The sequence below is a fragment of the Muntiacus reevesi genome, chromosome 5 (assembly GCF_963930625.1).
Source record: "Muntiacus reevesi chromosome 5, mMunRee1.1, whole genome shotgun sequence".
Classification (NCBI taxonomy): domain Eukaryota; kingdom Metazoa; phylum Chordata; class Mammalia; order Artiodactyla; family Cervidae; genus Muntiacus; species Muntiacus reevesi.
Window position 1 is genome coordinate 24,733,980 of NC_089253.1, and position 60,948 is coordinate 24,794,927.

The window sequence follows — 60,948 nt, forward strand, 5'->3', positions numbered from 1 at the left end:
ACCTGGTCGGGAAACTACGATCCCACATTCTTCATGGCCAAAAAGCCAAAAACATAAAACAGAAGCAATATCATAACAAATTCAATAAAAAGTTTTAAAACAGCCCACATCAAAAAAATCTTTAAAAAAATAAAACCTTAAGAAGTAAAATGTTTGCAGAGGAGGCGAAGGCAAAAAGATTTCCAGTTTGCCTTCCAGAACCTTGGAGATGCCCAAGACTTGATCCAAACTGCCAAGGAGAGGGGCAGGGGCAGTACAGAGCTGCAGGCCATCTGCATCGGAACACTGGGATCCCTAGTCTTTCTTTCCCACCAGATACACAGAACACCAGATGGCTTTAGTGGTAAAGAACCTGCCTGCCAATGGAAGAGATACAAGAGATGCAGGTTCAATCCCTGGGTCAGGAAGATGCCCTGGAGAAGGAAATGGCAACCCACTCCAGTATTTTTGCCTGGGAAATTCCATGGACAGAGGAGCTTGGCGGGCTACAGTCCATGGGGTCAAAAAGAGTCGGACACGACTGAAGTGACTTAGCACGCATGTAGCATGCAGAACACCAGCAACTAGATAGGCACACAGCCCTCACTCATCACCACCCTTCCCTGGGGAGGATATCAGAGATTCTTCTCTCGATAATCTGAACAGCCCCAAAGAAAAGAATGTCACATCCTGATATCTGGCTTTTCCCCAAGTGCTACCTCCCACCCCATCACAGGAGTGAAATTTACCAAATGACAAACCCCTACATCCATACTCATACACAGAGCCCCCCATCAGCTTTTTAATCCTATTATTAGATAGGAATGGACCACCCTACCAGGATCTCTGATGAGAATTATCAATGTGAAGAGAGGCCAAATTCAATCAACGGAAAAAAGGAAACATCAATATAACCCAGGAAGTAAAGATTCAGTTAAAAAAAAAAAAAAGTACAACTAGTCAGTTCCCTGAAAAAAAGAAAAACTGATACTGCATACAAAAAAATAAGAGATTACAGAAAAGAAGTAATCATAAGATTTTGAAATTAAAAACATAATAGTATACATAAATAAGTGATAGTCTACATAAATAAATGATAGAGTTGGAAGAAAAAAATTAAAGAATCTTATATGCGGTAGAAAAAAGGAAAGGGACTGAAAATGTAGAGACAGAATATAAGATCCAACATACGAAGCAGGAGGCCCAAAATTCACCTGCTGAGGAATCCAGAAAAAGAGAAGAGAGGAAAAAGAGAGGGAAGACATATGGATGAATGAATGAGTCTCCAGGTTGAAGGACCCATTGTGCGCCCAGTACAATGAGTGACAAAAGTTCTCATTAAGTCTTCATGTGCTGAAATTCTGAACCCTAAGGATAAAGAGAAAACCCAAAATGTGTCAGAAAGAAAAAGATTACTTAGAAAATTTCAGCAGCAGACTGACAAAGGACTTCTCAAGAATATAGTATACTACAGCAGTGCTTCTCAAAATATGGGGTGAAGGACTTTATTTCAATCTGTCATTGACTGCCACTTTTATAAAATCGAGTAGAAAAGAACTAGTAGGAAAAAGGAATTCAAAAAAGACATACAAATTAAAATCCACCAACACTTATTATCAGCTTTGATAAATATATAAAGATACAGTCAAATCAGTATAAATGTTTTAGAATGCTTACTCTCAATTTCTGCATTCATTTCATCCCAGATGAATGACAAATAATTTTCAGAATGACACTGGCACACAGACCCCACTTTAAGCAGCAAAGCAGTAGAAGAAATGCATTTAAGATTTGAGGTGTCAGCCCAGAAGTGAGCCCCAAGCTATCAATCGTGATGAGAGCAGAATAATGGAATATTGAGGTTTTCAAAAGTGAAGACAATTTATCTTCCTGACTCCTTTCCCAGAAGTACTAAGAGATGTTCAAACAAAATGAAACGAGTAAATCAGAAAAGTTTAAGACAAGTCCAATCAAGAGGAATGAAACGATGGAGTCCCCGTCTCTCCATTTCATCCTGGACCTCTGATGGGAGAGGTCCCCTTGTGACACTTTCCTCCCTGCCTTTGAACAGGTATCTCCCGCAGCCTCTCACGTTTAAACCCACAGGTGTATCCCTGCAACAGGGCTGACATATATGTGCCCTCGTCAGAAAAACTACCACACCCAGGCAAAGAAAGTGCCACAAAAAAGGAAAGACTTGACTTCTCCCATGTCTGCTGGGCCTCTCCTATCTGCGTGAGACCACCTAGGGGTTCCAGTGGGCCCCAGCCCTCCCACTATAATCCTGCCTTCCCTTTGAGGCTGTCAGAGGACATCTGCAGAAAGGGAATGAGGTTCCCAGCTTGGAGCCTGCTCCCTTCTAACGTCTGCTGAGGCCTGTTTCACTCTTTCCTTTCCACTCTCGGAGAACAATGAAAAACCTAAAATATTTGCATTCCGTTCAAGTATCCCTGCTGCTAAAATCATTTTCTTGTGTGGTTTTTGAGCAAGAAAGGGGGGGGGGACCAAATTAATTGCTTGGCAACAAAAATCTAATTAATCAAAAACGGTTCCTAGTCATTCAGAGCCTCTGCAGCCCATGGAAACAGCAGCCAAAAGAGATAGGAACACTAAGCCTGGTAGTCAAAACAACCAGGTACTTCTTAAGACATGAACTTTTATGAATGTGCCAGTGGCTGGAGGGGTAGCCTAAGAATATGAGCAGGAGCTTTGGGGGAGTCTGAGCTGTGCTCAAGTCCCAGCTCTGCTATTTCCCGCTGCATAACCGTAAGCAAGGCACTTTGTACCTTCGGTCCTCAGTTTTCCCATCTGTAAAATGAGGATGATAATCATCTCATAAGGTCAGTGAGTGGCTGGTTGACCTGATGTCTGTAAAACCTTTATAGTGTTTGTCTGGAAAATACCAAGTGTGGGTGATGATTTACTAGCACCAAGCACTGCTGCTCTATGAGATATAAGTTTTCAGAAAACAGTTTTTTCAGCTTTTTCAAAAGCTGTTTTTAAATAGTTTCAACTAAATGTGCTCCACTTTCGGAAATACATACTAAAGAATAAGAGCTGTTTGAAAACAATTATCTGTTAGAATGTTCACCATGCTGTTAGCTCTAACAGAAAAAAAGGAACCTGTATAAATTCCTAAATTTATTTTACGAATTAGTAAAATAAACTATGGTACACCAATAAAATGACTAATCACTCTTCCAAGTGGATGTCAAAGGAAAATGTTTATTGATGAAACTATGGGGATGGGGGTGGCCAGGTGTAGGAAGTCAGTTACCAGTTTATAAAGTATAAGCTGTATCTATTTTGTTTAAAATACTTTCTACCTCTGTGTGTGTACGTATATATAAATATTTTATAAATATATATGCACACATATATATTTCTGGAATTATGATCAGAAATTTTTTGAGCATTTATTTTCTCCTTTTGACTCTCTGTATTTCAAATTTTCACCTGAAAAGGTGAGGACCTCCCTGGTGGTGCAGTGGATAGGAATCTGCCTGCCAGTGCAGGGGACATGGGTTTGATCCCTTGTCGGGGAGATTCCAGAGGCTGTCGAGCAGCTAAGCCTGTGAGCCACGACTACTGAGCCAGAGCTCTAGGGTCCGCATGCAGCAGCCACTGAGCCTGCGGACTGCAACTCCTGAAACCCGTGCACCCTAGAGCCCGTGCTCCACGGCAAGGGAAGCCACCACGATGAGAAGCCCATGCTCTAGAGTGAGGCGTGGTCCCCACTCACTGCAACTAGAGAAAGCCCACACACAGCAACGAAGACCCAGTGCAACCAAAAATAAATAAATAAAATTAAAAGGTGAAATCTGGCTTCTTTGGGGAAAACCCCAGGTGCTTGTCTTCCTACATGACAGCCCGTGGCTGTGGCTGAGGGGGGGCCTGCACACTTTGGAAAGGGGCAGGCACCTGAGTTCTCCAGTCCCTACCAAGCCTGCTGCACCCATGGATGCTATCTGGCTGCTGAATTATTAGAGTTTTCAACCTCTACCTTCAGAATGCTACAGCCAGCAAAGAAGACTCGGTCAGAAGGGAGCCTGGAGAAGCCCCAAATGTTCCATAAGCAACTGCCTTCTCTACTTGTGTTGGACTCCAGTCCTGATGCTAGTGTCTGCAGTGGCAAAGGGTGCTGCCTCATGGATTGAGGGAACTTCCTCTCTCGCCGACATCCACCCACTTAATTATCCTAGTTCCGAAAGGCCCAGTGATCAGTCAACTGCTGCAAAGTTAAGGTTTGGACCAAGAATTTTCTCCATCCTTCACCTCAACGGGCAGTTAGAAGCTCTGACTCAAAAGGGTAAACACAGAATTTTATACAGCTCTGAGTAGTTTGCAAAAAAAAGTGAAAGTCACTCAGTTGTGTTTGACTTTTTGCAACCCCCACGGATCCATGGAATTTTCCAGGCCAGAATACTGGAGTGGGTAGCCATTCCCTTCTCCAGGGGATCTTCCCAACCCAGGGATCAAACCCAGGTCTCCCGCATTGCAGGCAGATTATTTACCATCTGAGCCACCAGGGAAGCCCCAGTTTGCAAAACTCTCTTCTATCCAAGGTCTCCTCGATCTTCACAAGAGCCCTTGGTGGGGAGAAAGGTCAAGCTATTTCCCCATCTTACAGATGAAGAAAGTGAGATGAGGCTGAGAGGTGAAGATCTTAACCCAGGTCTCTTGATACTTAATGCCATGCTCTTCCTAGTGAGGTAGGCAGACAGGCCAAACTTCCCTCCGCAGCATCGCTCACTGGCAGCACACCATACATACCATACCATACCATACAAGACAAAAACAGAGGTGTGACTTTTCACAGAATTTAGGATCCGTCTGGGGAGTACTGAGCTACAAACAAAACCAGACTTGCATTGTGGTCAAGATAGGAAGAAAGGAGGGGCCTGGAAGGAGAGAGGGAGGAAGCAAAGGAAGAGAGACGAGCAAGAAAAAGCACACGTGGGCAAAAAGCAAACTCATGTCTTACCCGCACTGTCCCTACATCTATTCAAGCCTAAACTAGTCCCATGACAAACCTCAAGACCATGGTTTCAGGGTCCCCTGTCACCTCCATGCACAGGCCACGGAAAGTTCAACAGGGGAAAAACAAAAAAACAAACCGCCTTTGAGCCTAGCCAGGCAAAACAGAAGGGTGATACTCTCCTAAGAGTCAAAGGTTCTGATGGAAGTTTGTTTTGAGCTTTCTTCCAGAGGCTCCCACAAGGCATGAGCAGGTGCCCGTAATGAAATGGCATCCTGGTGAATCTCTAGTTGAAGAAACAAACCTTGAAGCAAAACAACACTGAAATGGAAACCTTCAGCCGCAGAGGTAAAAGAGAAAGCAGTAAACAGGAAATGAGAAGAATAATAACAAAACTCCTCAAAATAGCTTGACTTGGATATTTTGGACTTATTCATCTAACTCAACAAACACGTGCCCTGTGTGTCCACATGGGCCTCGTCTATGAGGGTTACAGAGGTGAAGACAAGGTCAGCCCTGGTGAGGTCACCATTGCAAGGATGTGTTCCTTCCAGTTCCTTCATGTGGCTAATTATATTCTTTAACATTTCCTTTCCAAACCTTGCCAGTCTTCCATCAAAAAGTGGAGTCTATTTCTTCTCCCTTTGGGTCCAGATGGGCCTTTGTGACAGCCTTGACAAGTAGAATCCTGCAGAACTGACGCTGCCCATTCTTGGGGGTAGGTCATAAAAACTGCTGTGACTTCATCCTGGTTCTCCATCTCTTTTCTGGACCCTCACTCATGGGTTGGGGGAGGCGATGCCACCACGTTGTGACGAAACCCAAGCTAGCCCATGGGGACAGAGGTCATGGAGAGGCCCACATGGAGGGGAACTGAGGCCCCCAGCCTCAGCTGGCAGATGTGGGAATGAACGCTTTTCAATGAGCACAACCCCAGCCTGCAAGTCTTCCAGCTGAGGTTCTGGTCACCGTGGAGCAGAAATAAGCCATCCCCGAGGTTCCTCTTTGAATTTATACGTGAGTCCAATAAATGGTTGTATTATGCCACTACGACAAACCTAGACAGCATATTAAAAAGCAGAGACGCTACTTTGCCAACAAAGGTCTGTCTAGTCAAAGCTATGATTTTTCCAGTGGTCATGTATGGATGTAAGAGTTGGACCATGAGGAAAGCTGAGCACTGAAGAACTGATGCTTTTGAACTGTGGTGTGGGAGAACACACTTGAGGGTCCCTTGGACTACAAGAAGATCAAATCAGTCAATCCTAAAGGAAATCAACCCTGAATATTCATTAGAAGGACTGATACTAAAGCTGAAGCTCCAGTATTTGGCCACCTGATGCAAAGAATTGGCTCATTGGAAAAGACCCTGATGCTGGGAAAGATTGAAGGCAGGAGGAGAAGGGGACGACAGAGAATGAGATGGTTGGATGGCATCACTGACTCTATGGACATGAGTTTAAGCAAGCTCCGGGAGTTGGTGATAGACAGGGAAGCCTGGCATGCTGCAGTCGATGGGTCGCAGAGAGTCAGACATGACTGAGTGAACTGAACTGATTATGCCACTGTGTTTTGGAGAAATCTGTTACACAGTCATAATAACTGGAATACCTTAGTCTCCTGAGCAGAATTTGGGTTTTTAGAGCCAGGAAGACCTGTTTTTCAATCCCCACCCTGCCCTTTCCCAGTTGTGAGAAGCTGCCAGTTACTTAATCAGTCTGAGCCTCACTTTTCCTCTCTGTAGAATGGGAACAACATCTACCTCACGTGGACACTTTGAGGCATAAATGCCACCATGTGTATATAAAGCAACTATTCCAGTACCATGGGAAAAAGGGAAATTGCTGTAAGCAGACTGGGCGTAGGGGTCACTATGGGGGCTCGATGGAGGAGGAAATGGCTACCCACACCAGCATTCTTGCCTGAAGAATCCCAAGGACAGGGGAGCACAGAGAGTCGCAGAGTCAGACACAACTGCGTGACTCAGCAGCAGCAGCATGATGGGGCTAGAGATGTCTGAGCAGCATTCTCGAAAGAGATGAGATGTGCATGGCCCTGAACAGTTGGGACCATAGGAGAAAACGCAAGGCTTCCGTGTGGACCCAGAGAGTGACCTCTCCTGAGCACCCCCAGTGTGAGCCAGGTCTGGATGGGCCTGCCTGGATGCCTGCCCCACATCCCTGCAGCCCCTGATCCAGTGGCCACCTGACAGTCATCCAGAGTTTCAGCTTCTCTCTGGAAACAATTCTGACCTAAGCCAAGGGAAGAGGAATTTAGATGCCCCACTTGCCGCCTACTCTGTCTGGCCTCCCTAATAGACAGCTAATAAAGGCAGATGCGGAGAATCCTGAAAAATCCCTGGCAACTGCATAGGGCTTCCCCACATCCCTGCCCTCCCACTTGCTCCCACCCTGAGTTTTGTCCCACTTTTATCTCAGTACCTGCTCTTCACATTTGTAGAAGGACCTCAGTTTCCCCAGCTTGAACTTAAATGCTCTCTGAGGACTCTGGTTCCTTCCCATTTCCTGGTTCTTCCTGCTCAACCCCCACTCAACACATGCCTAACCACACTAACAAAGAGTAGCTACCATTGGTGGACCTTCCAAGCCAGGCCCTACCTCACATTACCCCATGGAAACCTCCAACAATCCTCTGAAGTTGGTACCATTGGTCCCATTTAAGATGAAATACATGCCACTTGGAGAAATCAAATCACTAGTCCAAGAGCACAAACCCACTTTACCAACAAACTAGTAGTCAAGACTCTGGGACCCCTAAGGTCTGCATAATCTTCACCTTGACACCATTCTTGGTCTTTGGGGCATGCACACACCCACCTCACAGCCTGCGGTTGCATCAGGTCCTTCCCCACTGCCTCCCTCAGCCTTCTAGCCTGGAGCCCTTCCCTGAGATTCTGCAGGCAGCTGTCTGGACACAGATCTCTCCACTGCTGTCTGGTCCCCACCAAGCAGGCAGGACACCCCTCTCCCCAAAGGCCAGGCTACCTGGGATGAGGCAGGTCCTGGAAGTGGATCGACTAAAGGTGATGGGAAGGAGATGGGTTGGGATAAGGGAACAGAGGATGTCAAGGCCGTTCCTGAGCGTGCCTTCCCAGCCCTGGCCTTCCCCGGGAAGTCACTATGGGGCTCCCATAGTCAGGCCAACCCATGGGTGGGGCTCCAGCCAAGAAACTCTCAGAACCAGGTTTCCTGGAGTGGAGAAGGACAGTCTGCCTGTCTCTCCAGACAGTCCCCCTTATTTACTGCCACCAACTATCAAAGCAGTTGTCAAGCTGTTTATTGGAAACTGTCCCCCTCATCCAACTATGCTGAAAGGAAATTACCTCCAACCATCAACAATCTGGGTCAACTTGACACAGTCAACACGGTAGGTGCTCAGAAATTATTTGATCGGATGCATGGATGAACACACTAAACTGTAAGCTTCAGGAGAGACCCCAAGTCCGCTATGCCCAACACTGTACTCACAGTTGGAGGACAGGGATTATTATAATCCAGGAGTGAGCACCTAGGTCTCAGGGGGTGGCAGAAGGAAGGGGCAGATGAAAAAGACCCGAGAAGGAAAAAAATGGATGGACCAGATGACAGATTTGGTATGGAAGGTGGAGGGAGGATAAAGAGGCCAGGCTGTTCCTGAGTTCAGAGCCTGGGACACCGGAAGGTGCAGGAGGCTCTGGCCCAGCAGGTAGCAGAGGGCAGGAGATGCTGACCAGAGGCACACGGGTCCAGCGCGAGAGCTCAGCACGTGGTTGTGGTAGGAGGGCAGGGAAGGCATGCTGAGCCTGAGAGACCAGAAGGATGGCCACAGGAAATTGTCCAGCAGGTAGCTGGCGAGACAGAAGCCATCCTTCAGTGAGTCATCTGCAGACGTGATCATTGAGGCTGGGGGAGGCAAGAGGTGGGGAGGAAGTCACCCTGGAGGAGGTGGGACACCAAGGAGCAAGCTTCCTGGCCAGGAGAGCACCACATTCAGCTAAGGGAAGGACCTCCCCTGTGAGCGCCTGGTCTGGCATGATGCATCTGAGGGCAGTAAACCCGCCCCAGGGGTGTAGGGTTTCCTACTAAAGCTACAGGGACACCAAGACCGCAGGACCGAGACCAGGGAGGAGAGGGAGGGGAGCTGGGAAGCCAGGCAAATCATAAAAGCCAAAATCCAGATCAAAACATGTGAAGCCAGGAGTCTGGGAAAGGAAGGACAGCCAGCCAGCTTGGGGAAAGAGAGGGCAGCAAGGGAAGAGCTGGCCAATCGTCCAGGACAGAGGGGCTCACAACACACGGACAGGCATGTGGGCTCCACAGGAAGAGCCAGGACCTGGGAGATAAACCAGAGGCCGGGGGATGCAGATTTCAGCGCAGCAGCAAATATATTTTCAGATCCAAAGATGTGACAGAGTAACTGGAAAGGTACCTATTTCCCATCCCTGGGGCTTATTTGACCCCAGGCTGTATGCCTCCTGGAAGGGACACGCAGAGCACACAGAATCTTCACCTGGGGCACTGGACCAAAGGACTTTTAGGGTCCATTCCACCCTGAGACACCAATTCTCACCAACAACCCATTGTAACCCCATGGACTGTAGCCCGCCAGGCTCCCCTGTCATTGAAATTCTCGACCCAGAGGAATCGGTGGAGAGGGAGGTGGGAGGGGGGACTGGGATGGGGAATACTTGTAACTCCATGGCTGATTCATGTCAATGTATGACAAAACCCACTGCAATATTGTGAAGTAATTAGCCTCCAACTAATAAAAAATTAATGGAAAAAAAAAAAAAAGAAATTCTCCAGGCAAGAATACTGGAGTAGCATTTCCCTTCTCCATTACGTCCATGGAATCCCCCAGGCCAGAATACTGGAGTGAATAGGCTCTCCCTTCTCCAGGGGATCTTCCCAACCCAGGGATCGAATTAAGGTCTCCCACATCGCAGGTGGATCCTTTACTCTCTGAGTCACCAGGGAAGCCCCTCTTCAGCCTGTCACCCTTCACTAATATTCAGCACTGCCTAACACTATCTGCGATCTTCTTCTTCGTTTACTAGTTTATAAGTTCTTTCCCCATATTATCTTTGTTTACTGCATAACAAACTGTCCCCAAACTCAGCGGCTTAAGAACAGCATTTACTATCTCAGTTTCTGTGGCTCAAGAATCCAGGGGCAGCAGGGTCCTCTGGCTCTGAGCTTCACTGGCTGCAATCAAGGTATTGGCTGGGGCTGCAGACCCCTCAAAACTCAATAGGGTGGGTCCACTTTCTGGGGCCAGTATGCAGTTGCTAGCAGGACTCCGTTCCTCACAGTGAGAGACTGAGGTCTCAGTTTCTCAAGAGCTGTTAGCTGGAGTCCACCCTCATTTCCTGCAGTGGAGGTCTCTCCATAGAGCATCTCATGGCGTTGATGGCTCCCTTCACTGCAGTGAGCAAGAGAGTGACAGACAGAGAGAGATCATTAGCAAGATGGAAGTTAGTCTTTTGTGACCTAATCAGAAGTGACATCCCACCACTTTGGCTGTGTTCTTTCTTTGAAGTGAGTTGCTAGGCCAGCCACACTGAAGAAGAGTTGGGAATCACACAGGGCTGGGACCAGCAGGAGTCACAGCTGCCATCCCAGAGCTAAGGTCCATGACAGCAAGTACTTCATCTGCTCTGTTCACCTCCCTACACTAGGGACTGACGCATAGTAGATACTCAACATATATATATTTGAATGAATGAACAAGGTATACTCCAAGCTCTGTGTACTCCCAGCATGCACTGTAGAATGCAGACTCATTAAATGAATGGATGAATGAATGAATGATCTGAATGTCCCTTGGTGAACACTCAATACTATCACTATTAAAAATAAATTTAATAGACTGAGTGGCTTAGAGAGTACCATGAACAATTAAGATTTTTCTGTTCTAATTGCCCATAAATCCTGTTTCCCAACCATGTGTCCATGAGGCCAACTTGAAGATGCCTAAATAACCGATCTCTCCGGAAGATACATGGCAAGAGGGTCCGTTGCTGGTAGAGAAAGGGACAGAAGGCTGACCTTGATCCTCTTGCCAGTTCAGGGGAGGGGCTCAGGAGAGTTTAAATTTGCATAATTATTTCCTCTTCATTGAACTCCACTCACAGCTAGGGCTGATCTCCTGGAGACGCTTTTCCCAATGACAAGTATATTGTCAACAAGATCAGATCCATCCACCAGACCTACTGATTGGCAGGCCTATTAAATCACAAAGAACGCCCCAAATGAGCAACTTCGGGGACCTGCAGGAGGAGGCTGGTAAGAACACGTTCTCCCTGTCCCCACCCCCACTATGGCTGTTAATTATGAAGGGGAGCCTCAAAAAATTATATTGAAAACAGATGATCAACTCGAGCTGTGTTTACTAAAGCAATAACCAATGGCATGATGCCAGCACGGATGAATCTCGCTGTAATCAGTGTATTTATTTTGCCCAAAAAATGCCTGTCTGGGCTTCTTTTTAAGCCTGATAAACTCATTATGCTAAGTTCCAGCCTCCACAGAACTAAGGCTTTTCTACATGTTAATTCATTTTAGCAAATAATTATCCTGTTTGAAGGAATGCATATCTCTATCATTGGATAATTGGGAGGGTTATTCCATGTGATTAATAGGAATCATAAACAAATACTGAGAATATAATAAAGAGGGTCGGTGGGGACGCAGGAAAGATTCTCCCGTAATCCACCCCCTCTCTCCTCCTCCTTTCAGAGTTAGGGACTCCATACTTGGAATAGGAGAAATTGCCTTTCTTTTCTGCCCAAGACCCAATTCTGATACATAGCACACCTCTTTGGAGCTTTGAAACGTGTGTGTGTGAGCGCATGTACGTGTGTGAGCACATGTGTTTGCATGTGTGTACGCATGCATGTGTGCATGCGTGTGTGCGTGTTTGTGTGCACACATGTGTGCACGTGTGCATGTGCATGCGTGTTTGCGTGTGTACGCGTGCATGTGCACATTGCACGTGCGTGCATGTGTGCGCTTGTGTGTGTTTGCATGTGTGTGTACACATGCATTGAGCACGCGTGTGTGCGTGTGTTGGTAAAAGGAGAGAAAGGGAGAAGTTGAGAGGAACTGGAGAGACAGAGAAAGACGGGGGCAAGAATTTGAAGGATGGGTTCTTCCAGGCCAGAGGCTCCCACCTGAATCCCAGCCTGTCTCTTTCAAGTTGACCAGTGACGTTTTTGCCAATCCTCAGCAAAATGAGATCAAAACAATGCAGTAGCTTTCCCACCAAGCCAAAACACGCCCCAGTTTTTAAAAATTCTAAGATCATCTTTCACACAATTGGAGTGTTTAAAACATCCTTTCGTGAAATAATGAGCATTGGTCATATTGCTCCCCCTCTCTGTACCAGAAAATGAACAACTGGCAAACTCTAACATTTTGGGGCACTTTTCGTTTAGAAACTGACCAGTCTGTGAAACTCCAAAGTCCTAGCACCTCTGCTTTAAACCAGAGCTCTTCAATCTGGAGACCTCCAAATCTGATTTTTCTTGGCTATTTCCTTGTTTATTAAGCAATGAAACTGATTAACCTATATATTAATGCAGCAGTTCAAAAATAGCACTTAAGCACTGCTCTGTGCTATTCTTAGCACTGATGATAAAGGAGATGGTGTGTTTTAATAATCAATTTCGTTGAAGGAGTGCTAACCCTATAAATATGGAGGTGTGCTATACTGACTAAGGCAGTGACTACAGTGCCTGGTTCAATGACGTGAATGAACTGAAGGAAGGAATGGTTATGAGGTAATAGGTATAAAGACCCCTGATATATTTCACTATTGTTGTTGTCATTGATTTCCTCCAGGAAATGGAACTTCCGGCCCCAGCAGGGCCCGAGGAAGCCCTGCAGTGCTTACAGGAAGCCATGTGAACTGACACCCACTATCTTCAGACATGCTGGTCATCGGGGGCACCCTGGCTTCCCGTGCCTGCAGCCCCCAAGCCCCTGCTCCCTGACCCCAGCTCTCTCACACATGACCTTTCTCAGCCCCGCCCGCCCCCACCCGCTCTGGTCTCCGGGTCCACTATCCAAGCTCAGGGTTCTTCCTCCACTGTCCCCACCCACTGGAATCTTCTTCTGGGACCAGGAGACACTGGTGTGGGCAAAGGCTGTGGAGGTTGGGGCTGCCTCTTGCCACGCATGCCGCCTCGCTCCCAGGAGCCCAGTGACCCCAGTGAGGGGGTCAAGGGCCTCAAGTCCTGAGGCCTGGCAGGCACCTGCGAGCTAGGCCAGGGACCACTGTTCCTCTTAGAAGCTGAAAGTTACCTGCCTTGAAGCTGCAGAGGAGTAAAAGCTTCCAGATGCATCCTTTCGCTCAGCAAACAAATTTAATTTGTTCCTGATATGCACCAGTCTTGGTGTGAGGCACTGGGCATATAGCAATGAAAAAAGGAGCGAGATACCCAGCCCCATGATGCTTGATTTCTGATAGACAAACACATAAATGATACACTGCCAGGGAGTGAGCAGTGTTATGAAGACAAAGCAGGGCAGAGAGGAAGATGGCAGAGAGGGCCTCTCTGGGGAGGTAACAGTGGAGCAGAAAGGCATTCCAGCAGAGAGAATAGCAGGCGCAAAGGCCCTGGGGCCCATGCACACTGGAATGCTTTAGAAATGACAACAGTAAGATCTGGCTGGCTGCAGATTGGCAAGAGCAGGGAAAACGGGCCACCAGTTCATGTGGCCCTGGTGGACAACTGTGAGGGCTGTGGATTTATTCTGAGTATTTAGGGAATCAAGAAATTTTCTGATAAATCAAAAGCAAGGGAAGGTGGAAGCTGAAGACTGGCCTGATCAACAACCACACAGTCATAAAAGAGGCAGCCTGTCTTCAGAGAATTCCTTCCAGGCTTTTCTTTTTCCTGTATCCCCCAGCCCCACCTGGCACCCTTCTCACCCACCTTTGTAAGGTCTCTTGGGGCCTCTCATTCCCATTGCTCATGTGGTCACTGACTCATTAGCAAGCAACGCTAGAAGTAGGTGGATGGCCATCACCCGCCAAGCACCACGCCGTATCTGAGGTTGGGTGCTCAGATAAACATAATCAAAAGAAAGCCTGGTTTAGTAGAGATAGTACCAGACGCAGGATCACAGGAGCTGGTCCTAGCTCAGCTTTGCCGTTTAATAGCTGTGTGACCTTGCACAGGTTACTTAATCTCTCTGGGCTGTCTTTACCTTTTTTGAAATTAATTTTTAACGGAGCATAGTTGATTTACAATATTGTGTTCATTTCTGCTGCATAGCAAAGTGAATCGGTTATACATATAGATGCTCTTTTTAAGATTCTCTTCCTATATAGGTCACTACAGAGTATTGAATAGAATTCCCTGTGGGTCTTTGTCTTTAAGTGGCAACTGTAACCACTGCTCTGCTCATCTAATGTGGGGTGAGGATCCCATGTGACAGTGCTTCAGGTAAACTATAGAGCGATGTATGCCTGTCAGCTCCTCATTATGGTCATTCAACCCTGAGCCCGCCTACAGGATCTCGCCCTAGCAGCTAAGCACCTTCAAACACACCATCCTTCCTGACTCCCCTGGGTCCTGGGTCCCAGGACTGTATCAGCCCCATGCTCTCCTCCCAACTCCCCAGACCTCACTGTATCCCAGCTTCTAGGAAATAGTGACCTCTGAGATCCCAAAGGTCACAGGGAACATCTGTGACATGTTAGGGCATCGCTGAGTGTCTCACACATCCAGTGGTGTGCTAGGACCTCCTCCAGACACTCACCTCAACAACCTCATCCACAGCCTCACCCACACACCCCTATCCTCTGCTTAGCTGATCCATGCAGTGGGGATGACGGAGAATCATTTCGTTTTCTCATCAAACATTTGCTTAGAGACTTCTCTGAGCCCAGCCAAGTTCCATGCCAGGCCCTGAGGCTCCATCAGTTAAGCCTGCAGGCCTGGCCTAAGGGGCACTTACTCCAATGTACTGGCCTTACAGCTGTGATCAGCTTATCAGCACCCAGAAATCTCAACTGTTTCCATCCAAGGGGTCAGGGTTGGCTAGCGCTCCTCTGAGGAAATGTCTGGGGCTCCTCTCTTGAAGACCACGTTTGCTGTTCTGTGGAGTGGATCATGGGACAAATCGCCTTTCTCCATAAAAGTGCCCACCCCTGCCATCCGGCAGCAGATAGCAAGCCAGGCAGCCAGGGATTCCGTCCTGGCTGTGCTATGCCAGACTGGCTCGTAACCCTGGACACATGCCTTCCGCCCTCTGGGTCTCAGGCCCCGAGTCTGTCACAGGAAGGGCAGCAGAAGCCAAGATTTCCTAAACCTTCAGCTCTCCCTGAACCATCCTCATGACTTGTGCCCGTTCACCCCTTCCACCTCAACTCCCTTAATTTTAGCTGACAGTTACATATACAGTGCTTAGTATGAGCTGGAAAATGTTCTAAGTGCTTTATAAGTATTCACTCATGTAACCCATCTTAACATCCTTATAAAACGGCTCCTATTTTGCAGATAAGGAAGCTGCTCCACAGTGAAGGCTCCGCCCATCACTCCTCAGACAGTAAGGGTGGATCTAGGAATCCCAACCAAGAAATCTGGCTTCAGAGTTCACTTTCTTAACTATTACAGTTTGTTATTTCTCTGAATACTTTTTTTAAAAGCAATTCACTTTTATGTCAACTTCTTTTTTAAAAACTTGCTCTCATGGCTCTCAATTGAAAAGCTATATGACTTGCCATAAGTAGAAGAGACATTAAAATGCATGATTACTATGCTTAAAATGCAATATTTCCTACAATGAGGTATCACCTCACAGCAGTCAGAATGGCCATCTTCAAAAAGTCTACAAATGGACTTCCCTGGTGACCCAGTGGTTAAGACTCCCACTGCAGGGGGTGTGGGTTCAATCCCTGGCTGGGGAACTAACCAGGACTAACTGTCACATGCTGTGTCGTGCAGCCAAAAATGAAAATCTACAAATAATAAATGCTTGAGAGGGTGTGGAGAAAAGGGAATCCTCCTACACTGTTGGTATGAATGGGAATTGGTGCTGGCTCTACAGCGAACGGTATGTAGATTCCTTAAGAAACTAAAAATAAAGGTGCCACATGATTCAGAAATCCCATTCCTGGGCATATATCCAGAAAAAACCTCTAACTCAAAAAGACGCATGCACCCCAATGTTCACTGAAGCATTATTTACAGCAGCCAAGACATGGAAGCAACCCAAATGACCATCAACGATGAATGGATAAAGAATGTGGTGCATATATTATATACATACATATATATACATGTACAATGGAATATTACTCAACCACAGGAAAGAAGGAAATAATGCCATTTGTAGCAACATGGATGAACCTAGAAATTACCATACTAAGTGAAATAAGTCAAACAGAGAAAGACAAATACCATATGATATCACTTTTACAGCATATGGTATCTAAATATGATACAAATGAACTTACAAAACAAAAACAGACTCACACAGAAAACAAACGTATGGTTATCAAAGGGGAAGAGGGAGGCGAGGGAGGGAGGGAGCGGTGAAGGAGGAATTAGGGATCGGCAGCTGCTAGCTACTATAACATGTAAGATGTAAAGCTATAAAATAAAAAGGACCTATTGTATAGCACAGAGAACTATATTCAGTATGTTGTAATAAACTTCAATGGAAAAGAATATGAAAACAAATGTATATACGTCTATACAAACATAAAGGTTTCCCAGCAGGAGCCACAGGAGACGTGGGTTTGATCCCTGGGTCAGGAAGATCACCTGGAGGACAGCATGGCAACCCACTCCAATCATCTTGCCTGGAGAGTCCCATGGACAGAGGAGCCAAGTAGTCCATAGTATCACAGAGAGATATGACTAAAGTGCCTGAGCATGCATGCACACATACACATGTATATAAATGTATCATTGAATCACTTTGCTATACACCAGAAACTAACACAACATTGTAAATTATGATACTTCAATTTTTAAAAACTCAATATTTCTCCAGGTGACTTCTAAGATCATCTCTCACACCACCAGGGGACACTCAGATACACCTAGGAGGGGATGTGCTAATGGCCTTTCCAGCCCCATTACACTGGGATCTCTGTCAGTTCGAGGCACTGCATGCTTCCCCAGGAGGAGGGCTTGGAGATAGCCTTTCCTCTCCAGCGCTCCTCTCCCACCTTCCGGATTCCATTCAGTGGCACACAGTCTGAGGACTTCCAAGGAATTCGGAGCTTTGATGACTCACCCGCCTCCTCTCGCCGTGGGTAAAGCTCCCACTCAGGGTTTGCCGATGCCCCAGCCCTCGGCTCCTTTTGCACTCTGCTTTCTCAAAAGACAAACCGTTGGAGATGTGCCCAACCTCCTGCCAGAATAATGGACAATTTGCAATTGTCCCTGGTCCACAGGGGCCCTTCAGGGAATGCTAGCCCCAAGTGCAGGTGCTGGGGTAGGCGAGAGTGGGTGCTGGCATTGCTATCCTGCCAGAAAGGAGTTTTTAGGATAATGGGCGTAAACCACACCTCTGCGGCTGCATTACATTGCAGACCGGGTGTTTCCCCCACCACACATCCCCCTGCCCTGCACCAGGCCCTTCATTATAAAACCAAGGATTGTCTTGTATTGACAATGGAAGGAAGGACAGGTGGGGAATGGATGGCATGGCAATGAAATGGTCCCCTTCTGAACAGTTTTCTTGGAGTACAGATTCACGCAGGGATGATGCAATTGCTTGGGGAACCAAACTCTGCAAATGCCAGTGAGCAGGGAGCTGGCAGCTTGTGGTGCCCCCTTGAGCCTCGATCACAGCACGTGGCTGAATCACGGAGGTGAGAGAAGCTGACCTGAGACTCCCAAATAAAGTTTGAACCCTGCCTCTAACCCCTTGGACCAGGGAGTGTGTGACCTTGGGCACAGTCGTTTATTCTCTTTTGGCCTGTTTCTTCATCTTAGAAGCTAGGATCATCTTCTGGCTTGCCCAGCACCAAAGGCCACTGTCGGGGCCAAATGAGATGGCAGCTATGAATGTGCCCCAGAAGCAATGATGCTTCCTGTGAAGTGGGATTCTGAGATGAGGTGTTAACCATCATCACCTGGTGATGTCTGGTAACGCGGCAAGGATGGTTGGTCTCAGCTTCACCCTCTGAAAGTGAAGACGTGGCCCTGCCACCTCAGCGTCTGTAATAATTTGTCAAAAGGGACATCATTTGACCTATAAGATAACCAGACTTCTCAAGAGGGCAGGCAGTGACATGAATTCTTGACATAAGCAGAATTGAACATACTTTGAAATGCCTTATTTTGTTCGGGAATGAAAGAGAGGTCTGAGTCCCGTTATAACTTCCCATGATTTTATCAAGTGAAATTTGACTTGTCAGGGATGGTGGGGGCACAGTTGTCGTTCAGTCGCTCAGTCGTGTCTGACTCTTTGCGCCAACCCCATGGACTGCAGCACACCAGGCTTCCCCGTCCTTCACTATCTCCCAGAGTTTGCTCAAAGTCATGTCCATTGAATCCATGATGCCATCCAACCATCTCATCCTCTAACCCCCCTTCTCCTCCTGCCCTCAATCTTTCCCACCAGGGGACACAGAGACAACTTTAAATCAAATTTCAATAGATGGCAGATATATAGGTTAAGTTAAGCTTCCAAGCCGGAGGACTGTTTGCCCTGGTTTGGGTTTACAATCTGTTACATTTGGGGTTTCCTCGCCTTTTGTAATGGCGTTTGAGCAAGCGACACTTGTCATACTACACTTTTCTAGTGTTTGCAGTCAGCACCCATTTGATAGATGACATTTGGATTTGGCTATGACTACTAAGAAAATAAGATGCAGAGCCATTCACCCAGACACACAGGGCAAGCACTCACCCACTGCTTCATTCATTCACTCACCCATTCATTCATTCACAAACATTTATTCAACTCCCACTGTGCCAGCATTCTCTCTAATGCTAGGAAAGTGAAAATAAGACTTAGTATCTGATCTAAGTATCTGATACTTAGTATCTAAGTATCTGGTCAGGTGAGAAACAAACCTGTCGTGAAATATATTACAACCTAGCGTGTCAGGAGCGATGGTCAAGATCTATGCGTGAAGCAGGACAAAGAACCAAAGCAGCAGTGCAGTCCAGGAAGTCTTCATGGAGGAGGGGGCCCCTAGTCTGTATCATGAAAGGTAAGTTGAGGTTCACCAGCTAAATGACAGTAACTACATCCTGATTCTCATTTACCGATGTGTTTATTTCTGCACAAGTGCATGTGTGTGTATGCACCAGTGTACACAGAGCACCAGCATATCCACACAGTGAGGTGGGGGGACCTGGTCTCACTGCTACATCCCCAAGAACCTAGAACGATGAATGGCATGTATTTGTCAAATGAATTATAGGACTATTGCTGTCAAAGAGCATGGCTTGTTCAAAGTGCTCACTTAGAGGAATTAAGTTAAAAAGGACAAAGAAGTGGTGTCCACTGACGCTGGAAGAGAAATCCTGTGAGCTGGCTCAGGAATGGGCAGCTGCTCAATCCAGTGGGCAGGAGGTTTGCCAAGGAGGAAGTTTTCTGACAATGAACAGGGAGACATAGCTGAGGTTTTTAAGTGGCCGTATTTTTTGGAAGGGTTCAGATCCTCCACTCCACCCTACCCCCTCCACACACACACAATTTTTGTACCAAATTTGCTTGGAAATCAGCAGACAAAGCAGGCTGGCACCAGCCATAAGGGCAAAGGCATTAACCAGACTGAGAAAAACACCGCAGAAAAAGGACGGGTGGGCACCACCCATAAACCTTCCTCCCCTGACAAGCCAAGGCCCCCGGACGGGCTAAGATGACAGCTGCAGGGCCTAGAAGGCCATTCTTACTGAGCTGCCACTTGGAAGGCAGTGATAGGAGCAAATAACGCTCATTTTCGATTCCACAGGCTTAGGCTGACGGATCTCGAGACAATCGAAGAGGCATGACTTGGAAGTGAAGTGAAAAGTGTACACCTTAACACCACATTTATCACTTATTCCTGAGCCAGAGAGGTAATCAGGGCCTTGGGTCTGCAAGTATCAAATGGCAAAGTAACGTCTGACCTTGCCAAAGCGTACGGACTATGTCACGAGAACGTGTCAGCCACGGCGAGCTCGGTTTGCAAAGGATCAGAGCGGGAGCAAAGGAGAGAAGTTAATTCTCCAAGGGGAGAGAGGCTGGTGCAGGCAGCACGCGCTGCAGCCGGTCGCCCAGGTGGCTGCAAATAAAAAGATGGGACCTGCCTAAGTGTTCAAAGTGTAGAACAACTCCCAAGGAAGATGCATTTATCACAGCTTCAGAACAGACTTCAGAGAGAGGCATGCACACGACGGAAGAGAGAAGTGCATTGATTCTGCTCACAAAGGCAGGCAGAGGAGCCTCCAACCAGAAAACAAACTCGTGCAAAGATAGTGGCGGAAAGCCACATATTGGGCAGAAATGAAGAGAGAGGTGACACTCAGAAAGGGTAAAGCTTCAAGCGATGGGGTCATCAAGGGGAACGTGTAGATTTAACAGGTTGTGAAGATGCACCCATTAAGTGAATCAGGTCCCCTAAATCACACCTCTTCCTTTGAAGTGGTCACTGACTTCTAGCTGGCAGGGCCAGACAGTCCTGCAAAACAAACCCATCCCTCATCTTCCACAAGAGACACAGTGATGTGGCAGGATGAAAGGGAAAGTGTCAGTCGCTCAGTCATGTCCGATTCTTGGCGACCCCATGGGCTGTAGCCCACCAGGCTCCTCTGTCCATGGGATTTACCAGGCAAGAATACTGGAGTGGATTGCCATGCCCTTCTCCAGGGGATCTTCCTGACCCGGGACTTGAATCTGGGCTCCTGCATTGCAGGCAGATTCTCTACCATCTGAGTCACCAGGGAAGCCCCATGGCAGGATAATCTGGGAGTCAAAAGTACTTCCTCTCACTAGCTACTAGTCCCCACAGCCTCTAAGCGGCAGGATCTTCATCAGGGATGCAGGATCTTCACCAGGGATACAGGAAAAGTGAGGTCGATAGAACATGACTGTAGGGAAGCTTCTATCAGAGATGTGAAACTACATCAGAAAGGTTGGGCGTGTGCCTATATTTTTAACAGGTGAGGGCACTCAGGTTGAGTTCAGTTCAGTTCAGTCACTCAGTCATGTCCGACTCTTTGCGACCCCATGAATCGCAGCACGCCAGGGCTCCCTGTCCATCACCAACTCCTGGAGTTCACCCAAACCCATGTCCATTGAGTCGGTGATGCCATCCAGCCATCTCATCCTCTGTCATCCCCTTCTCCTCCTGCCCTCAATCTTTCCCCACATCAGGGTCTTTTCCAATGAGTCAGCTCTTCAAATCAGGTGGTCAAAGTATTGGAGTTTCAGCTTCAACATCAGTCCTTCCAATGAACACCCAGGATCTCCTTTAGGATGGACTGGCTGGATCTCCTTGCAGTCCAAGGGACTCTCAAGACTCTTCTCCAACACCAAAGTTCAAAAGCATCAATTCTTTGGCGCTTAGCTTTCTTTATAGTCCAACTCTCACATCCATACAAACCACAGCTTTGACTAGATGGACCTTTGTTGGCAAAGTAATGTCTCTGCTTTTTAACATGCTTTCTAGGTTGGTCATAACTTTCCTTCCAAGGAGTAAGTGTCTTTTAATTTCATGGCTGCAGTCACCATCTGTAGTGATTTTGGAGCCCAGAAAAATGTTGAGAGGTGAAGTGATTTTAGGCCAAGAAATCAGCAAAAGGGAAACAGAAACAGAATTCCTGACTCTTCCCTTAGTGCACATCTTGTTTCCTCAGCAAGTATTATGGACAAGGATTATGTGCTCTCCACGGTTCAGGGTATTTAACAACAAAGACAACACGTATGGAGCTGTTAAATGGGGCTAGGCTTTGCTCTAAGGGATCTTCCTGCGCTAACTCGTTTATCTACCTGCGGAATCTATCAGGTAAAGTATTATTATCTCCACTATTACAGGTGCAGCAGCCGAGGTCCAGGTTAAGAAACTGGCCCGTATCACTCAGCAAGGAGTTTGGTGATATTTCTCTACTGATACGTTTTACCGCAAAGCTCTGCTCTAGATACCTAAACAAAAGCACTAGGGTCACCCAGAGCTGCCTGCACCACCCCCGAGAAGCCTGGCATAAGGTTTGTACACACCAAGGATGCAATCGACTGTGGATTCCCTTAACCTGAAGAAAATCCTGTGATTAAAAAAAATTAACCATCTTCAGCCCTGTCCCAGCTTCCTGCTCTTGGGATGACCTGAAACACCTCCCTCCTTCCCCTTCTCTCACAAAGGACTCAGGGAAATTTGTCCTAAAATGTGATGGACAGTCACAAAGAGACATTAACAAGCCAGGAGAAATCTTCACCCTCGCCGGGAGTAGAAAAACACAAATTAGAATTAGACAGTCTTTTCACCTGTCAAATTAGAAAAGATCTTTTCTAAATGATAATATCAAATGCTGACAAGTGTGCAGTCAAACAGACATCTTTACCTCCTGCTGGTAACAGGTTATATTGACTGCACTTCTCTGGAAAAGTTTGGCCTTGTTCAGTCAATTCTTGCTATTCCCCATAGTTACATTTTATAAAGTCACCACGAACATTGAATTTTAGTGAATACTGAACCACAGCTCCTAGAGGGAATACAGGGTTAGGTGACAGTGTGCCTCTGGTCATGACAATTTTGTCAACCAATCAATACGTAACATTTTACGTGTGTCTTTGTTTAAAGATCTCTCTTTCAATATTGGGCTTCCCAGGTGACTCAGACAGTAAAGAATTCGCCTGCCAGTGCAGGAGTTCTGGGTTCGATCCCTGGGTCAGGAAGATCCCCTGGAGAAGGAAATGGCTATCCACTTCAGTACTGTTGCCTAGAGAATTCCACGGACAGAGATTTTAGAGGGCTACAGTTCACAGGGTTGCAAAGAGTTGGACACGACTAAGCGACTAACATTTTGACTTCACTTTCATTCAACGTACTGGATATTGTTGACTTGTTAGTACTGAAGTCACAGCAGCAGTATCAGGCAGGCCTAAGCGAAGCTTACCAAACACAAGTGTTTTCTGTCTAAAGCACATCACAGCTTTCTTGTGCTTCCAAGCGCTAGACAGCACAGCAGGCGGGGGACACTTTGAACAGAAAAACCGCCAACAGAAAACCCCCAAAATGCATGGCCCTGAGCAGGCCACGTGAAGGATGCTTCTTTATAAGGGGATGAGAAGGCAGGACATCTCAGCTGGAAGTAAGTCTGATGGAGACTCAAATTTTTCAGTAAATAACTGTAAACGCCCAGCAAGCACTGACTTGGAGGTTACCAACAAATTTTAGCAGGAGGTGAATTTGCAAATCCACTTAAAATGAGGAGCCACGGTGTCTATTAAGAACCTAAAAAGCACAGGAACCTTGAAAAGGACAGGTGACACAAAGCCAGACTTGATTTCACAAGTACTTTCTGAACGCATCCCATTTCAGCTGAAAAAGATCCACCTGACTCTGAGTCAGGGCTTGCCTGGTGAGGACCACTGGGCGTTTCAGGCTGAGAATGGCAGTAAGGAGAGTTAAAGGCCCCCCACTTGGATTTGGGGACGGGGAGCATCAGCGCGCCAGGCACAGGCTTCTCTGCCCCCTCCCAGACTCCAGGCTCTGTCCTCTGGGGGAAAGTTCCCAAGGACCACACCCTCCTCAAGTCTGTGCCAAACCCTTGGCCCTTGGCCGACCTGGGGTCCAAGGCCCGCTCTCCCTGACTAGTCTCTGTCCCACTGGCCTCCCTTCTGTTTCCTTGAATGCATCAGGCAGGGTGTGATCCCACCTCAAGGCCTTGGCACTTGCTGTCCATCCCACCTAGAACTCCTGCCCCCAAATCAATGGCTCTCTCCATCACCTCTTTCCTGTCTGCTCAGCGAGGCTTCCTCTGCCTGTCCTCACCCATCTCTTGACTCTTTCCTCTGCTTCATTTTTCTTTACCCATTATCATCTGACTTATATCATTACTTTACTTGTTCATTTACTGCTATCATTCCCAACAGAAGCTAAAAGAAGGGGATTTTTACCTTTTTTTTATCCCCCATTCCTAAAAGAAGGCCTAACCCATGCTAGGCATTCACTGGGCACTCAATATTTGTTGATCAAATGAATGAAACAAATTAGAGTCAGATACTAGTAGTAATACTAGTAGTATAGTAACAGGAGTGAACACTTTGGTACTACTCACTGTACTGCGTGCTTTACACTTGTTTCTTCACTGACGTTCCAAGCTTTAACAGATGTGCACTATTAAGCCCATTTTATAGGTGAAGGCACCAAGGCACCGGGAGATAATACACTTGAATTAACATCAACCAGTTAGTAAGCGACTGAGCTGCAACAAAGCCCAGATTTCTCTCATCCTATAGCTTCTACACCAATGCCTTCCAAACTGTCTGTGATGAAGGACCACTAGGGTGTTTCTTTCTCGGTCCATCCCAGACTGATAATAGAAAAATAAAATGAAAACAAATTATAAGATAGCATCGGCACTTGGATGTCGCCACAGTGTCAGAGTTTTTGAACGCTTTCAGAGTTTGTATATATCTCACCAGACTGGTGGAAACAGTGCCATCCAGATGGTTCTGAGCAGGTCTGCCCTCACAGCTAGAGAATCAAACAGTCCTGAGTTTCCAGGGGGCCTGGGGAGCAGGGCTGAGGTTCCATGAGAAAAGTTCATAATACTTTTCACACACAGAGAACTTGAAGATTTCACACTTCAACTTTCCTTCATTCAACCCCTTATAGTTCTTATGAGGTGGGAAATAGGTTTTCTCATCCTCAATATGCAGGTAAGAAAACCTGCTTTTCCCTCAGCCCAGAAGGCCCCTTCCCTGGACTGACGCCTCATCAGCCCTGGGGGGTACGGGTGAGGGGGGGTCTCTGCTCAGCATCACCTTCTCAGGATGCCCCTCCCCCAACCCCCGCATCCAAATAGCACCTCTGACCCTCTCTGTTCCGTATCCTATTTATTTCTAGCACAGCACTCGTCGCTATCAGAAAGTGTCTTTTTTTCTATGTGCTTTACCTGTTTAATTTCCCTCTTCCTTCTTTATAAAACAAACTCTAGGAGGGCAGAAACCTCCTTGGTCCATTGCCTCTGCCTAGGACCTGGCAGAGTCAGGCTCCCTGAAAGAAGTGTTGAAGGAACGCGTTAAAAAAAAAACCACAACAGAAACAGTGTGGTTAACTAGCTTACCTAAGGGCAAAATCAAGTAAGTGCAGGAACTGGAAAGCAAATCCATTCAGTCGTTAGTGCCACAGATAACGTGTCCACGCCTCTTTCCCAGGGTCGGCCACGTGGCCGGGCGCTGGGGTTGCTGGGGTGGGTAAGAGCAAGGTCCCTGCCCTACGGAGGCTCACAGGGCTCAGTTTCCAAACCCAGGGGTCGTCCTCTCTGCCTTTCTGGCCCTCTCTAGTTTCTTTCACCTGTACCTAGCTTTCTGCCCACACCTTGTCACAATTGTGTTACATGTAGCAGGGAATGTTTGACACCTGTGTTTGCCAGCTAAAACACAATTACATCTGAATTGGAAAGAAACAGTAATTCTTTAGGATGGTCAGGAGGTACTTATTCTAAGAAATTACTGTTTATCTGAAATTCAAATTCGACTGGATGTTCTGGGGTTGTCCTTTTCATCCTCTAAGCCTAGTAACATTACCCATTTTACAGATGAGGAGACTGAGGCTCAGTGAGAACAAGTGGCTTGCGCCAAGGGTACACAGCCAGTGGGAGAGCCAGCACTAGCCTTATCCGCTACTAGCTTATCCACAGCTCCGTGTCTGCATCCACTCAAAGACCCTGACCTTCTGCTGCCGTTGTCCAGTCACTCAGCCATGCCCGACTCTTTGCGACCCCATGCACTGCAGCATGCCAGGCCTCCCTGTCCTTCCCCATCTCTCGGAGTTTGCGCAAGCCCATGTCCACTGAGTCAGTGATGCCACTCGCTTCTGGGCCTGAGCCGGTTCCTGGATGGCTGTCTAAACCCGCATACTGTGAGGATCATCTTGCTGGTGAAATGTCTCCTTGGCCTCCAGCAAGTTTCTGTGTCTATATGTAAGCATTTTAACTAAATCTTTTTCTGATTATGAAAATACAGGCCTGCAATATATTCCTACAATGGAATACTGCACACCAACGAAGAAAAACAGGTTTCTGCTACACAGAACAACAGAAAAGACTGGCGAGTCTTTACTGTATTTACACACATCAACTTAAATAATAGTGAACAAAAGTCAGACACGAAAGAAGACAGCCTGTGTGATTCCAATTATATGACATGAAAATACTCACAACTAACCCCTGGTGATAGAAGAGTGGTTCCTAGCAGCGGAGGGGGTCCCTGGGCAGGGATCCAAGGGAAACGTCAGGGGCTTAGGTAATGTTTATCCTGATCTGAGTGGAGGTTATGTATATAAACATACAAATCCAAACTGCTTACAATTTACATATCTTCCTTTTGTAGGTTGTACTTCAATGAAAAACTAAATATAAACAAACAAGAAAACTAATACCTACCCATTGTAAAAAATGAATAAAGGACAAACCAATATGAAACGAAACCAAACCATCGGGATTCCCACCACTGGGAGATGTTACCACTAACATCTTAGAATGTATCCTTCCAGATCTTTTCCCAATAGCATTAACGTTTCATTAGCATTTCCTAAGAAAGGAATTTGGGACCTAGAACCAATCATGGGAGGTGCTCATTTAGTTTGGAGTCTAAATTTCTTGGACATTCTTCACTTACCCACAAAGCCCTGACACAAGTAGATTTAATTTGACTCCTTTAGAAGAGCATGGAACAATTAACGGCAAATAAATGGAATTAAAACCAAATTGAATACATCCTTTCAGGGATATGACTTAGAATTTGATTTTAAATACACTAATGAATATAAAATGAAAGCTTAGCGGTGGAAGGCTAAAGGGCTCTAAGCCTCTTGTGACCCAGAGTGCCACCTACTGGTCACAATCTGCAATAACACCCCACTACGCCATTATCCAAATACATGGCTTTCTACTTAAAAGCCTCAAAATGACACCTCCTTTTCTTGTATGAGTTTATATATCTCTCCTAAGAGCTTTCTAGATACCTTTACTTCACTAGTGACCTGCAAAGGTCCTAGAATATCAGTGTAGTAAATATTTATTGAATGAATGAATGCATGAAGGGATGATGGATGATCAAACAGATGGATGCTCTTATGGGTCATTGTGAAATGAGAAAATAATCTCTGCTCTCCTCAGCTCACAGGATTTTTTTTGGCTTATTCTGTCTTTAATAAAAATGATGATTTGATACACATAATGAAATGCTTACCACAGTCAAGCTAACTAACACATCATCTCAGTTACCTTTGTGATGAAAGCACCGGAATTCTATTCTCTTAGCATATTTCCAGTATTCAACACAAAACTCTTAGAATAGGTTTCACGCCACGCATTAGATCTCTAGACTAACTCACCCCCCATAACAACAACCTTGTACCCTTTGACCAATGTCTTCTGATTTCCCCCACCTTCCACCCCCAGTAAATACCATTCTACTGTCTGCTCCTACTTATTCAACTGTTTCAGAATCCATGTATAAGAGCCTGCAGTTTTTTTTTTCTTTCCTCATAGGCTTTTTTGGGAGAGCAAACAAGACGATGCTTGGAGGAGACCAGACAAATGTGAGGGATTATCAAGACGACCCAATGCCAGGGGTGGAGGAGTCCAGCGCTGACCAGAGTGAGCTGTGAGCTTGCAGACAGATGCTTCGTGAGAAACAGAAAATGCAAAGAAATGGGAAATGTCTTGAGCCAGACACTCAACAGGCACCTGCCAGGTGTTGGCTCTTTCCCCTTCCCTCCTCCTCTGTACAACCCAGCTCACAAATCCTTGAGCAGGACGTGAGGAGCTAAGGACAGAGATTTGTTCTTTCCTGGGCTCACTCAGAGGGGAGGCGATGTTCCAGGTTTGTCTGCTGTCAGTTTTTGAAACAGGGCAGGGTCACTGTGCTCGCAGTGTGAGCTGGCCTGTCAAAGCCCCGCATCAGGAAAAGTGGTTTCTGAGCCATCACTGTCAGGCTGCCGGACGGCAAGGTGCCCATCTGAGCGTGTCCACTCTTGACAGCCAATGCTTGACAAGCGTCACGCCAGCCTTGCTTTTACATGCCACCCAGCAGGGGCTCTGCAAAAAAAAAAAAAGAAACGTGGCCTGGTGCAGTTGAAAGAATACAGACAAGGGGTCAGAAGGCTGGGTTCGGTCAGCTACTTGCCAGGTGACCTTGAGCAAATTAGCTTGCCCTTACTGGTATATAAACTGTCTTTAGGACAGTGAGCAGGATAATGCCTGGAAAAACAGTGTAAACTAAAGTACTGGACCAGGTTAAGGTGTGGCTATTAATGAAACCACAGATGAGCATCATGCCTGGGTGACCTGTATGAGCTCAAACAGCTGGGAGCCTCAGCTGCATTGATCTGGATCTGGCTTCTTCTAGTGGAATCCAATCCTGTTTCAGCAGCTGCATCACAATTATGGCTCGCCAATACCTACCCTCATTGGCTTTTTTTTAATATGGATTGCACCCCTTTGAGTATCAACTACTCCCTATTTGGGCAACTGCATTTTCAAACTAAGCGTAGACTTCGTGTTACACTTAGAGTTTGTGCTTAGTTGCTCAGCTGTGTCTGACTCTTTTTTGACCCTATGCATTGTAGCCAACCAGACCCCTCTGTCCATGGGATTCTCCAGGCAAGGATACTAGAGCGGGTAGCCATTCGCTTCTCCAGGGTATCTTCCCAACCCAGAGATCGAACCTCAGTCTCCTGCATTGCAAGCTGACTTTTTACCATCTGAGCTACCAGGGAAGCCCACACTTACACTAGGAAAATTTAATCTTATTGCTCTCATCTGTCTATATTAATACTACCTTGGCCATCTTTCTCCCTGCTGACTTGGTGAGAATCATACATTTCAACAGTGTACAATCCATGCATTTGTTCATTCAGTATACATTTACTGAGCAGCTACTATTCCCTAAACACTGTTAGGAACCAGGAGATTCAGTGCGTATATCTGATGGAGGGTAGCCACAGTAGAGGCTCAGAGCGCAGGGCATGCTAGCTGTCAGCAGCATGGGAAGGCCACTAACCACTTGCCTCTTCTTTTTGAACAAACCACTCGACTGTATTTTCCAGTCCTGACAATTTCTAATGCTTCTGCATTAACAACCACGTCTTTCTCCCTAGGCAGATAAAGAGATGAAGTCCGCTGTGAAAGGTTTCTCGTGGTTTCTTCTGCCTTCCAAGCAAAGAAACTGCAGGTTGGCAACAGCTAGCTTGCTTTTATTCATCTAACCTCATCACCCCATCCTTGTCCCCTTGCCAGTAACCACATCCATTCTGCAAATACCCAGACAGTTACTGCGATGGACTAGCTCTGTTGGGCATTGCAGCGTTCTCTGAAATCCTGAGTTCTAAATCACACTGGGGAGCAGGTGCCTTCTCCATGCGGGCAGATCCCCTTCCTAGACCTTTCATCCCAGCCAATATCAAGCTTAGAGTTTCTGCTTCTTCATACCCTGGCTTGGTACCTCCAGGCACTGTGTAAAGGTACCAAGTGAGGGAGGGAAGGAAGGAAGGGAGTTAAGGCACAGCTTGTACTCCTGGTCTCTTCATTAGCAAAGCACCGTTGTGAGTAAAACTTGGAAACGGATAGAAATCCAGACTTAAGTCCCAGATCTGCGACAAAGCAACCCTGTGACTTTCGTGATGGCCTGTAAAACAAGCTGAGTAGCCCAGATTTTTGAGTTCCCCCCCAACTCTAATATTCTGATTCTTTCTATGTTAATTATGAATTCATAGATAAACCCTCCACTCTCTTCTAAAATCTAGCTTTATAGAGGAATAAAAAAATTTCCACAAAGAGGCAGAAGAAACGGAAGAGCTTCGCCAGCCTCCCTTCCAATGAAGCATCTGCTGGCAAGAATGAGCCTGAAGAAGCTAAAAAACAAATGCTAAGAGCTATAACTTCAGAATATAAAAAATTCTTCCTTGCCTCTAACCTGATTTCTTTTAGGCTCAGCCTAATCTTGCCCAGACTCGGGCTCCATGCTGTCAAGACCAGCTTGAATTATTCATGGAATTTCCACATTGACATGGTTTGGGAGATGTTCTTTGCAGACATATTCATCCTTTCCTGTCTGCAGGAACTCTTAATAACAAGCTGTTTGGATAGGCAAGTCCCTTCACTTTCACGGGCCTCCGTTTCTTCACCTGTAAACAAAGGAGGCAGCTCCTCCCAGAATATCTTTGGTTCTGTGATGGCAGGTGCCTTAGCCAGGAATTCTACATGCAGCTAACAACCAGCAGCAAACCATGGAGACAGAAAAAAAAAAAAAGGATGCCATCCTACGATTAAATGCAAAAGGAATTATGCAATTAGCAAAGGACGTTGATCACAGAACATGGGAGTCTAATTGCCGCACATGCAAATGTCTGCTAAATTAGATAAATATGGGTTTGCAGTCACTCCGGTGCACAGATTGAGTTGTAAAGTTAAGGAAAATATAAAAGTTAATTATGAGATGGGAGTGATAAACATAGGGTACGTGCAGTAGGCCAATTAGGATTATTAACCAAGTAATCATCTCACACCAAAAGTGGAGTGTTACAGGAGTCCCAGGCCCATTGTCAGACTAGAGTGCACCAAAGTTACCACGTGTCACAGGACATGGAAAACACACTTCATTTTTACATAGTACCAGTCACCTGAGTGAGCCCGGCACTCAGGGCTGGTTCCATTGGCCAACATGCCCGGTGCACGTTGCCAAGGTGGGCCAGGCTCCGTGTGCTGGCTCACAGAAGAAAAGCTGGATCCTAAAGTTTCTCAGACTCTCCTGCACCTGCTGTAGGTCATAAACCTATAAGCCCATCAAGCAGCTCTTACAAGGATGTGTCTATCAGCCGGCTGGGACATTTCAGGGAGGGGGCAAAGAGTCCTGGAAAACCAGCTACAGTGAAAGCCTAGGCTCTAGAGGCAGACTGCGTGGCTTTGAATCCTGGGTCCACCACTCATTCTCTGACAAGTTGGCTCACTTTGCTGTGCCCTGGCTTCCTCATCTCTGCCATGGGGACAACAACATCACCTACCTCTTGAGGTAGTTGCAAGGATTAGAGGAGTTATGACCAACTGCAGAACCCTGGCTGGCACATAGCACACACTCAATAAGTACCTTGCTTCTTACTCTCCGGTTTCCCCTACTCAGTAGATCATTCATTCAACCAAGTAAGGATCCTGTGGGCAAAATTGAAATTGAAAGCCGCTCAGTCGTGTCTGACTCTTTGCGACCCCATGGACTATACATACAGTCCATGCATTTCTCCAGGTCAGAATACTGGGGCAGGTAGCCTTTCCCTTCTCCCGGGGATCTTCCCCACCCAGGGATCGAATCCAGGTCTCCTGCATTGCAGGCGGATTCTTTACCAGCTGAGCCACAAGGGAAGCCCAAGGATACTGGAGTGGGTAGCCTATCCCTTCTCCAGGGGATCTTCCTGTCCCAGGAATAGAACCAGGGTCTCCTGTGAGACACTATGCTAATGAGAATGATCATGAAGGTGGGATGGGGGGACATACACACACAATTCCCACCCTCCCATTGGGAATAGAGAGGAAACGGCACACAGCAATGAAGCCACAGGGAGGTACACTGCTTAAGTGTTATGAAAATGCTCAAGGGCACATCATTCCTGCAAGGTGACTGGGGAAAGTTTCATTGAAGACAGGCCACTTTCGGGTGGGCCATGGTGAGATTTTAATGGATGACAGGCTGGATGGAAAGATGCATGACATTCAAGGCAGAGAATATGTTCGTGAGAAAAGATGTCAAGGTCAGAACATCAAGTCATGGCAGGAAGCAATGGGTAAGACTGGCAAGGAGTTTTAAGGTCAATCATGGCAGCAGAAGGGTGGGGAGGTCTTAATGTCAAGGCCTGAGTATCGACTTTGTCCTGTGAGCCACAAAGAATCCTTGGGATGTTTTAGATAAAACATTTCAGGACAAAGCAGCGTTAAAGGAAGATGAACCTGACGGGGTGAGCCAAAAGGATGGAAAAACAGAAAGAATAGTGATAATGGGAGCTGACAGGCTACTGCAATAGTCCAAGTGCGAAGTAATGATACAAATGAAAAGAAATGCAAGAGAAGGACAAACCGACAGGATTCAGTGAACAAGAGGACACACAGACCACGGATAGAGAGGAGGAGATAACAGAAGGTTTTGAACTTGGGGAGCATGGACAGAAAAGGAGGCTTGCTAGTCAAGCCAAGATTGATTCCTAGTCCCCCAGCATATTAACCAAGCAAAGCTCTACCAGTAGGAGGGAGCGTAGAGAAGTTCTGAATGCAGGTTTGAGAGGCCACATTAGAGGGTCCCTGCTCAGCTGCTTGCTAGCTGTGTTACCCTCAGTCGGGCTTCACCTCCTAGAGTTTGCCTCGTTTGCAAAACAGGGATTAAAAACAACCTCCCTCTGAGGGATGTGGTGAAGATAAAATGAGAGAATGTGATGATAATGTAAAACACCTGGAAAGTGTCTGCCCCCTTGGAAACCTCTCATTACATGCTAAAAAAAAAGGAAACCAATGTCTCAAACTAGCCAAGACAAAAGGTTCTACATAACCCTGAAATTCTCCTCAACGTAGCTTGTTCACATTGTGACAATTCAAAAGCTCTTTCTGGAAAGGTACCATCACTGTGCAGGAGTCTCACGTATCCCTCCATGGCCACATGGTGGGCACCGGTCAGAGTAAAGATAAACTAGCTCACTATACTGATTCTGAGCCTGAAGAAGGGAGGGCAGTGAGCGCCAATCCCAGATCCTGCTGATGGACCCAGACCCTGACTTTGGGTAAATTTCTCCCCTGAGAAATTTTCCATCAAGGACCTCACCATTTCCTTCTCTTGCCCCTCAGGCAAAGCCAGCTTTGACATGTTTCTCCTGATTTCCTGGGACAAAGTTTGTGGAGGTGATCCAGGGCTGCTGACCTATCCACTGGGTTGTGTGGACTTCAGAAGCCTGCTGACAAGCTGCAGGCACATGCCTGGGCTGGGGGTCGATGGTGGGAGACAGGCCTGTCTGAAATGCTTGAGTTACTCTTCAAGTGCAGCAGAACCAACGGCAAGGGGACCAATAAACCATCCCAGCTCTTGGAGCACTATTATTTATTCCAAAAAAAAAAAAAATTCAACATGCAAAAAACCAAACTGATCCTAGCAAATGGGCCACTGGCTTTTGGAAATTCCAGACCTGAACCTTGGCCTGATCCATTTCATCACTGTGGAGCACTGCTCACAGCTGACGTCTTCCTGCAGGCTAACCTACCCTCCAGTCAAACTGCAGTTCTCTGAGACAGTTTTTAAGGGTCCAGAAAGACAAAAAGACAGCAAGCTGTGAAGTGCAGGACTGACCCCAGTCTATCAGCCTTCAAAGCCTGTACTTTTTCCAGTTCCCAAAGGACGCTCGACATTAGCATAAAATTATACAACGTTGGGAGATGTAGGTAAATAAGTCCGCTTTCTCCATATCACAGGTACACCCTATCCAAAACTACAGTTTACAGGAGTTGAGTGACTTGCTTAAGATCACACCATGCATGGTAGCTCCTACTATAGAAATCAAAAAGCTCACAAGAGATTTGCTCATATTAATAAGACCATTTCCTTGTAATCAAATCACAATTCATGTTTCCAAATATTTTTTACATATGTTGCTTTGCGTGGTCTCTCACGATCAGTGAAATTTAGGCCACAAACATTACTAGCCCCTTTCAGAGAAGGAATCTGAGGCTTAGAGAGGTTCAGGGGTCTACACTAGGGCACAGAGGCAGAAGGTGCCTCAGCCAAGGCTAGGGCCCAGTCCTTGTATTCTAATCCAGTTGGCAAACTCTATGCCCAGGCCTAGGATGAGAGCCTTTAAGATGTTTGTGTGCTGGGAGCAGAGATAGGAAAACAAAGAGGAGACCCAATATGTACTAGCAGAGCCAATAAACTAGCAGTAAACCTTCAATGATGATGTATTTACTGATTCTAATCAGAGATAAGACTGTGTTATCTTTGAGTATTTTTCCTCTTCCAAGTATCTTTCTCAAGCATTTCTATAAATTAAGTCCTTTAAAAAGGCCTCAAGTTCTAGGGCTTCCAAGAACACTGGACGTGTGCCCCTGACACTGAGCACAGAACCTCCTTCAGGGGCAGGAGGAAGAATAGGGTGGAAAGATGCAGACTCTGCTGGTAAAAAGAAACAATTTCCTGGCCAAACCATCTGGTTACTGGGAATCTCTTTCCCCAGAGTGATTAAAATCAGGAAAAAACAACATGAAAAATGAAAAACTAAAAAATTTTTTAAAAAATGAACATTGCTCTGCCTGGGTTTGGGTTATGATAACATGTAATAATAACTGTTCAACAACTCAGATATGCAAATGATACCACTCTAATGGCAGAAAACAAAGAAAACTAAAGAGCCTCTTGATGAAGGTGAAAGAGGGAAGTGAAAAAGCTGACTTAAAACTCAACATTCAAAAAACTAAGATCAAGACATCTGGTCCTATCACTTCACGGCAAATAGATCTGGGAAAAAGTGGAAACAATGGCAGATTTTATTTTCTTGAGCTCTAAAATCACTATTGACGGTGACTGCAGCCACAAAATTAAAAGACACTTGGTCCTTCGAAAAAAAGCTATGACCAACCTAGACAGCATGTTAAAATCAGAGACATCACTTTGCCCACCAAGGTCAGTATAATCAAAGCTATGGTTTTTCCAGTAGTCATGTTTGGATGTGAGAGTTGGACCATAAAGAAGGCTGAGCACCAAAGAATTGATGCTTTTGAATTCTGGTGTTGGAGAAGACTCTTTAGAGTCCCTTGGACTGCAAGGAGATCAAGCCAGTTAATCCTAAAGGAAATCAGTCCTGAATAATCATTGGAAGGACTGATGCTGAAGCTGAAGCTCCAATATTTTGGTCACCTGACACGAAGAGCCAACTCGTTGGAAAAGACCCTGATGTTGGGAAAGATTAAAGGCAGGAGGAGAAGGGGACGACAGAGGATGAGATGGTTGGATGGCATCACCGACTCGATGGATATGAGTTTGAGCAAACTCCGGGAGACAGTAAAGGACAGGAAAGCCTGGTGTGCTGCAGTTCGCAAATGTTGGGTATGATTTAGCGACTGAACAACAACAACAATAATAACTATATTGAGTACTTACTGTAAAAAGCTAAACATTGTGCTGAGCTCTTTAAGTAAGCACTCGATAACAGTTATCACCTCCCCTAATCCTCACAACAACCCGTCAAGGTGGGTATGCTGATCCCCATTTTAGTGAGGAGGGAAAAGTGAGTTTCAGAGAGGTTAAATAGTTTGCTTAAGGTCATACAGTCAACTTCACTCCAGAGTCCTAACTTGTATCCCCACTGGATCCTCTCTCAAGGAAGATGACTGACTAGAAGATGCCTCTCCATTCTCCAAACCCTGAGTTTCACTAAGAAGTGGCCACGGATGGTATGTTACAGATAGGAAATAATTATGACAATGATGGTGGCTCAGCTGGTAAAGAACCTGCCCACCAGTGCAAGAGACACAAGAGATGCAGGTTCGATCCCTGGGTCAGGAAGATCCCCCTGGAGAAGGAAATGGTAACCCACTCCAGTATTCTTGCCTGGAAAATTTCATAGACAGAGGATCCTGGCGGGCTACAGTCCACGGGGTCATAAAAAGTCGGACATGACTGAGCACACACACACATACATACACATATCACAATGATACCAAGATAACCAGCATCCAAAAACTCTGATTACCAAATACATTTCCCTTTTTTCATAAAAAGTAGTGTCATTTCATATTATTCAAATTAACTTTAAAACAATTGTACATTTTTATTCCAAAGACTGAATTTGAAACAAAGCTTAGCTCTATTATTTACTGAAAGAGTTAAACTTTAAAGCTTAGCTCTATTTATAAATGCATATGTAGAACTACTTATTTTGTGGGCACATTCATATGCAATTACTCCAGCCAGTTTCCATACTGAAAAATATTGTGAGCTTTTATTGAGCATTTGCAATTAAAGCTGAGAGGACAGCTATGCACTAAGTATTTAGTCAACAAAATTAATTATGTACATCCTATTCAATCTCTGTACTATATGATGAAGCAGTGGTAGTGAGCTATTAAACCGTAATATGTTGGGGTACCGGGGTATATTAGGTCAAGTCAGAGCCTAAAAACCATGACTTGAGGGGAATTCACAAGTGCCAGTGAGTTAGAAGAAATGTGTAAGGGGAAGGAGTGGGTTGTTAGAGCGCTTGATGATTTCCTGTAACACAGTGAAGGAGATGCCCCCAGCCCATCTTGGCCTGTCTTCCTGGCTCCCATCTCCAAGATTTGGCACACAAGAGCAAGCCAGGATTTAACTAACCCACTTAAATTTGACCTCAGTGACCATTCCAGGAGAAATCGGGCTGCCTCCAGAAACTCTGGAACAGCAGGCTGAAAGCCTCAGAAAAGCAGACAAGCTGTCCAGGTGAAGTCTGTGTCCCTGGAAAAGACAGAGAGAGAAAGAGAAAGGACGGTGGTAAGTGAAAGGCTGGTTTTGTTGCTGTGATCCGAGGGCAGGCACTGGGTCCTAGAGCAGGTGCTCAGCATGGCCCCCTAGGCTCAGAGCAAGAGACCTATACATGTGAGCTGAAAGAAAGAAAAATCAGAACTTGGGTTCCTAAAGAAGAAAAATACCTACAGAAAACTTAAAAAAAAAAAAAATACTATAGAGGTAGGACACAGAAAAGGAGACATTTGGTAATTGAGGGGTGAGAGGGAAGTCTCACATTTACAGGAAAAAAAAAGATGACAGTAGTAATAATAAGAGCAGCTAACACTTTGTGCCAAACACTGTTTTACTACTTGCCTGTAAATTCCAGTAGGACAAGGACTTCGCCTCTTTCACTCACCCATATACACCAAGTACCTACGTCAGGGCTTGGGGCCATAATAGGCATTCAGGATACTATGCTTTAGTGAATGAACAGATAAAACAGAAGTCATGGGGAGGGGAGGGGAGGTGGAAATAGCATTTAGCTAAAAGTAAAAAAATAATAAGAATTAAAGGATGATAATTATGAGCTCGTTTTTTTCTAACATTATTGAGCACCAAGGTAAGTGCCAGTCATTGAACTTGACCCTGAAGATAGAGATTAAGACAAGGTATATTCTGGGCTTGGTGAGATGGCGCTTATTCAATCAACCAACACTTATCAAGTCTCTGCTCTGGGCCAGGCATCCAGCTGAGCACTGGGGGGACAGAGATATAGGGAAGTTCCTCTCCCTGCCATTCAGGAGCTCACAGTGGTGTGGGTGGGGTGTGTGTAACAGAGGCGCACACACAGGGTTATGGTCAGGATGGGGTGTGAGCAACCTACCTAAAAGGGGCCAGCACAGCTACCCTTCCCTACCAGACCTCAAGAGAAGGGTAGCCATCGCTCATCAGAGAGGTTATGGGGTTCTTCCATTGACTGGGACTTTTTCATGTAATAATTCCTGCCCCTACTCCCAGGAATCAGCATATATTTCCAATAGTCTGGAACCTGGAAAATGGGTTCTTCCAATCCCGAATAAGTGCTAAACATAAAGACCCTCAGCTTTACGACTGTTTTAAGATCAGATGATACACTAAGGGGGCTTCCCCGGTGGCTCAGCCGTAGAGAATCCGCCTGCTAATGCAGGAGACATGGGCTCAATTCCCAGGTGGGGAAGATCCCTTGGAGAAGAAAATGGCAACCTACCCCAGTATCCTTGCCTGGAGAACCCCATGGACAGAGCAGCCTGGCGGGCTACAGTTCGTAGGGTCACACAGAGTCGGACAGGACTGAAGAGACCACACATGCATGCACATGATGCAGTAAGGCAATGAGGACAGAACTCGGACTCCAGTTCTATAAAAATGGCCCTTGGTATTTTGTGTTGTTATTCCCAAAGCATTGTAAAAATTTAGGTGTAATAATTGCTCAATAAATGGCAGCAACTGTTACTGCTGCAGCTGAATCTAGAACTGCAAATACCCTTCCAGGGCTCAAAGTTGAGTGGAGTTCCACGCAGGAAGTCACAGGAGAGTTGGAACCAACCTCACACACAGCCCCGCCGGCTCTGACCAATTCTGGCTCCACCCTGTGGTCAGCATAAGTCAGCTCCAAGCTCTCCCGCCCTCTCCTGCATCCCTTGCTAAATCAACCCTCCTTAAACTCTGCCCAAAGTGGACGCGGCACCCTTCATTTTCAGGAAGAGCAACCAACTAGTTAAAAAGTCCAGGGAGGGCTGAGATTTGCTTGGGAGCAGCTGCGATCGAACCCAGCACATGGGGATTTATGCAATTGAAAGCTGTAGACAGCTGTTTTGCAGAGCCTGTGCCACCAAGTGCTGCAGAAAAGCACAAACCCGAACTGCCCCCCACTGGGTCAGGAAGTAGAGCTGGTGACCCCATTGGGTCAGGAAGTAGAGCTGGTGATAGAAGCACGTGGGAGTGGAGGCAGTGAGAGAGCAAGGGGGAAGTCCTAGGATCCCACTGGCTAGAGCAACCTTTTTCTTAGCTCCTTAGCCTGCCTCAGTGAACAGGGAAGAACTTGTTCTTTTCACACTGTGTGTGAGGCTCTGGTGATAATGAAAGGGGATATGATTCCAAATCCCCAATGTTACTTTTGAATCTAGACAAGTCAGGTGACCCCCAGCTTTCTCCCTTACTGTAGATCTCTTTTTTACATTGTTTAATGTTGAATGTGTTACATAACATCTCACCCTCCAACTTATGCTAGCATAATGGTGGCAGCAGAAAATCGAAAGTCAGGCTTTGTTCAGCGAGACACAGATTACACAACATGGTAAACAAAAGACCAGAAACAAATGCACAAATAGTCCCTTGGACTACATAACTGGAAAACACAACTGATGGTAACACAAGAAAAACATTTCAAATCTGTCCCTTCAAACTTTCTTCATGGTTGTGCAGTAAACATCAGTTTTCAACAGTCTTGTATCTTTCCTTTCCATTCAGGCTGAATTTCAAATCAGACACATGATACAGTGTTGAGTAGAATTGTTTCAGCTTGGTCTCTTTTTTCATTTCCTTTCAACCCATGAAGGAGTTACTAAAACTTTAAAACTACATCATTTTCCTCTTAATAGGATCACTTTCCATCCTAGTCGGGCTTTCCTGATGGCTCAGTTGATAAAGAATCTGCCTGCAATGCAGAAGACCCTAGTTCGATTCCTGGGTCAGGAAGATCCCCTGGAGAAGGGATAGGCTACCCACACCAGTATTCTTGGGCTTCCCTTGTGACTCAGCTGGTAAAGAATCTGCCTGCAATGCGGGAGGCCTGGGTTTGATCCCTGGATTGGGAAGGTCCCCTGGAGAAGGGAAAGGCTACCCACTCCAGAATTCTGGCCTGGAGAATTCCATGGACTGTATAGTCAATGGGGTCTCAAAGAGTTGGACACGACTGGGCAACTTTCACTTTTTTCACTTTCCATCCTAGTCAGTGAGCTGGATTACATTTGGCATGCTTCAGTAAGACAACTGTCTTTCAAACAAGGATTACAGATCCCATTTTTTTCTATATTTTGTTATGTTAGAGGAAGGGTTATGTGGTTACAAGAGTGGTCTAAGGTGTCACCAACATTGCTTTTTTAGGAGCTTTCTGAGGCATTGGAATGGGATATATGAAGTGGGGGCAGATAGACCTGGATTATAATCCTGACTCTATAGCTAACTTGGCCATCACTTAAAGCTTTTGGTGCCTCAGTTTTCTTCTCTATAAAATGAGGCACAACCATCCTGTGAAGCAAGTAAGGACCAATCCAAGCACAGTGGAGAACATGGCTTTCAGTGGAAAGCCCTTAAGAGTTAAAGGGACTTGGCTTCAAATCCCAGACCAGCCACTTACCTTAAGACTGGGGTTTGTTAGTTAAAAATGCTCTACTTTGGGGTTGGTAGAGGCAAACTATTACATATAAAATGGATAAGCAGCAGGTCCTACTGGGTAGCATAGGGAACTATATTCAATATCCTGGGGTAAACCATAACAGAAAAGAATATAAGGAATAATGTACATACGTGGACAACTGAGTCACTTTGCTGCAGAGCAGAAATTAACACAGCATTGTAAATCAACTAAACTTCAACTAAAAAATTAAAATTAAAAAAAAAAGAGGTATTTCACTTTCCAGATGGTAACCCACAGTTAACAACTATGCTGAGTACTGAATGTGATGCCATCTGTGCAGCCTAGTGAGAGGTGGCTGCTCCAAGCATTAATTGTGGCATTCAGACACCTGGGAGAAGGAATGCCCCTGAAGTCACAGACATGAGCACGGCAGTCACCGGCTCTGAACACAGTGGCATCAGACTGTCGCTTTAAAAAGGATTCCCAGCTTGCATTAATAAAAAAGTTAAGGTAGGCTGGGCAGAGGGGGACACCACGCACTGCTATAAACGCTAGTGAGGAAAGGGGAACAATCTGTGAAACAAAGGCTAACTCAGAAGCGCCAACTGCCCACCTTTTGTTGATGTATATAAAAACTTACACCTTGCTCCAGAAAAGATGCACGGGGCTCAGTAAAAACAGTTGCTCTGTGCAGTCTAGGGCGGGGCCCTGCCCGGTGATCGCACTTTATTTTAAGTCTGAGGGCTCTAGGTGACCGCTGGTTTCTGCACAGCACTGATCCTAAGGCCGGTTTTCAGGTGGCAGCGCGCTCTTGAGCGACACTTGCCTGAAGCCGGGTAGCGGAGAGCAAGAACCGAGTCAGCGCGACGCTGACAGTTCGGGGCAGCCACCCTGCGCGCCCTGAGATTGCGTTCCGCGAAGAGAAAGAGTCACCGTTCGCCACCGGGACTCCCCCGGCCCTACAGCCTGCAGCTACAGCACGGCGACCTTGGCCTCAGTACCAGGGTATCCCCGCCCTTATATCGCGACCGGGAATAGAAAACTATCTGGCGTTGCAAGTCACTGACACACATGAATACGAGACAGGACAAGGGGATCGCGGCCCCGGGCTTTGCTGGAGCTTAAAAGATGCGAGATTACAAAAGAGGAGGAAGAGCTCAAACCAAACTGTCGATAGATGGGCCCCTTGATCTGGGCGCTATTGGGCAATACGTGCGGTCCCGCAACTCCGGCACAGGTCCCCAGAAAAGGGAAGCGCTAGAAAGCCGAGTAGAGCCTAGCAAGACAACATGGGCGCAAACAATCCAGGCGCAACCAAGGGCAGCGGTGCCGCGCGGCGTCTGTCTCCCCATCTGCAGATCAGAGCATTGGACTAGAGTGTCTCCCAAAACTCCTACTAATCTAGAAGTCAAAAATATTCCATGCTGGAGCTGCCCGAGGCTTGGAAACCGGAAAAAGAGAGGAAAGCGAGGGAAGACGACAGGGAGGCGGGAAGGGAGGAGCCGGTGGGAGACCTGGAGAGGGAAGACAGGGGAAGCCCGGAACAGGCTTGGCGGGTTTTCAACCTTACTCCTCCTCGTCCTACACCTGAGTTCTCTCGTTTGGGCCAAGACCCCGCGCCCATCAAATGGGAGCACCAGTTAGCCAAGCTTCTCCCTCCAGGTCCCGGTTTCTTAGAAGCCAAGGGCAGATGGTGGGCGGCACAATAATGCAGGCCATGGATGGAAGGGGAAATGGTCCCGGCTGGGGTCTCCAGCACAGGTGAGCGGACCTGGGACTGGGCAGGCCGTGGGACGGACCCAGGATGGGGATTGCGGAGCGTCCGCGTCTCAGCGCTGACTAAACTTAGTTTCCCAACTTTGAGCAAGGGGAGGGGGTGTTTGCCCCCCCCCCCCCCGCACCCAAAAAAATGTTTCTGAACTTTTCCCCCAACTCTGCCGTGGAGGCGGCACCGGAGGGCGGTACCTGCACCCTGATTCGCCGCCGGCTCCGGTCTGGAGACTCGGATTGGCGCGCGTGGTCCGGGGCCGGGAAGAGCGGGCGTGGGGGAGGGGAGCGGCCCTCCCCGCCCGCGGGATCGGCTCGCGCCGGGAGCGGGTTAATTTCAAATCGGGGGCTTGACTGCTCCTGGACGGTCACGTCCACTCTGCCCGCCCGCCGGCCCGCCAGTCCCGGTCCGGGCGTTTCCCTCGGGCACCCACCTCAGCGCGGCGTTTAAGGACCGACTGACGGCCCGACACGCGGGCTCCCAGGCCTGAGCGGGGAAGGGGTGCAGAGGCGTCCCCGCTCAGCCCCCATCGGCTCCAAGTGTGAGGTGAACTGACAGGTCAGCGGGGCGCAGAGGGGCGCGGCGCAGGGCCAGACTGGCACCGGGAGAGGGATCGGGAAGGCAGCGGCAGCGGCGGCCGTTTCCCGCCTCTCGCTCCGCCGGGGGCCGTGGAGGGAGGAGCCGAGATCCCGCGCAGAGGGGAGGGGGCGAGCGAGGGGGAGGGGCGGGAACACTGTGGTTCCGGGCGCGGGTTTGCCCGCGCTCTAGCCCCGCGCAGCTCAAGGGGCGGCGCCGACCACGGGATGGCTTTCCGCGCCAAATTTTTAAATCGAAGGCGGAAGGTCCAGACCCGCCCCTGGCGCCGCCAGCCAATCGCAGGCCTGCAGCCAACGCTCTGATTGGCTGGGAATCGTTGCCCTAGAAACCGCAAGGATGCTGTCTGGGAACTGCCTGACTGGCGGCGCGCTTACTGGGCCCAGGGGGGAGGGGAGTTGGCCTGGAGCTAGGGGAAGCGCGCCGGGCGCGGGAACCGGTGGCGACTGTACCTGGTTGCCTTGCTGAGCAAATGCAGCCTCCCGTGGTAGGGTCCAGGATTGTGGCGTGAACTGGCCACCTGAATAGCAAGTACATTTTTTTAAGTCGCAACTTTACGGAAGTCTTAAAAAAGTTTTAATCGGAAGGCGCTCTTTAAATGCCCAGGAACTTAAGGACTGAATTTGGAAGTTACCTATCAAGCTTTTCCCCCAGACTTTGTTGCTGATCCCATGCACGTGTGTGTCAAGGGAGAAATTCAAGCATCTAGATGTAGACTTTTATCCAGATACTTGGGGTTGTAGCTCCTTAGCCGGAACCTGGGCTCATGCGCTTGAGTCCGGAACTCTGATCTGTGAACAGGTGGGTGCTTGTGCTCGCTGGAGTCCATTCGGCGGGGTCCGGAGAATGCTTTGCCCTCTCTTAAGGTGGACAAGGGCAGTCACTGGAATTTCTGTGGGTTGCTTCAAGTCTTACTGACCGCAGATTGGCTTGCTGAAGTAATTTACGGGCGTTTGATGGGCGTCCTCTGCCCTGTGGAGCTATCTCCGGTCGGTCGGGAATAAAATGTTAAGTTTGGTTTATCAGTTTTTTTTACCTTAGCCTTTGTTTCAGCAGACTGGCGTCCCGTCAAGGTATTTTCAACAGACCTCCTGCATTTTTCTTTAACTTTTTCTATTTTCTTTTTTCTTTAAGGATATTAAACTTCTTAACTGGACTATCTGAACTGCTTGAACCATCAGGATAAAGAACTCCAGATTTTTCATTTTTAAAGAAACTAAATGTATGAGAAATTTACAGAATGGAGAACGAAAAGGTACTTTTTTAGCTTCAGTATTCATCCTTGTAGTTTTAAATGCAACATTATCCTGATTTTACTGAATAATTTTTCAGTATCCAACATCTTACTAATGCTACATCCTTTTTTGGTTAACCCCTATAAAAACCTAGAAGGAAGGGAAATTTAAATTTTTGAAAAGGGGAAATGTTACCCAGGATTAATCTTTTTAGTTTTTAGTGATTTGGTGGAAGTTTCAGAGAGATAAGTAGAAAGAAAAGATATTTTTAAGAATAATAAAATTTGTTAGCTGCTTTATAGTATTTCTGAGAATTCTTAAACTGTAAGAATTCAGAAAGGGGATTTGACATGATTGGACATTAGATCTCTTGTTAAGATAGTTTTCTACCAAATCACCAGTTTCTTTTAACTATAGGGGCCACTGTCACTGGGGATATCTTGATTGATGTCTAAATACTGATAGGGTTAAGAAATGAAATATACAAATTTCCTAAAAATTTTAGATGTAAACAAATAAGAGAACTGCTGTTGCTTCTGACGGTCAGAGGCAAAGGACAGCAGCCCTGAGAAAAATCCCATTCTTGGATCAGAACCTCTCAAGTGTACCATCTCGGTGCACTTACCTGCCATCCCAAGCATTTTCTTTAAAATAGATACAGATGGTGAGAATGTGTGAAGTCGCCAGTGGCCAAAAGCAGAAGAAACATAGTCTCCTTTAGTCTTTAAGGTATATGGAGAAGGCAATGGCAACCCACTCCAGTACTCTTGCCTGGAAAATCCCATGGATGGAGGAGCCTGGTAGGCTGCAGTCCATGGAGTCGCTAAGAGTCGGACATGACTGAAGCAACTTAGTAGCAGCAGCAGTCTTTGGTATAAACTGCTGTTAATTTACCCTCTTACGTCTCAGTGGCAGCCCAGCCTCTGCCAGGAACCAGCTTTGTGGTCTTGGGTTAACTAATTTTACTTCTCTGGGTTCCATTTTCTTCATCTGTAAAGTGAAAAGGGTAAATATTCAAAGAGCAGAATTTTCTGCTTGTAGCCACTCTGGATTTTGCTCCCTAGTGGATTTTGCTAACAAGTGTGACCACATGCTAGCCTTCACCCTGTTTCCTTGGCTCTCTGACTTTTTTTCATCAGTGGTATTTTACTGAGTACCCACTTTGTGCAACTGTTGTACTAGGTGTATACATAAGTGAATGGCATATGGTTTCTGCCATAGAGACCTTTACTTATTACAGTGTCAAGAGTCAAGTCACTCCAATGAGTTTGGGGTCACTTAAAATTATCAGTCCTATTAAGAGGAGTTAAGTAAAAGGTATATGGGAACTCTCTGGAGGATCTTTGCAACTCTAAATCTAGAATTATTTCAAAATAAAAAATTTTAAATAGTAAGTCTTAAAGATTTCTTTTTAAATTCTTGGAACATAAGATGAGAATTTTAAATCCATGCATTGTTGCAGAATTAAAAATGGGGAATTTAGCTGTTATGGACAAATGTCAAAGTGATCACTGGAATATAGTCACTAATTTAATCATCTCTTACAACCTCACTGAGCATGTTTCCTAAGTACTATTTCTATTTATACAATTCTTAGAGTCAAAAGCTATCTGATAAATCTTTTTTTTATACTGGATTTAATGATTGACTTGTTTTGAACCAGGAAAATCTCTTTTTCGAGCCACATAAAAGGGGACTGATGAAAACACCTCTGAAAGAATCCACTGCAGCAAATATAGTGTTGGCAGAGATCCAGCCTGACTTTGGCCCTTTAACCACACCCACCAAGCCCCAGGAGATCTCCCAGGGGGAACCGTGGACACCAACAGCCAACCTCAAAATGCTCATCAGTGCCGTGAGCCCCGAGATCCGCAACAGGGATCAGAAAAGGGGTTTGTTTGACAACAGAAACGGATTACCTGAGGTCAAAGATTGTTTACATGTAGGTTGGTTTGCAGAGGACTGGGTGGAAACTGGGGGATTTGGGGAGCTAGGAAGGGGGGTGGCTGTTGAGGAGGCAACTAGCAATATAAAGCGCTATCCCAGTCAGAGCACTGGAAAGGTTTGGACCCCATCAAATACAGCTCTGGGAAATCTGAATCTGTCACTTATTTATGAGCTTCTTCCCTTTCAGATCCTTCAAGCAGTTTATCCTGACTTCTCCCCACTTATCGTCCCAATTTTGCAGCCACTGAAGCAAACTATATATATAAGTGTTAGTCATTGAGCACTAATGCCTCCAATAAATCTTTCTCAATAAGACATTATTTACATCTTTCTTTGTAGGAACACTTCTCTGGAGATGAATATGAGAAATCTCAACCCAGTCGAAAAGAGAAAAGTTTAGGATTGTTGTGTCATAAGTTTTTAGCTCGATACCCTAACTATCCCAACCCTGCTGTGAATAATGACATCTGTCTTGACGAAGTAGCCGAAGAACTTAGTAAGTATGCAAAGAGCTCGCTGAAATGGTCAGTCATTAAAGGCACCTCACAAACTGAGTCCTTCAGACCCACACTCCTTCTAGCCAGTGTTTGTAATGACACAAGGCCACACGGAAATTATCCATTTGTCAAGCCCTATTAATTTCAGAATAATAGCATGTAGTTCCCAGTCACATTTAAGTCTTAAAACAGAAGCAGAAAATCACAATGGAGATTGCTTTGACTGCACTGTGAAAGCTCTGAAGCTTTAAAGTAAGGCAACATTGTGTTATGACTTATTTCACAAACAGCTACAACTCTGAACTTACATCTTGTTTCTCACTGAGGAGCCAGGCTGCCAAATGCTTTCTTCACAGTTGACATGAGGGTCAGCCTCTGGGCATGGGAGCCAGGCTTTAGCCCTCTCTGCCATTCAGCACTTTCTGAATGTTTTGTTTGCCAAAAGTTACTGTATCCCCCTGCCCTCTTTTCCTCCTCTCTTCATGGACTCAAATCTAGTTAAAGCTTAAAAAGGAATCCGTGGCAAATGTGGGATACATTTGGAGGCATGAAAATACTGCGACCTGAATCTGTAAAGAGATATACAGGATATTTTAGTATATAGCTATCACCCCATGAAGAAAGTTTTGCCTTTCTAATACATGTTTATATGTATCAACTTTAAGAAATGCCATTTAGATTCCTCTCTTCACATACACTTCATTATCGCTATGGAGGGTGTACCATTTAATTTAGCAGGTATCTATGGATTACCTACTATGGCAGGCAACGTCGTAGCAGCTGGGATAACATCAGTGGACAGAAAGAACAAAGTTCCTGTTCCTGTGGAACCTGCTTTCCAGTGGAGACAATAGACAATATGCAGAGGACATAATAAGTGGGTAATTAGGATGTAAGAAGGTAATGTGTGCTAAAGAAAAGCAAATGCAGACCAGGGTAGATGGAAATGCAGAGTGCTAAGAGTGTGCTCTGTAATTTTAAACTTCATTTTAAATTAAGTAGTTGGGTCAGGCCTTGTTAGGAGGGTGACATCTGAGCAAGGACTCAAGAAGAGAGGTGGCGAGCCATGAGGACATCTGGGAGAGGGATTCCAGCTGGAAGGAACAGCCTACCACACAAAGGCCCTCTGGCAAGCTCCAGGAACCAAGGAATCACAGCACCTTGTACCAATCATATGACAGCCATGTTTGTGTGTGTGTGTTGGGAACTAATATAAGAAATGGAGTGTAGAGGGTGGAATTTAGAGCTCTAAAGACTTGATTTTGCCACTTACTAGCTCTGTGCTCTTAGCTGCTCTGTGAGCAGCTTAGCCAGCCTGACCCTCTTATCTCCTCATCGTTAAAGCATGGATAATAAGGAGAAGTTTCAAAATGGCAACTCACTCCGGTCCTCTTGCCTGGGAAATCCCATGGACAGAGGAGCCTGGCGGGCTACGGTCCATCGGGTCGCAAAGAGTTGGACACGACTTAGCAACTAAGTAACTTTCTCACTCAGGATGGATTTTCTAGCTCCAAGTCACCCTTTGAGGAACTGCCTCATTTTGTACTGCTCTGTGTAAAAGTAAAGACTATTGTTAAAGAAATTAAAAAGCATGGATAATAATCACCTACCTCACAAGTTAGGGTAAAATCTTCCTAAACCTGTATGATGCATCAAAGACCCTCAATAAATGTCACCTTTCTAATTTATATTAACTGTACCCTTTAAGAAGAGGGGCATGCCTTTCTCATCTTCATACTCTTTAGCATATGCTATGCTCAGACACTCAGTTGTTTTTGACTCTTAGTGACCCCATGAACTGTAGCCCACCAGGCTCCTCTGTCCATGGGGATTCTCCAGGCAAGAATACTGGAGTGGGTTGCCATGCTCTTCTCCACGGGATCCTCCCAACCCAGAGATCGAACCCAGGTCTCCCACATTGCAGGCAGATTCTTTACCATCTGAGCCACTAAAGTTATTTAATCCAGAACCTACGGACTAAGAATCCCTGGGGAAAAGAAACGTGGATTCTATCCACATTACAATATCTGATCCTTGTAAGATGCCATTGCTTGTTCTCCGCAGACGTTGAGCGCCGACGCATTTATGATATTGTCAACGTCCTAGAGAGTCTACATATGGTGAGCCGGCTTGCCAAAAACAGGTACACTTGGCATGGGCGACACAACCTCAACCAGACCCTTGGGACTTTGAAAAGCGTCGGGGAGGAGAACAAGTACGCCGAGCAGATTATGATGATCAAAAAGAAAGAATATGAACAAGAGTTTGACTTTAGTAAGAGTTACAGTATAGAGGATCCCATCATCAAATCAAACACTGGCCAAAATGGACACCCAGACATGTGTTTTGTCGAACTCCCTGGAGTGGAATTTCGGGCAGGTGAGCGAGCTGGTATTGAAAAGCTCAGGTGGCAGGGAACCTCTTGGAGGTCTAAAGACCAGGTTCCTTAGGGAACCCAGCTCAAAGCTACTGCTGCTTTTCATATGAAAATGCTGCATGTCAACCGTGGGATCAGGTTGCGGTATTTTTAGCTTTGTTACTTTAGAAAGCACTTGTCCCTTCATGAATTTTAATTCTCTAATCCTCTTCCTTTTCCAAAGCCTCTGTAAACAGCCGCAAAGACAAGTCTTTAAGAGTGATGAGCCAAAAATTTGTGATGCTGTTTTTGGTGTCAACGCCTCAGATAGTAAGCTTGGAAATTGCTGCCAAGATTTTAATTGGGGAGGACCATGTGGAAGATTTGGATAAAAGCAAGTTTAAAAGTAAGTGGCCCAACTGCCGTGGACTTTTGGACCTACTCTTAAATTACTTTCAAATACATGGGCTATGTAAACAGATCATCTCTAGTTAGGCTTTTATATCTTCACTTCTCCCCAGAATTCATGAAGATACTGCTTGAACTAGCTTGTAGGATTCGAAGATACGTATATAGCTACTCTTACCTGACACTTTGATTTATCTACCTCACCTGATACTGTAACACTGACTCCATTTTACAGCATCTGAAGTCTAAATAAGCAGTAAAGTGGGACTGGAATCCAAGTCTCTGTTCCCTCCACTGACTCTCATATTTGAGAGTGTAAATAACTTCTAACAGTGTCTCCAGAAGTGACCAGCAGCACAGTGGATTGGACATTTTGAAAGAGTGGTTTTACGGTGTCCATGCTCTGCACTTCCTGCCTTAGACAGTTTGCGTCCATAGTGACTTGGCTGGGCCAGGCAACCCAGCCTGTCTAGCATGGTAGGCAAGGCTTGCTCTCTGCCTGAAACCAGAGCCTGACACTCTGTCCTGTGTGCGGACGACCGCCATCAGAAGCGATCCCAAGGGCTTGCTCCTGAGAGTCTGCCCCATCGTTAAGCAAGGAGTTACCTAACAGTCATTGCTCTTCTTTTTACATGCAGAAATGTTTATTTAAACATTGGATTTTCTTTCACAGCTACTGATTATTTCCAATTCTTAAATAAAACGACTTGATTTCACTATGGGAAAAAAAAAAAAAAAAGCTTGATTTTAGCCAGAATATCTGCTCTCTGTTGGGAAGAAATCATAGATTGGAGTCTTAAAACAGCTCTGCCCTTGCCTCTAGAAAAGACTTTGCAGGAACTGCCCCAGCATACACACGGAGGAGCAGAGAGAAGGTGTAGAAGGCATTAGCTGACCTCCGAGCAGGGCATTAGGCTGGCCTGGACATGGATCACTCGGGGGACCGGCTGACTGGTGACCCCGAGGCATAGCAGAGGCTGAGGGGATGCCTGGGAGGTGTCATGCAGACCCCTTCCCATCCCTGTGAAACTGTACTGGTCCCATGAAAGTATTGAGACACCTCCAGTTTGATGGTGTCTCCATAGAGACAAAATGAGTAGAGATTAAGGCCGTAAGGCTAGCATTTGGCTTAGGAGATTTGTCATTTCAGAAAACACATCCCAGTCCTACCGATGGACTGCCTGCTTTCTCTGAGTCACCAGTTTTCAGCTATTTATTTCACTGGTTAGTCACAGCCTTGGAAACTATTCCAGGAAATACACTTGTGTAATTTGCTGAATCCCTAGGGAATTCAGAAACGGTTCTTGCATGGCTGTGAAGGTGGGGCTCAATCTGCAGCTTTGTACTATAAGCTAAAGTAAAGGCAGACTTCTGTAGCAGAGCTTTTCATGATATGTAAGACTTATAGAATTAGCAAATCTATGCTTTGTGTATACATATGGACAGTATAAATGTTTATAAATTTTGATAGGTATAAAAATTTTCCATGCTTGTGAAATACATTTATTTTCACAAATTATCACAAGCAGGAAAATAATACATTTATCATTAATTATTTCTATTTGTTCCTAAAATTCAGAATCCTCATTAGGAGATGCCCAGCAGTGGTAACTTTTTATTAGAAAATCTGTAACATGTTTCCCAATAGGGTGATCTCATTGAGTCATTTTTCCTTTTTCAACATGTGCTTTTGTTTCAAAATCCAGAGTCAGCAGTAATTGAGTCTCAATATTTAAAACTTTTTTTAATTAAAGCAGTATCACTATAATAACTCAAGAAAAGTCACATTTTTCTCTGACATTGATGGTTAGGATAGCTCTTTGAGTGTACACTGTACACATGAATCCTTAGGAAGCAAAGTCCTTTGATCTTTCATTATTCCATTAAGTGATATATATACTTTTTTCCCCCAGCAAAAATTAGGAGGTTGTATGATATAGCTAATGTTCTGAGTAGCCTGGATCTTATCAAGAAAGTTCATGTTACAGAGGAAAGAGGCCGAAAACCAGCTTTTAAATGGACAGGCCCAGAAATCAGTCCAAAGCCCAGTGGTATGTATTTATTTCCTTTTATTCATTGTTTCATTACTTTGAATTAATGCACATTTGGAAATATACTTCCTTTCTCTTCCTACCCTTACTCCCACGTGGGAAGAGCATATATAACTGACAGAAAAGACAAAGATGAGCACAATATGGACAGCCTGGCCCTTGGTTCCGTCAGTAACTCAAGGTCCATAACCATCACACCCCTGTGTAGGAGGCAAAATCTGTGTGTAAAAGAATTTGACAAAGTTGAAACAGAGCCTCTGCATGTGGAGAATATGAAATGGATTCACTCCAGAATGAATATTCTGTCTCCATCTCAGCTCTGGGATTCTTACCTTTTGTGTTCTACCAAGACCCCACACACAGAAGTTCTGCAAAATGGCAAGAACACAGGCCACGGAAGCAGAGGGGAAGCTTAGGTTCCAGTCCCAAGCCTGTCACTTATTCCAGCTGTGTGGCCTTGGGCAGGTGACTTCTCTAAGACTGCTTCCTCACCCCTAGTAGAAAGAACGACAGCGCCTTTGCGAGGTTATTGTGGTTTTGGATATAACCTCAATGAGAGGTCCTTCAGTACAGGGGTTTGGAGGACAGGCTCTGGGCTAGACTGATCAAGTTCATATCCCAGGCCCACGTTCTTCTAGCTGAGAGACCCCGAACCAGTTCATGTCTGAAACGTCTCTGAAATGAGGCTGCATGTCCTGAGAAGTACCTGCCTGAGTTGTGGAGAGTATCTTAGTCTGTTCAGGCTGCCGCAACAGAGTACCATCGACTCGGTGGCTGATAAACAATATATTTACTTCTCATAGTTCTGGAGGCTTGGAAGTCCAAGATGAAGTTGCTGGCAGAATCAGTGTCTGGTGAGGACCTGCTTTTTAGACTTTTCTAGTCTTTTCATAGTAACCTCACTTAGTGGAAGAAGACTAGAGAGCTCTGTGGAGTCCCTTTTATAAGATCACTAATCCTATTCAAGAGGGTTCCACCCTCATGAACATCTCCCAAAGGCCCCACCTCCCAGTACCATCACACTGGACATCAGGTTTCAACATGTGAATTTGGGGAGAGGGGATGGGGCAGGGGATGCGAACATTCAGTCCATAGCAGGGATGGTCACCCTATTTCATCAGATGAAGTCTCCACTGATTCTGAGATACCCGATGTTTTATATTTCAATAAGAAATAAAAACCACTAACAGTCGCCCTGAGAGCACACCACTGGTTCTAAGATGACAAAGTCTTTCAGAGATGTTAAAGTGAATTATTATCTCAGAATTCATTCAGAATAAGATGAACAAAGTTTTTTAGGTAAAGCCCTTGAAATGGTATCTGGCACATAGTAGGCACATAACTGTTGCCACTTTAATCTGAAATCATTTTAGAACCATTCCCAGGTGGCTCAGTGATAAAGAACCCATCTGCCAATGCAGGAGACACAGGAGATGCCAGTTCGATCCCTGAGTCAGGAAGATCCCCTGGAGGAGGAAATGAAAAGTATTCTTGCCTGGAGAATCCCTATGAACAGAGGAACCTGGCGGGCTACAGTCCAGAGGGTCGCACAGAGTTGGACATAACTTAGCAAGCGCACACTCACTGACCTCATACCCCAGAAGGAGGCTGAACCACTCATGTCTTAACACATTGCCCTTTCCTGTTTCAGGTCTCCACCCAGTCCTTCCTTTTTCTGCCTCTGATTTGGAAGCGAGGCGGTCTTCAAAAGAGAACTGTGCCAAAAACCTCTTTTCCACACGTGGGAAACCAAACTTCACTCGACACCCATCTCTCATCAAACTGGTAAAGAGCATAGAGAGTGACCGGAGAAAGATAAATTCTGCTCCCAGTAGCCCTATCAAAACCCACAAAGGTATGTTTGCTATCATGTCAGGGCTCTGCTTGAAAGAATCCCTCTCCATCTGACTTTTAGCTTCCTTGATCCCTCCTTGGGACTTGCTAGAGAATTGTTTGTTTCCATAGTCCCAAACACACTTCAAGCCCAACTTACATAAGAATTAAAGGATAAAATGTGAATTGTGGGGTTTATCATTTAATTACTGTGTGATTTGGGGGAGGAGGGCAGTGCAATTTTTCTGTTCCTTTGACCTCAGTGATGTTTCATTTGTGTGAAGATTCATTCTTTTGCTTTGACCAACTCCCTACCCCACCTTCTTTTTATTTTACCAGCTGAGAGCTCTCAGAATTCTGCACCTTTCCCAAGTAAAATGGCTCAGCTCGCAGCTATCTGCAAAATGCAGTTAGAAGAGCAATCAAGGTAGGTGGGCAACACTCTTCGGTAACAGGATGCATTACTTTACATTGCATCATTAGGGTTACTTATTTCATGTAAGAATAGGTAATAACCTTGGAAACTGGTGAGAGAATCGTCTCTAACTCATAATGTGGAATCATGACAGAAACTGTCTGCTAGTTTCATAAAAGCGTAGCTTCCATCTGGGGCAATCTAAAATGGTAGAACGTTTTAGAGAACATGTATTTCCATTGTCTCATGTTTTCAATCTTGTCTTTTAGTGAACCCAGAAAGAAAGTGAAGGTACAGCTGGTAGGATCTGGGCACTGCAAACCTGTGGCCCCTCTGGACACTCCAGCCCATGCCGAGCTAGAGATGATGGCACCGTCCCTCATCCAGCCCCTGGGGGTGGTCCCCCTCCTCCCCAGCCCGTTGTCACCGGCAGTGCCTGTGATCCTACCTCAGGCCCCTTCAGGCCCATCGTATGCCATCTACTTGCAGCCTGCCCAGGCCCAAACTCTAACGCCACCCCCAGGCCTGAGCCCCACGGTCTGCCCCACCACCTCTTCTAACGCGATGAGGTCAAAAGACTCCGCTGATGCCACCGGTGAGAACGCAGACAGTGACTCCCCAAAGTCCAGTGCGTCCACCAGGCCTGGAAGTTTGCTGCCCGGGCTGGAGAGACAAGGTGCAAAGAACCGAGAGAGGGAGCCAGCTGGAGAAAAAGGCTCAAAGAGGGCGAGCATGCTCGAGGACAGTGGTTCCAAAAAGAAATTTAAAGAAGACTCGAAAGCTCCTGAAAATGTCTCCACAGTAAGTACAGCCTTGAACTGTGCAAAGCTTTAGGTACTCCCCAGTTAATTAGGAGGGACTCTGCTGGCTTGTGAAATTTACCAGAGCAAAGAGCAGTCTCCCAGAAAACAGGGGAACTGTTCCTTAGCGTCCCATAATCCAAACAAGGCCTCAGACAGCTAATCCCCTGACTGCGATGGCGGCAGGGGCATTTTTAACCTTTGGAGGAAGGGATTATCTGCTCTCTTTTTAAAGCACTGTGGGTGGTTGTCCTTAAGTCCATTTCTCTGTCCCACACTGGAATGCAAACACCTGCCATGAAAGTCTTAAATAATTTACAAGCAGACGTGACCTCAAATGAATGGATGGACGCATAGGGTTCCTCTAACTCCTGCTTTCTGAGTCATTACTTGATATTTGTTTGACATCATGTAAGTGACATCTGTGGCCTAGCAGAGAAATGGCTCCCCCCTGTTTTTACTTTCTTCGTCAAATTTAAACCAATATTTCCATGTTGTGCAAAAAGAAAAATTAGACTTAGCTTGGCAAGGTTTAGGTGTATTTGATGCATTGGTATCTAGATGTTTTGATGTTCTAGACAGTGTTTTCCTGGATGGAGTTTAATTCGGGGAGGAAAGAACATGTATTGGCTGCCTACCCACATGCTAGATGGCAGAAGTGTTAAGCACTTTTGCATACGTTATCTCATTTTCCACTCTCGGAACAATTGTATATGAAAGACAGCATCACCAGATAAACAAACATCACTAAACATGGAAGCAGAAGTTAATCTCTCATTTTATCCCTGCTGTTAACTCAGGTTACTTTACTTCTCTACATCTTGTTTTCCCACATCTATAAAGAATTTGTTCTGCCAGTTTTTCCTGATTGTCTACTGGCTATGAAGCACTGGTGCTCTGGATCAAATCAGCACCTGCCTTTGGGGATGACTGCTTTTGAGAACTTGCCCCAGGGCCTTATTACAGTTTTTGTGAGGTTAAGTGAATTTATGACATGATGATGTACATAAAAGGGCTTGTGATCCTTTCAAGGCACTATAGAAGCTGAAGGGTATTATCTGTAACTGTTGTTGTTAAGGAGGCTTTAGAGTCTGTCAGATCTTCCCTGAGGATGGCCTCCTAGTAACCGTTCAAAACATCCATTATCTTAGCATCGTATCATTTTGCATTTAATACACATGCTAGGGGGGAAATCACAAGGCTTCAGCTTGATTTGATTTTCTGGGAGGTCCATAATCTCTTTGGGGCAATGGTTATGATTTCATAATGGTCTCCTGTTGCTCACTTGGTTATTCAGGATTAGGGTTTTCACTGGATAGATTCCTCACACCCACTTCTCTTCTTTTCATCTCTGACTTCATTTTGACCATTTCTTTTTAGCATGGACTGAGCAGAACAAAGAAAGGGAGAAATTCACGTGTTAATTCCTTCAACAAACATTTACTGAGAATCTACACTTCTAGGGGTGGAGAGAAGAAAGTATACAAACAAACGCAAGCATATCAGGTAGCGAATAATAAGAAATATGGTGAAAACAAAAGAGGATAGTGTCCTAGGAAGAGGGGTAGGAGTGCTCATATAGTCTGGGTGAGAAGACGTACAAGTGGCAATATGTCAAATTATTTTCATCCTGCTACTTTAATAGTTCTAATTTTAAAAAAGGAATTGGCATTATAGATGAAACAATCTTGTGATGAATATAGTTTATAGGAAAAGGAAGAATTATTAGAGTTTTGCTGGAGACTTGAAGAGAGTTAAACCAGAAAACATTGTACTATAAGATGCCAAAGAGCAGCTGTTGGTAAAACACCTAAATCTACCCCTTGAAAATTCTCTATTCCTGCAGCCTTCAAGGAACCTGCTAGTAAAGATATTGAACAGAACCAAGCATCTTAGAAACAAAATTGAAAGTTTGTGGTACCCCTTAGCACTGGGGATTCTGACCGCACCTATTAACAGCTAGATCAAAGCATAGGCCGTTGTTTTGACAGCGGTGAGAAGAAAGATCTGCAGGGAGATGATAGGTGGGCCTCTGGTTTACAAGAGCTGCTCTTCGCTTTTACCAGTCCTGTTCCTGCTAAGACCGATCAGACTTTGCAGGCGGCTCAGCCACCCATGTAGGCTCCGTTGGAAAAGTACTGTGATGAACAGGTGTGCTGCAGACCCACACAGCCCAACACTCTGGCCATTTCTGTGTGGAATGTAACTTTATTCCCTAAAGCTTTTTCTGCATGATAATTTGGACATCTAATACGAATTAATCAGTTCTCTTATCTGTCATTTTTGAAACCTGGTATCCTGCCCTTTCATTTGTATATTATAAAAGTGTTTGCTTGGTATCATTGGAACCTAAAGTACTAGGGGAAGAAAGATCTATAGTTGTATTATAATTCCTTTATTCCAAATCAGGAATCAGCAAACTTTTCTGTACAGATTGTGTGGTTTAGTCACCAAGTCATGTCCGACTCTGTGACCCCATGGACTGTAGTCTGCCAGGCTCCTCGGTCCATGGAATTCTCCAGACAAGAATACTGCAGTAGGTTGCCATTTCCATCTCCAGGTGATCTTCCTGTCCCAGGGATTGAACCCACATCTCCTGCATTGCAGGTAGTCTCTTGTATTTCAGGTGGATTCTCTACCAACTGAGCCACAAGGGAAGCTTTCTGTAAAGGGCCAGAGAATAAATGCGTTTGGCTCTGTGGGCCATAAGGTTTCTGTTACACCTATTCAACTCTGCCATTGTAAAAATTTTTTAAAAAATAGGAATGCATCTGCAGACAATATGTAAATGAATGGGCATGGCTATATTCCAGTACAATTTTATTTGCAAAAACAGCCAAGAGGCTATATTTGGGCCTGTGGTTTGACATTCCCTTTCTCTAAATCAACATTTCTTAACATGTTTTTTTTTCTTAAATACCAATATTACCAAACATTTAGTTGCTGAATAGCCTGGGAAATGTTATATGATGAACACTCTCTTGGAGATTCACATTGTATGCCATCATGAAAGTCCCTTAGAAATTATGTCATAAAGATTCCATTTTCCTTTGTTGAATTCAACATTTCCCCAAACATAATTTAACTATGATTCAAGTAGTACCTGCTTGCATCCCATAGAAAGAACTAGAGTCCCTCCGAAGAGTCTCTGGGAAATACCATCCCACATAATTCAAAGACAATCACATAATAACCCAGCAGTGCCACTACGGTATCCAGCTGCATTCAGCTTGTTCTGACAGCACCACATCATACCAAGAATTCCGGAAACAGACTTAGGATGTTGAGGGTGGTGGGGAGTGCTAGGTAAATCTTGCCTTAAGCAGACTCAGTGCTAACTTCAGGACACTTCCTAAGACCCCAGCTGGCATTTAAGAAACATGTGGTTATTCAGGACAACTGTTGGGATGGGAAGAAGGGATACTGTCTTCAAAGAGCCATAGAGCTGGCCTGCCGTGGCCCATACCACTGGAGGCTTTGGTCTGATGAGACAAACCACCACCAAGGGATATTAGTCCCAGAAGAGGCACGTGGTCATTTTTCTTCCTGTTGTTTTCATTCAGTCGCTTACTTGTGTCTGACTCTTTGCAACCCCATGGGCTGGCAGCACGCCAGGATTCTCTGTCCTTCACCATCTCCCAGAGCTTGCTCAAACTCATGTCCATCGAGTTGGTGATGCCATCCAACCATCTCGTCCTCTGTTGTCCCCTTCTCCTCCTGCCTTCAACCTTTCCCAGCATCAGGGTCTTTTCTAAGAGTCCGTTCTTTGCATCAGGTGGCCAAAGTATCGGAGCTTCAGCTTCAGCATCAGTCCTTCTAATGAATATTCAGGATTGATTTCCTTTAAGATTGACTTGTTTGTCTCACCACAAAGAAGGCTAAGCGCCTTCTTTGGAAGAAGGAAAGGATGGAAGAGTGAAGTGATTAAAGGCCTGCCTTCCTTGCAAACCCAGGAAGACTGCTCAAGGGACTCTCAAGAGTCTGCTCCAACACCAAAAGTTCAAAAGCATCAATTCTTTGGTGTTCAGCCTTCTTTATGGTCCAGCTCTCACATCCATACATGACTACTGGGAAAACCGTAGCTTTGACTAGACATACCTTTGTCTGCAAAGTGATGTCTCTGCTTTTTAATATGCTGTCTAGGTTTGTCATAGCTTTTCTTCCAAGGGGCAAGTGTCTTAATTTCATGGCTGCAATCACCATCTACAGTGATTATGAAGCCCAAGAAAATAAAGTCTGTCACTTTTTCCATTGTTTCTTTCTGTATTCATGTGTAAAATAAACCCTTCCTCTTTGTTTTCTAGACCTTGTTCCCATCAGGATACCTAATCCCTCTCACCCAGTGCTCAACCCTGGGGGCAGAGTCCATTCTGTCTAGTAATGAAAACTCAGGTACACTTTCCCCAAATCACAGGATCTACAGCTCCCCGATTGCAGGTGAGTGTACTTAAAAACATCTTTCAAACACAGTCATTCTCAAGCTCACTTGAGCCTTATATACTTCTTGGACAAATGCCTGTGCTTTTAAGATATTCTCCTGCCTTTTCTTTCCAGGTGTTATTCCAGTGACATCATCTGAACTCACTGCTGTTAATTTTCCCTCTTTTCATGTAACACCTTTGAAGCTAATGGTCTCACCAACTTCCATGGCAGCCGTCCCTGTCGGGAACAGCCCGGCTCTCTCTTCGAGCCACCCAGTTCCCATCCAGAACCCGAGCTCAGCCATTGTAAACTTCACCCTGCAGCACTTGGGCCTCATCTCCCCCGGGGTGCAGGTGTCTGCCAGCCCCGCACCCGGAACCGCTGCCGTGTCGCCAAGAGTAGAGGCTGTTAGTGTCACACCCGAACATGCAGGCGCTCAGCAAGGAAGGGCCACCAAGTATGACGCGTCCATCCTGAGCCAGAGCCAACCAAACGGACAATCAGCTGTAGGGACAGGGGCACAACAGGTGAGAGTGTGTCCACTCATTGATGTTTTTTTCTCTTTCAGTTCTTGGGTCCCAAATATCAGTATCATGGGAGACTCACTTTTGCTTTTGAACAAGGAAAGGATGGGAGAAGGAAATGCTTAAAGGCCTACCTTCCTTGTAAATCCAGCAAGAGTGCTCAAGGAGTCCAGGTTATGGGGTTATCATGAGCTTTTTTCCCCCTTAACAAAAATAGTTCAGAGTGTGAAACTCAGGCAGACTCACTTAGCAGATTTCAGAGCATTCGAGGTTCCCATCATGTGATGCGTCCTTCCAGTCCACTTTACTGAGTTTGCCAGGACATGTACCTGTCTGTCTGGGTCTGACTTTTCCCCATTCTTCTTTCCAATCAGCCTGTTCCTGTGACACCCAAAGGGTCCCAGCCAGTGGCCGAAAGCTTCTTCCGTACTCCAGGTGGACCAACAAAGCCAACAGGCTCCACCTGCATGGATTTTGATGGTGCTAATCACACCTCTGTAGGAACTCTCTTCATCCCACAGCGAAAACTGGAAGTCTCAACAGAGGATGTCCATTAATTGACATATTTGGCTTCGTTTAATCTTCTGAAGAGTTGTTCAATAAAGAAGATGGCCTCAGACTGATTTGGAGAACACATTCTCTGAAAATACTGTAAATATGTTGAGGGTTTACTTAATTGCAAAACCAACACTTATTTTCATACTTAAATATATATATATCCACACAGACATATAAATATATATTTGTATTAAGCTAAGTTCAGCCATCAGTCCTACAAAATAAAATGTTGAACTAAGGTATATTAACTTCTGGGGGAAGGGGTTTGTTTTTTTCAGCTGTGCCTATCCTATTATGCCAAGTAACTGTGTTACTTCCCTTTGGGTGAACCTGTGACAGGCCTAACACAGTGCTCTCTTCAACTTTGCACAAAGAAAACGCTGTGATGTATAATGTATTTTTAAATGGGAGGACTGTAGCTATATTTTTTTGTAATTTCTTTCTGCTGTTGTTGCAGTATGTCTTTTTGTAAAGTTCGCAACAATCCTTAATCAAGTCTATGGAAAAATTATTTATAAAATGTATTTTTAATCATAAATTGTTCAAATTAAAACTTTTCTAAAATGTATTTAACATCTTCATTTGACCTGTTGGAAGAAAGTGTTGGTATGAAGCATGCATCCTGGTTCCCCTTAGATATGCCAAGCTTGTCACCTATGTTCTTCCCCTCTTTTGATCCTGCATATGGCTCCACTTTTACAGAAGTGAGAATGGCTTCAGAGAAGCCGCTGCTTGGCCAAGGACAACCAGCTTAGTCCTGTGTGCTTTCCACCACACCCTAGGAGGTTGCAAATGAGAGGTGGGAGCCGGCGTGCTCCCTGCCCTACCCTGGCACGGGCAGCATCCACCCCGGGCCTCCCACTGTCAACAGAAGAGGGGCTGCAGCTACAGTCCTCTTTCCAAATGGCCCAGCTCCAGGGATGGGCAAATAGGATTCTGATTTCGAATCCTATACACACAAGGAATTACCGCATCAAACCCTCCATGAGCTTCAAGAGAAGGAATGAGCTACAATGTGTTCAGCATGCATTTTCTTGATCCTCTGGTTATGTGATGAATTGTACCTTAAGAATTGACACGTGCCTTCTCTGGTTGGAGTTCTTAAAGGATCATCATAATATCTATTTCCTGCATGTTTACTAAGTGCCAGGCATCACCCTACACATTCTAAAGGTATTACCTGTACAAGCTAGTATGACAAGGTCACTGAGGCTACCAGAGATTCAAGCAGCAAGTCCAGGGTCACACTGCGAGTTTATGCAAGGATTTAACCCATGTCTTTATCCATTTATTACCCATCTGCCTCCAGATGCGTGCCCAGCAGCTCTAGGAGAACCAGGCATATCATTTCAGGGTAATCTAAATGTTTATAAACTCACCCTTTCAAATACATTTTGTTTGAACAACCAAGTACAGCTAAGAGGGCAGATTTCCTTTCATTTTTTAAAATTTTTATTGGAGTATAGTTGACCTCCAATGTTGTGTTAGTTTCAGGTGTATAGCAAAGTGTATCAGTTACACATACGCATTGTTGTTCAGTCGCTAAGTCATG

The 60,948-nt window shown here is 45.7% G+C and overlaps 1 protein-coding gene and 1 long non-coding RNA gene across 5 annotated transcripts; one reads left to right on the forward strand and one right to left on the reverse strand.

Moving 5' to 3' along the window:
- Positions 1–27,269: 27,269 nt before the first annotated feature.
- LOC136169479 (uncharacterized) lies at positions 27,270–42,265 on the reverse strand. Its single transcript, XR_010663413.1, has 2 exons — positions 42,190–42,265; positions 27,270–28,184 (listed from the first exon to the last, which is right to left on the reverse strand). It is a non-coding gene; the product is annotated as an uncharacterized lncRNA (long non-coding RNA).
- On the forward strand, positions 42,068–59,964 carry E2F8 (E2F transcription factor 8). 4 transcript variants are annotated; one of them, XM_065937243.1, is made up of 14 exons: positions 42,068–42,314; positions 43,485–43,605; positions 45,249–45,527; positions 45,872–46,028; positions 48,094–48,408; positions 48,630–48,791; positions 50,707–50,844; positions 51,648–51,698; positions 52,496–52,699; positions 53,017–53,104; positions 53,362–53,893; positions 58,197–58,329; positions 58,447–58,841; positions 59,213–59,964. In XM_065937243.1, exons 2-14 carry the CDS (start codon positions 43,591–43,593, stop codon positions 59,393–59,395), a joined length of 2,652 nt encoding a protein of 883 aa, XP_065793315.1. In that variant the 5' UTR covers positions 42,068–42,314; positions 43,485–43,590; the 3' UTR covers positions 59,396–59,964. The 4 variants fall into 4 exon arrangements, with proteins under 4 accessions (XP_065793315.1, XP_065793318.1, XP_065793319.1 ...); XM_065937246.1 differs by having other exon boundaries at positions 42,068–42,302; XM_065937244.1 differs by lacking the exon at positions 42,068–42,314 and adding an exon at positions 42,802–43,151.
- Positions 59,965–60,948: the final 984 nt, after the last annotated feature.

Bases quoted from the DNA above. Each gene is read 5' to 3' on its own strand.
- E2F8 (XM_065937243.1), top strand. The intron at 45,528-45,871 runs GTAGGTTGGTTT...CTTTCTTTGTAG, and splicing joins AGGTCAAAGATTGTTTACAT to GAACACTTCTCTGGAGATGA. The intron at 58,330-58,446 runs GTGAGTGTACTT...TTTTCTTTCCAG, and splicing joins CTACAGCTCCCCGATTGCAG to GTGTTATTCCAGTGACATCA.